The sequence below is a fragment of the Emydura macquarii genome, unplaced genomic scaffold (genome assembly GCF_026122565.2).
Source record: "Emydura macquarii macquarii isolate MOO-44397 ecotype Brisbane River unplaced genomic scaffold, CSIRO-AGI_Emac_v2 contig_2979, whole genome shotgun sequence".
Classification (NCBI taxonomy): Eukaryota; Metazoa; Chordata; order Testudines; family Chelidae; genus Emydura; species Emydura macquarii.
Genome location: NW_027133116.1, coordinates 227310 through 298308, shown reverse-complemented (window position 1 = coordinate 298308; position 70999 = coordinate 227310). Strand labels below are relative to the sequence as shown.

Sequence of the window (70999 nt, the reverse complement as noted above, 5' to 3'; positions counted from 1 at the left end):
AGGCAGAGCGTGACCTTCGGGGGACCCTCTCCCAGCTTTGGGGCTCTCAGGGAGGAGTGGGAACCCCAGGGAGCCGGGGGAGGGCAGGGGAAAGCTGTGGGATGCGCAGAGAGCCAGGATTGAGGCTGAGGCATTGGGTGGGGATCTGGCACCACGTTTCCCAGCTAAGGCTGTAAAAGGAGCTCTCTCTGCAGAGCTCGTAAAACGCAAGCTGCTAAAGATTAACTAGCCTGAGCTGAGAGACTGCGGATGCTGCAAAGGGGAGGAGGCTGTTGAGACGATATCAGGTCCACGACGGAGAGCCACCTGCTGGATAGTGTGCACAGCCTTTGGTCGGGTCCGGATTGAGCTGCATCGGGTGGGCTTTGAGGGCTGGCACTGAAGTAACAAGGCGCCAGGACTGAGGGTCATTGGCAGAGCTGGGTGTGGGCAGAGGTGCAGGCAGGGTGCTGGACTAAAGAAATGGAAATGCAGAGAGTAAATAACTGGTGGGAACTGCCTCAGTCTCATTTATCTTGGCAACTGAGAGCCGGGCTTGGACCTAGTAAAGTCAGCTCAGACATGAGAAGAGGCTGAATTTGGACGTCCTCTTTGAGTGTTTACCTCAAGTGACATTGCTTATAGCTCACACATGAGCTCGGCCTGAGGGGTCAGCAAAATCAGTCATGAGCTTTTGCCCTGGTTTTTGGGAGCCTGCCATGGCGTCCTGGCTTCAATTCAGCTTCTTCCCATCCACCTCAGAGACATATGCCAGGGGCAGTCGCCAAGCTGTCAGTCTGTGGCACATTTCAAGAGGGGCCAGACAGAAAACGATTAGAGCAGAGATGCTCCTGCAGAAATCTCTCAAATCCACCTGTGTGTATCCCTGAGGGAGCCAGTCCTTTGAAGAGATGGAGGGGAAACAGAAACAAGTGTGTGTGTGTGGTGGGGGAGAGAACAAAGGGAAAAAGGTGGGGGAACAGTAGAGACAGTTTAGACCTCTTCCACCCTTTTACTCCATAGTCTTCGAATGGGTTCCCAATCTTGTGCTAGAAGGACATCTATGTTCTTTCAGTCCACGGGTTCATACCCTTCCTCGCATGAAGAACAGATTTTAATTCATATTCTAAATGGGAAATTTTTCCATCACTATACTTGTGAGCAACCCCCAAGTCCCTGCTTTGTGTAACCTTCCCCCGCCCAGTGGGGGAAAACCAATAAACAAAAGCATAAATCCTTCTTTTTAAAGAAGGGGAAGCAAAACCATAATGTTCTGGAGCCCACAGTACGTGTGGAAAGAGCGGTGGCCTTGGAACCTAGCCACGCTGTTATCAAAGGGCTTGATAAAGCTACATAAAAACTTCTGGGCAAGGTCTGGAGCTGGCAGAAGAGCTGACACCTGATACAAATGAGGGGCTGAGGTAAGGGGGTGTTTAAGCACCATACACCATGTATTCAAAGCAATCCAATGAACAGACGCACAGGCTGGGATGGCCATCTTGCGTTCCCACTTCTCAAGACACTTGGGTCTCAGGGGTTTCTACATTAGGTATTGAAGCGACAGGTAGGCAGTCAGCCAGCCACACCGCCCTGAGCTGGGAAGTGAACCTGCTGAGCAGCAGATTCAATCCTGGGCTCCTCACCATGCAGTGACTATGGGAGTACTCAGCTGAAAGAGGGATGGGCAGGAGAGGAGAAGAAACAGCAGACACCCACACACATCATCAGCCAATGAGTCCTGGTAGACAGAGACCCTTTAAATGGGCCTCTCCAAGGAGGAAGGGTCTCTCTTGGGATCCATGTTGTAACCACGTAAGAACCACTTAGGCAACGGTTACTAAACAGCAGAGGAGTGAAGTTCTGCACCAGCCTTCCAAGGGGAGCAATGGGGGCAAAAAACCTGACTGACTTCAGAACTGAGCTTCATACGTTTGTGGAGGAGATGGTCTGATGAGACTGCCTACAATGGCATGTAGCCCATCTGTGACGGCCAGCAGCAAATATCCCCAAGGTGTAGGGTGATGGGACCCTAGTGGGGAGGACTCTGAGTTACTACAGAGAATTCTTTCCCCGGTGTCTGGCTGGTGGGTCTTGCCCACATGCTAAGAGTCTAAGTGATCGCCATATATGGGGTCGGGAAGGAGTTTTCCCCTGGGTCAGATTGGCAGAGACCCTGTGGATTTTTTCGCAGCCTCTGCAGCAGGGTGCACAGGTCACTTGGAGGTTTAAACTAGTGTAGATGGTGGATTCTCTGTAACTTGCAGTCTGTAAACCATGGTTTGAGGACTTCAGTAACTCAGGGGTCTATTTCAGGAGTGGGTGGGTGAGGTTCTGTGGCCTGCATTGTGCAGGAGGTCAGACTAGATGATCATGATGGTCTCTGTTGGCCTTAAAGTCTATGATTTACTGGGCGATTTCCCCAGCCATCATGGGGAAGCACAGATGAAATAGGCCCAAGAAAGCACAGCCTGTGGTATGTGTCAGAGCAGGGGAAGGGAGACTGGGTGAGGAGCAAACTCAGTTGGACAAGTGGCCTAAGGGAACCACTGTGAGGACGTGACAGTCAGCCTCCATGCACTGAGGGAAGAGCAGGCAAGGGATGCAGCACATGCACCAAATCTGCTCTTACAGCTAACACATAGGGTACGTCTACATGGGAATAAAAGCCCCACGGCTGGCCTCGGTCAGCTGAGTCAGGCTCATGGGGCTCAGGCTGTGGGAGTAAAAATTGCCCCAGGCCCAAGCCCAAATGTCTAGACAGCAATTTTTTAGCCCTGGGGTCCAAGCTGCGTGAGCCTGAGTCAGCTGACTCAGTGCCGACCACAAGTGTTTTATCCCAGTGTAGACACACCCAGAGAGGCTAATTTTAACAGGTGCAAGCGGTGTCTGAATGAGCTCTCCCTTGACATTTAACAACCAGCTGGGGAGAGAGACCTCAGGGGCAGACTGTATTTACCTAGACACACCAACTCTGCCTAGGTGTGCAGCAGATGGAGCTGCTTTTCCAAAGTGACTGTTCTGGCTGGGTTTGGGGTCACAATTCACTTTTGGAGGAGAAATATGTCCCTTTAGCCAATATCTTGAGAGCCAGGGGCTATGAGGTGCAAACGCATGCGCTGATCATCGGAGCCCTGGGCGCTTGGAGTCCCAGTAACGAGCGAGTGTTGCGGGTGCACAGAATCGGTCGGCGCCACGCTCGGCTGATGTGTCGGACACCATCAGGCGGTCAAGGGACATCTCTTTCGAACACATCACTGGATACCAGCAATGCCAGGAGGAATGAGCCGCAGTGCCATCGAGAAGCAATGCCGGGAAAGGAACAGAAAGACTTTTCTGATGGATCGTATCTACTGAAGGGCAGTCTATCCTAACATTCTCATTCACTGAAGGACAATGCACACTCATTGTATCTCTACTTTCCATAAATTGCTCTTAGTATAATTTTTGTATGCGTGATGTACCCAAATATTTGGATGCTAATATTTCAACTGTATTGCTAAATTGATAACCCTTAATTTGGGATATTGCAAATTATGTACTCTCTGTACTCTCTGACTTTTCAACCAAACTTTGTGCTTTTGGATAATCTATGCGTTATACCCAGATGTATAGAAACTCTTTCTTTAAACTCTGTCTTCGATCATTTTAACATTAGCTTTAATAAAAAATTTTAATTTGAATGCAAGGGTAATGAAATGTTATCCTTATAGTATGAGTAAGGGGTACAGCCGAACTGTGCTTAGCATGTCCTGGTTGAGGGGGTCTGTAGCAAGGTGCTGTGGCCTTCCTCGGAGCCTGGGCCTGAGGAAGGGTCACAATGCCCCTGCTGGGCAGGTCAGGGTCCTGCAGGCCAAGTACCCTGGGAGCAAAGGGGCGGAGCCAGGTCAGGAAGGGGAAGTATAAAAGGACGGCCTAGCAGCTCAGTCAGGGGGAAGCTGCTGCTGAAGAAGGATGTATCTTCCCTGAGGCTACAGTCTGGGCCTGACCCAGGCCCTGCAGCTGTGCAGAGTGAATGCCCCACGGACCAGAGCCTCCAAGGCCTGCCTGGGCTGCTGGGCCCTAGTAGCTGGGAAAAGCTACACGAGACCATGGACTGGGAGAAACCCCCTGAGGCCGGCCCTGACCTAGAGGAGCTGCCCATTGTGGGGGACCCACTGGAGCTGCCTGAACCCAGGGTGCCAGAGGACCCACTGAAACCCTTGACCTGGAGGAGCTGCCATCCACTGACGACCCCGAGGAGTTCCTGGACCTGCCACTGATCGATGATGAGGGACTAGTGGGACTCCCGCTAGCCGTCTACCCCAGCGACTCGGAGGAAGATCTTTGGCTGCAGGTACCTGGGTGCAGGGTGGGAGGAAGTAGCCCAGGGACAGCCGACTATAGTTTGGCTGAGTCTGTGGTTGAACCAGTTGGCGTGTTGCAGCTGGATCTCTGCTGACTCAGTGGCAAACCTCTTTGCCACTGCTAGGGTCCTGGGCTGGGACGCAGTGGAGTCAGGTGGGCCTGCGTCCCCTTCCCTAGCCACCCCGGGGGTGCTTGGCTCCTCTGAACCTACCTGCCAGAGGATACTGAGCTTTAACAGCCCCGCCTGCCTGAGGGCTGGGGCACCAGACTGCTTACCAGCCCTGCCTGCCGGAAGGCCGGGGGCTATAGACTACTTTGCCTGCCCTGCCCCGCCCCGCTTGAGTACCGGGGGCTGCAGACTGCCTGGATGGCCCGCCCTGCCTGGATGGCCCGCCCTGCCTGGAGGCCGGGGCTACAGACTCATAACCGGCTAGCGTTTTCCCCTTAAAGCAAGGTGCTGTGACCTTCCTCGGAGCTTGGGCTCACGGAAGGGTCGCGACGGCCCTACTGGGCCGTGTTGCCAGCCTACACATGGTGGAGAATGTGGGCAGCTTAACTCCCTGATGAAAGGGGGGCTGCCTGCTAGGACAATCCATCGGCCACCAGACGCCAGTGTCAGGCAGCACCATGGATTTTGAGAAATTCATGGAGTGGTGGGCGACCAGCAACGCCAACAGCAAGCGGCCCAGCTATAGCGACAGTGGCTACAAAAGCTGGGTGTACAACTGATCCGAGCCCTGGGGGCGCAGCAGCAGGAGCTGCAGTGGCAGTATATGCAGCAGCTGGGTGCCTTGCTGCCCAGACCAGCAGGGTGGACAAACCCCGGAGGGTCAGCCCCACACCCATCAATGTGGGTCACCTGGTCACACCGGACCCAGGAGCCAGGCTGCTGTCAGCCCCGGATCCGGGCAGCCCGTGGACCACCCGGAACCCCAGGTGCGCTAAACATGGAGCGGAAGAACTGGCCTCGGGGGACCTCAGGGAGCATGGGCCTATGCTTTACATGCGGCCAGATGGGACACCTGCGACGTCAGTGCCCAACAATGGCCTGCCCCTGTGGCCTGGTCTACGCCGGGGAGGGGTGAGCCCGGGACTCGACCACCCCAAAAGCCACGATCACTGTCGGCATAGCGGGGAATTAAGAAAAAATCCAAGTTTCAAAAAGTTCAAACATTTTATTTTGACTTTTTTGTTTTGAAATGTTTCATTCTGAAAACAAGAGAACATTTTGTTTGGACTTTGGTTTCCGAAACAGCATTTCAAATTCAAACTTGGCCAATAAAATAAACAACAACAAAAATGAGGGAAAACAGTTGAATCAAAAAACTCAACAACAAAAAATTGTTTCAAGTCCACTGAAATATTTTGGTCAATTCACTCAAAAAAAAAATTGATAAAACAAAAGCTTTCATTTCAGATTAACCCAAAACACTTCAGCTGATTTGAAATAATTTTTATTTTTTGAGTATTTCGATTAAACAAAATATTTTAAAAAAGACATTTTAGGTTAAATTGAATTTTCCTTTCAAGTGTCAGTTTGGTCCTTGAATCAGAAAATCAGACCAATATATTTTGGTGCTGGTCCTGTAACTGCCTGTGAATTGATCTCTTCCTCCCACCTGTCTAGTAATAAGTAATGCTATGCCCATGTTTACTGAGCCCAGATAGGGTTAAAAGCGATTTTTTTTTTTTTTTCTTTAAAAGGAATTTGTCTTGCCTGCACTCTCTGGTGGATAGTTGGAGAAGTATTAGACTGTTTAAAACGATTTATTTTTAATTTATTTTTGTGAACCTTTTAATAAAAAGGTTTTATTTTTAGATTATCAGGATCCAGAGTATATGTGCCATAACTGCCCTGCAACAGCTGTGTGTGTTGGATGTCTCCACCGCCCACTTCATGGTGCTCCAAGCAAAGACACCCCTGGCAGGGAACAGCAATCAGCCATGCTCCCACCAAGGGAGACGAAAATACCATTCGGGAGGCTACTGCTTGTCTGCCCCCCTCCCCTTTCTGCAGCAGAGTGGAGTTATGCTGATGAACTCCTAGGCATTTTGCATCCTCCTGCCCCAGGCTGTGAGATGAGGGCAACAAATGAGCCTGGTGAGATGCTGCATTTGACTTGTTGCACCTGTGAATGTTATAATAATTGTAGCAGCCGGCCCAAACTAGAACATCAACACCATCCCCTTAAATAGGAGCATATCCAGACACCTCAGCATACGCTTCCTGCTAAATGCTGTATTGTAACCAGGATTGGAGATCCTGAGATCTTACGGCCTTCCCTGTGCCCCCAGTGATTGCAATCATCTTCTTCCCCATATCATTTGGGGTGCGGAGCAAGGTGCTCTTGCCTTTTACCAAGTGTTTAGTCTGCCTGATTATGCTTCCTTCAGGTATAATTATCAGGTTCTTTTCTCTGCATGGCCCACCAGTGTTTGTCCCTGGTACAGTCACTCTGCCCAATTCTGGGATCTCAAATAAAGCCAAGTTTATCAAAGAGGGACTCATCAAATGAAGGAAGTCACATCTAAACATGCCTCAGCTCGAGATGGCTGAGAATTTCACTAGCTATGCGATACACTGAGCACCAGGGCCAACATGTCCACACGACAAAATTGTCGGCCTAAGTTATGTCAACTTACAACCACTGCAGTAATTCAATTGCTTGTGTAGGTCCACACTACGTTTCTTGTATGGGCAGCGCATGTCCTCCAGGAGCGCTTGCACCGATTTAACAGGCATTGTGGGATGGCTTCTGAAAGGCAGCAACAGTCTATGTAGGCAACGCAGTGTCTACACTGCCACTGTGTGGACCTAACTGCGTTGACATTGACTCTTATGCCTGTGGTGGAAGTGGAGTTATGAAGTCAGTGGAGTGGGCGAGTTACATCAGCACAAGCGACACTTCAGAGTAGACGTGTACAGAGTTAGGTTGATGTAAACTGCCTTATGTCGACCTACCTCTGTAGGGTAGCTCAGGCCTTAGGTGCTTAAAGTTTATACCCACATTTAGGCAGCTAACTAAGTCCCCTTGTTTTCAGAGATGCTGAACTGCTGCAACTCACACTGACTTCTCCTGGAGTTGCACGTGTCAGAGTAAAGGCAGAACCGGGCTGCGTGTAGGAGATGATATAGTATGACTGAAAAGTCCTTTGTCTGGCTCACAGCCCAATCATTCTGGCTCAGATCCCTAAAGGGACTAAAGCATTGCAATGCTCAGCGTCCCAGTGCCTAACTTTTAGGCACCTAGAAAATCACTGGAATGCCCCTGTGTGCCACAGAGCCTGAGTCAGGCGCCCCGTACAATGGATGGGGAGAGACAAGCAACTTAGAATGCTTGAAAGCTAGAACTCCAGGCCAGCGGTTCCCAAACTGGTACGCCTACCACCAGTGGTACACAGGCTACCACCAGTGGTACGCATCCACCTGATTTCCTGTAAGAATGAGTGAGGCACCTGCCTCAATCCACACACAATGGTGGCAGTGCCACCCAGCTTATAGCTCTTAGCCCAGTGTTTAGAGCTCGGGTTCGGTCTCCCACTCTGCCTGAGGGAAGGAGAGGGGTCTCCTACTTCTCAGGAGAATGCGTTAACCACTGAGCTGCCAGATATTCTGAAGTCAATCTCACCTGTTAAATCTGATTAGGGGACTGGAGCACAGGATTTATGAGGAGAGGCTGAGGAAACTGGGCCTGTTTAGTCTGCAGAAGAGAAGGATGAGGGGGGATTTGATAGTGGCCTTTAACTACCTGAAGGGGAGTTCCAGGGAGGATGTTCTCAGTCTGGCAGATGACAGAACAAGGAGCAATGGTCTCTAGTTGCAGTGGGGGAGGTCTAGGTTGGATATTAGGAAATACTTTTCCCTTAGGTGGGTGGTGAAGCACTGGAATGGGTTACCTGGGGTGGGGTGGAATCTCCATCCTTAGAGGTTTTTGAGGCCCGGCTTGACAAAGCCCTGGCTGGGATGATTTAGTTGAGGTTGGTCCTGTTTGAACAGGAGGCTGGACTAGATACCTCCTGAGGTCCCTTCCAACCCTCATCTTCTCTGATTCTATTCTCTCTGGCCCAATGACTCTAATGATGTATCAACAGCTTCAACAGACGAGTCTGAGGCAGCCCTATCAAAATATCCCATACCCCAGTGGTTAGAGCACTCTCCTGAAATGTAGGCGACTCCTGTTCAAATCCCTTCTTGCTGCCTGAAGGAAGAATAGAACCTAGGTCTCCCACTGGTCTAACATGTATAAAGTGGGCACTGCATCCTCCTCCAGCCAGACTGTGAATGGGGCCAGATACGGCAGGTGCCCTCTGAGCATGCCTACTCAATCAGGCCCTATGGGTGAAGGCCTGGCTCCTCCCAGTTTATGGATTACCCTGGGGCTCCAGATGCCTAGAGGGAGGCAGCAATGCGCATGCCCTGAAGCAGAAACTCAGGCACCAAAAGAGCTTTTACAGCAAACATGTCGGCCATGTCTACGCTACCACCTATGCCGGTAAAACTTACGTTGCTGGGGGTGTAAAGAAACACCCTCCTGAGCAACGTGCGTTTTGCCAGCATAAGTGATGGTGTGTACAGCGCTATGTCAGCGGGAGAGCGTCCCCCACCGACACAGCTACCGCCGCTCGTTGAGGTGGTTTTATTATGCGGACGGGAGAGCTCTTGCATCAGTCCAGCTGTGCCAGTGTAGACGTGGCCTTAGATACTGAGTGAGTTGAGGTGCCTACAGGCAGCCAAGAGGGGCTTTGTCGATCCCAGTGTTGCCTAAAACTGGAGTCTAGGCACCTAAGTACCTTTATGGATCTTTGCCTTTGTCTTGATGGTCTCCTGCCGATTGTCAGCTCCAGCTGTAGCGTGTGCCTGTATCAGGAAACCGTTCCCCGTTTGTATTTGTTTGTTTCGGCACCACCCCTCTTTCTGGGGGCCTGACTGTCAGCAGTGCTGAGCATTCACAACTCCAGCTGAAGTCAGTGAGAGTTATCGGTCTGCTGCACTTGTGAAAATCGGGCCCTCTTCTCTGATCGAGTGTAATTTTTTTTAGCCTTTGAAATATCAGGAATATCAAAGCTTATCTTCCTTGTGCTTGTTGGAGGGTCTTTAAGGGTTAGCGAGCTGGAGTGGGAGCATTCTCAGGCAGTAATTGGAGGGGCTGGAGCGCCAAAGAGACCTTTTCTCTAAGTTGTGGTCGAACATTTGAGTTAAATTGGTTGTTTAAAAGAAACAAGCAAGCAACAAAGATTGACTGAAACCCTTGTCCTCTGTCAATTCAGGATTCTCCTCCTTGCTGTTTGTGATGTGATAGCACTCAGCTGGCCATAGCGTTGCCCAAGGTAGACAGGACCAGAATTTCAAATGTAAAAAATGAACAGGAAAATAAGATTTTTAGTGGTCTTAACTGGATTTATGGCTTATTACAACAATCTGTAACCAACTAACCCGCCCCCCCCCCCCCTTCTGTTCTATGGCTATGTCTACACGGACGGCGGCAAAGTTGGTGCTGTCAGATCGACTTATCTGGATTGACTGAGCAGTCAGTGAAGACCCGCTCAGTCGATCCAGAAGTCGGTGTTATTAATCCACCCCACAAGTGGCGTAGCGCTGCCTCGACGGCACAGTGCAGTGAAGACGGCACGCAGAAGAGAAGCACAGAAGTCGACGGGAGTTATGCAATTTCTTTGCATACTTTGCATAACTCCCGGTGACTGCCGCCAAATCGCGGAGGTAAGTGTAGACCAAGCCTATGACTAGAGGGGTGTTAACTGGCCACTTCACTTTGAATGGTCTCCTTGGAATATGTGCTAACTACTTATGCTAAACTGCCTGAGCAATCTTGTATTTAGCTGTGACGCGCTTAGTACCATTCCCAGACCTGGAGAAGAGCTCTGTGTAGCTTGAAAGTTTGTCTCTCTCTCACCAACAGAAGTTGGTCCAATAAAAGATTTTACCTCACCCACCTTGTTGCTCTAACATCCTGGGATCCACACGGCTATAACAACACTGCATACCACTACAAATCAGTCAGCTGTCACACAGACCTCTTATCTTCTCAGCTGATAACACCAAAGGTTACAGTTTAGGCTTATCTAGTGAGCAGACTCAAGAGAAGTTCTGTGATTGATAACGTTCATGTTTCTAGTGCCGTTCACCTGAGAATCTCAAAGCACTTGGCTAATTAAGCCTCACAATGCTCATGGGAATTAGTTTACATCGCAATCCTCCAAGCTGATCTATGTGGATAGAGTTCTGTGCCTGCTCAGAGCTCCACTGATTTCAGTCCGCTTCTACACAAACATAAGGGGTTCACCCACACAGCCTTAAAACACATGGGGCTCAGCATGCAGAGGTACACACATGTGGATCAGTTTACAAGATCAGGGCCTTAATGGCCAAGTCCATGAAAGAACTAGTAGCAGAATCCAGGATTCCTGATTCTCACATCCCTGCTCTAACCACTAGACTTCCCCCTCCTCCCAGGGCCCGGCCGGATGATTCCTACCTAAATCCAGTGCAGAGTAATGATTCCAGAATGAAGTCACTTTTATTCCAGAATCCAGAAATGGGGGTCTTTTGGAACAGCCAGGGGCCCTGATGTGACTCGGTAGAGCTTAAAGTGGGGGGCGAAGGGGGTCGCCGGAGGCCGCAGACTCAGCAGTGCATAAATGACGGCGCTGGCTCTCTAAGGCACACACGCCAAGCCCTGTTTTACTGCTCCCAGATTGCGATACCCCCCCCCGCCCATGTTTCTCCGCTCATTTTGAGCACTGCCAGTCTGTTGTCCCAGCTGCTGTCAGCCATCGTCTTAGCAACCAGCGAGGACTCCACCTGGTCCCCCTCGGCGGCCTACAGCTGCCCAGGGCAGGAACTCGATACCCGCGCCACCTTCCGACCTGCCCCCGTTCGGAGCCAGGCAATGCCAAGCACTTCCTGGCCTAGCCTAAAATTAATCAAAACACAATCCGCTTTGGGAGGTGGAGGGGAGGAGCAGAGCCAGCTGCTGCTCATGCCCGGCCCCCACGCGCCCCCGTCCCCACTCTCCTACCCCCCTGCGGGGTGCCCAGCAGCACCAAACACGTCCTGCTCCCAGAAGGGGTTTGCATGGACAAAACGCAGGTCCTGTCCCCCAGCCCCCAGCCTGGGAGGAGCCCGGGGCGCACAGTGCAGGCACTCTCGTGGGGCAGGGAGCTGGGATCAGTGGCGTACTGTGGGTCTCTGGCATTGAGGCCCCCCCCCATCGGCAGTGCCCTGGGGGGGCGGGGAGGGGGTCTGCAGCCCTGTGTCCCGCTCTCCCCCCCCCCGTTGGTGGCAGCAGCAGTGTCGGCAGCTCCCCGTTTTGGGTGGGAAAGGGGGCGTCTGCAGACCCGTTTCCAGCTCTCCTCCTGCTGTGGGGGCAGTGGGGGCTGCCTTGTGCTGGGGGGTGTGTGACGGGCTCTGGTCCCCACAGCTCCCTCCTGGCACCCAGTGCAGGGGCGGAGGGGCCGGGAGGATGCCCTGGCTGCCTGTGACAGGGGGTGACTCCTCCTCCGAGGGCCTGGCCGGCTCCCCGCCCCAGGCCAGCACCCGGGGGCATGGCCCCCCCCTCGGCATGCCACTGGTTGGGAGAGGAGATCCCAGCCAGGGGTGTGTGTGAAAGTGAGGGTAATGTCTCCCCGGCCCAAGCAGGGGGGGCCACTCCCAATTTACGGAGCACTTACAGTGCATCAGAGAGGAAACCCCCAGGACTGAGTCTTCCGGGCAGCAAGGCCAGCTCCTGACAGTTATTTAGGCCCCCAGATCCCACTGATTTCAACGGGAGCTAGGCCGTAAATACCTTGGAGCACCTGAGACGGCGTGTTTCCTTTGCACCAGCGCGAGGGGGGCTATCAGCCCGTGGGACCCCAGGAATGAGAGTGTGGGGGATGAGACGGGAGCCTGGGCCGTGCTGGCAGTGCAGAGGGAGGAGACCACAGGACAGTGTGGGGGCTGGGGGGGAGTATTTTTCCTTAGCAGTTGCAGGAGATGCTCTCCCCGGGTTAGGGAGCACGGACAGTGCCCCGCAGAGGGGCTGGAAATGGCTCCCTGCCATCCGCAGGGGATGCTCTGGCTTTCCGAAGGGGTTAACTGGTGCATTGTTAATGGAAAGCCTGCATCCCTTTCACATTTCATCAGGAAGAGGCACTGACCCCTCCCTCTTCTCCGCCCAGCAGTGCCAGGAGCCCACCTGGCCCTCTGTTTGTTTCCCTTTCTGAAATGTCGGCCCTGGGTCCACCCGGCTGTTCTATTCTCTGCAGCCCTGGAATTAGCAGTGGGATCCCCTGCCAGGGCTCTCACCCACGGCCTCACTTCTCCTGGGTCTCTCCCCTCCCCTCTGATGTTCCTCTGGGGGGTTTACAGGTCCTGGGATGGGAGAAGCAGAGATAAGACAGACCCCCCCCCCTGCACCCCTTTGGGACAGCTCAGGGGCAAAGCCATGTAGGATATTTATAGAACAGAAAACTATAGCAATGAGGGCAGAGAGAACCGCAGCTGTGAAACCTAATGCCTGGCCTCATCGCTGCTGAGGGCAAGACACACTGAGAGAGGGACAGGAGGAGGCGGTGGGGTGAGAGAAAGAAAGAAAGAGGTGGGGGAAGAGAGCGAAGGGCCAGGGAAAGAGTGAGACACGGAGGAAAGACAAAGCGATAGGAAATGAAGATGGGGAGGAAAGCACTGAAAAGCAGAGACAGAATAAGCGGGGAAGAGAGAGCGGTGGAACTGCATTGACTGTGAGTGTGTTGTGTGTTGTGTACACAACCGGCAACTGTCTCTTTAAGGGCAGGAGGAATGGCAGGACAGGAAGAGGCCAGTTGGCTCAACAGGGCTCTTCCCACTGAGTTTGTCCCTGGCCTAGACAGCTGGCGAGAATCTGCCCATGCTACCCTCCCCTCTCCCCGCAGACATACAGCCCTTGGAGGTGCTTCTGTCAGTCCAGCTCCCTGCTGACCTTGTTTTAGAAAAGCCCCCCCCCCCCCCCCCCCCCTGCATGCCACAGTCCAAGCTTCTCCTTGAGGGAGGGGGATGAATCACGCTCCTCGGGGAGCAGGCAGAAAGGGAAAGCAGGGGCAATTCCTCCTCTCCCTGCAGAGAGAGACGCACCTGTAGATTACTTTCCTAATTCATCTTTGTGGGGGGAACCCCACTGTGATTGTGCCTGGACATGATCTGCCCTAGTAAAGTCATCAACTGGAAAACCCTGTTACCAGTTTGCTGGAGACAGAGACAGAGGAAGCAGAGGAATTAAACAGTTGCGCTCAGGAAAGGGGAGAGAGAGAGAGTAGAAGCCACTGAGAAAGGGGGAGAGAAAGAGCAGAGTGTGGGACCAGAGGAGAACTGGGAAAGCTGGGAAGAGAAACTTAGTGAGTTTGGGGGCAGAGAAGGCACGAGGGAGGGTAGGACACACGTTTGGGTTTGTTTTCAGTCTCATACAAATCCTTAACAGCTGAATGAGGTTTCTTTAATTTTTTTCTATATCTACTTGTCAACTGATTATAAATTTTAGTGCCAAGGAAAAATTTTCAGCTGCTAAAATGCAAGTGAAAATGCAGTTAGAACTGAAATTGGTTTGCTGAGTATAGCGTTTGCTTCCCAGTAAATGGTGCAATATTTGTCAATTACGGAATCCGAACCTGAATGGCAAATGTTCTCTGGGACCTCACAAGAGGACATTACAGCAGTGACGTTTGGAATCAACGTGTATCCACCACGAGCTGCAGCAGCCATTTGCATGTGTTTAGCACTAACATGAGCTTAGCACATGCCATCCTGTATCATGTATCCCTCCAGGGCTGACCCCCGCCAGGATAAAAGACTGGAACTTACAGCTAAGTGATTTAGGGACACATTTTCAAGTCCTTAAGCACTTAAAAATACAGGGAGGTGCCTAGCGGGGATTTCAAAAGCAGGGTCGGTGCTGTATGCCCATTGAGTTCAGTTGGTGCCCTATCATCAACACAGAGAGCAGAGAACTGTGGGTAGCTATCCCCCCGTGCAACTTGTCACCTTCTGCTGCTAAGAGTTCTGGGAATGCATCACAGTGCATCATGGGGGTGGGCTCACTATCCCATGATGCAGTTTTCTCCATCCCATCATTTCATGTGCTTCCGTCTACATTTCACGTCATTTTTTCAACAACCTCTTTAAGCTGTGCACCTGCCATCTCTGCCTGAAAGCATAGAGCCAGTCTTGTGATGAGCGTTATGAACACAACATGGCTCATCTTGCAGTATTTCATGAGCTGCGAATCTGATGATGACACCATGGGAAAGAAACAATTCAGGATGGATGTTGGCATGCATGGAGCAGCTGCACGGGGTGGACCATCAATACAGGACTTGGGAAAAAAGCACTGTCTGGTGGGATCGCATCATAATGCAGGTATGGGATGATGAGCAATGGCTGCAGAACTTTCCGATGTGCAAAACCACCTTCCTGGAACTGTGTGTGGAACTTGCCTCGGCCCCATAGTTCAAGGACATCAGAATCAGAGCTGCCTTCTCGGTGGAAAAGCGAGAGCCGATCACTGTGTGTACGCTGGCAACTCCAGATTGCTACTGATCAGTGCAATCAGTGGGATTGCAGTGATGCAAGCGTGCATGGCTATTAATCGCCTCCTGCTATGAAAGACTGACTGTGGGCAACATGCAGGAAACAGTGGCTGACTTTGCGGCAATGGGATTCCCTAACTGCAGTGGGGCGATAAGTGGCGCACATATCCCAATTTTGGCCTCAGACTATCTTACGATGGAGTACATCAACAGAAAGGGCTACTTTTCTGTGGTATTGCAGGCGCTGGTGTTGTTTCACCAACATCAACCTAGGGTGGTCAGGGAAGGTGCATGACTCACGCATCTTCAGAAACACGGACCTGTACAGAAAGCTGCAAGCAAGTACTTTCTTTCCAGACCAGAAGATTCCAGGTGTGGAAATGCCCATAGTGACTCTGGAAGACCCAGCCTACCCCTTACTCGGGTGGCTCATGAAGCCTTACACTGGAAATCTTGACAGCAACAAGAAGGGCTTCGACAACAGACGCAGAATGCCCGTTGAATGTGTGTTTGGCAGATTAAAGAGTTGCTGACGCTGCCTTTTTGGCAGGTTAGACCTCAATGAGGAAAAAATTCCCATAGTCAAAGCAACTTGCTATCCAGCTGCTCAAAATCAGTTGCCAGGCGATCTAGCTCAACACTTCTTTTCCCCCTTAGCTGCACAAATGCTATGCAGAGCACAGCAAGCTGCTCAATGGAGGGGCGGGAGGGAGTTGAATCAGGAGAGCTTTGAAGCAGCATTTTGACGATGAGCCCCAGTAATGTGTCTTTCTGTAATGCATTCACCCAGGTATTGTTTACTCGCTGCCTTGAATGACCCTTGTAACGATTGCTGCTGAGCATTAATTGTAGTCTGCAAATGCGCCAATTGCCAAGTGACTAGCTCTAGCTCTCCACTAATTCTATGATGGGTGCAGCTGTATCATCAATACCTTGTAGTTAACGTAACAAAGCAGCTGATAGATCTATCAAGGGATGTGGTGGATTTTCCACCACCCTAAACCCTTAAATCAGGATTAATTATCTTTCTAAAAGGTATGCTCTGGCTCCAGCAGAAATTATGGTGTGTTGAGGGTACCAAGTCAAGATTACAAACTTCCTGGGATAGTGGCATCATTTTTTATTTGTCTGTAAACATGTTTATGGTACTACAGAAATAAATAACTGCACCAGCTGATTCTGCTAACACCTGCCTGTTCATCTGCTTTATCTGGCTAGTGGAGGCACCACAGCTCACAAAACCTAAATATCTCCCCAATGGCTCCATGACAATTCTTGAGATACCCAAGACCTTGAGTCACCTTGTTGTCCTTCCCCACCGCCAGCCAGAGGGAGACTTAATTGTGCTTCACTGAGTGTCAGCTCCCTGACCCCTCCAGTGTGTGAGCCACCCAAACAATCTCATCTGAGCTAGGCCAGCCCTTACTTTGCCTTTCAGGATAACAAATAGGTGCACACCCCAGTCCTTGAGCCCCTTTGAAATGATCCCCTGTAGCATCCAGTCCCTCATCCACTGAACACTCAGAATGCCCAAGTCTGCATTCCCCAAGGCCCCTTCAACACAAGGTCAGCATCTCGCTCAGCAGCACAGCACAGCACAGAGTTCTATTTACTGTGTGAAAACACTCCCATGGGTGTTGTCAAATATCAAGATTTAAGAGATGGCAAGTAAGAAGAATGGAAACAAGAGGTTCTATATCAAACAAAATGATACCATGCTTTCTAACTGAACGGGCTAACCTCCAGTCTAAATCAACTTCATCTCACCCCAAATGTCCTCTGCAGTGTTTGCAACCAAGCTTGGTTGAGATCCCTTCTTCATGAATGTAAACATGCTGTCCGTTCACTTCCTAGATGGAGGATCAAAGGGTGTCTTCCTTGCATTCTTCTTATATCCCCCAACTTTCATTGTTTAACCCCAGAGTCAGAATGACACCCTCCCACCCCATGGCTTATTCTCCAGTATCCTGCCTCCTGTTGACGTCACATGTAAATGGGCCCTATTGTGCTAGCACTTGTACATGTTGAACAAGAATGGGACCCTATGAAACCAGGCATGAGAAATGCCTCGGGGCAGGTAAGGAGTCACTCAGTACTACTCTCTGGGAGCTCTCAGAAAGGAAATAATAGTCACTCAAGAACAACTTGGTCTAATCCTATGATGGGCTGCAGATACATCACCAATACCTTGTAGTTAACAGTAACAAAGCAGCTGATAAATCTATCAAGGGACGTGGTGGATTTTCCACCATCCTAAGCCTTTAAACCAAGATTAATTATTTTTCTAAAAGGTATACCCTTGCTCAATCAGAAATTATGGGTTTGATGCAGGAACTACTGGAAGAAATTATATGATCTGTACTGTACAAAAGGTCAGACTATGATCAGCATAGACTTTCTAGCCTTAAAATCTTTGAATTTAAATATTTCACCATAGACATTTGTTCTTCACCCCTAGGAGATCACTTATCACTGAAACCTGCACACACCCTACAACCACGGTCAAAGTAGTAAGAGGACTCCAGGAGTTACCAGAGCTCTCTCAAGGAAAAGGAGACTGAAGACAGGGTGATAATGGGCAAGTCCATTACAAGAATTGTTTTTTTGAGCAGTGGCTCTTATTTAAGATACTGCACTTCCATAGGAAGGTATTGACAGCCTCCTTTGCTAACATACACAGTACATCCTGGCAGAACTTCACCTGCTGAGAAGGGTGAGGGTTTGGTTTACATGTCATTGCCCAAAGCTCCCTCAGCATGTTCAGAAGTAAAGCTAGCACCTCTAAAAAGACACAGAAATGTTGTTCTCTCTTGTCACCGAGGCCAGGACAAGAGGCAAATGCTACAGCATAGCAGATTTAGATTAAACCTCAGGAAAAACTTCCTACTGTAAGAACAGTAGGACCCTGGAACAGACTGCCTAGGGAACTCATGGCATCTCCTTCACTGCAGGTTTTCGAAAAGAGGCTAGGTAGCCATTTGTCTTGGGTGGTTTAGACCAGAGGTCCCCAAACCGTGGGGTGTGCCCCCCCAGGTGGGAACAGAGGAATGTTGGGGGGTAGGGGAACAGCAGGGCCTCAGCCAGCCCCCAGTGGGGCTGGGAAGGGAATGCCACCCAGCTTCACTCTGCTCCAGCCCCACCCTCCAGCCTCGGTGCCCAGCCCTCCACCTTGGCCCCCCATTGCAATCTCAGCACCCGGGCCCCCACCCTGGCCCCCAGTCACTGTCCCAGCCCCCCACCTTGGCCCACAGCCTCGGTGTCTGGCCCCTGGCGCCCAGCTCCCAGAGCCTGTCACACCCCCAGAGGCCTTGGCCAGTACAGCCCCACTCCCAATCTTGGCCCTTGGCCCCAACCACAACCTCCCGATCATGGCCCCGCTCTCAGCCGCAGCCCCCAGCCCTGACCGTGGTCCTGCTCCTAATCCAGCCCCAGCCGGGGGGCAGGCGGGTAAAAAGTTTGGGGACCACTGGTTTAGACACAACAAATCCTGCATCTTGGTAGTGGGTTAGACTAGGTGACTCCTGCAGTCCCATGTAACCCTATGGTTCTGTGATTCTAATTAAACTAAAGTGGAGGCTGTGACAGAATGGGCAATGTCTGAATCAATCTGAACTCCACTTTGCATTGTAAGCTCAATTTTGTATTACAGCTTTCTTTCCGGCTGTATTCATGTGCTGAATAGACAAGACTGTTTATTGTAATCAACCCCATTTGTAATTTCACCACAAAAAGATATCAAGCTAGTTTCACAGGATCTATTTTCTACAAATCTATGTTGATGGGCACTAATTATATTACCCTCCTTTAATTAGCCGTTAATCAAGTCTCATAACAGTAACTCAATTATCTTACCTGGCTAAAGAAGCTAGACAAATTCAAACTGGAAACATGGTGTACATTTTTAGCAGTGAGAGTAATTAACTATGGGAACAATTTACCAAGGGTCTCAGTGGATTCTACATCACTGACAATTTTTAAGCCAAGATTGATTCTAGAAGATATTATTTTGGGGAAATTCTCTGGTCTGTGTTAGATGGGGTCATACTAGATGACCACAACAGTTCTTTTCGGCCTTGTAATCTATTTCTCTGCCCAGACACAGCTGGCTTATAAGCAGGTAGGTCTCACTCGCAGCAGACTGATATCTCCCCAGTGCTGTGGTGACGCTGGCTGTGGGGTTAGGTGACCCACAGGCAGTACCCCCGAAGGTGGTTCAGAGTCTGCAGCACCGCTCTCCTGAAAGTGGCATTGTTCAGGCCTGCGGGGTGATGGCATAGTAGGATGCAAAGATACGAACCAACGACCATGTTGCGGCTCTGCTGATGTCCTGCATTGGTACTTGCCTGGCTTTTCCTTGGACTGTTACAAACCTCTCCATCACAACAAGGTATGTCCCAATGACCCTCAGACCTACATCGTCTGGATTCTTGTACTCTTGGTAGGGCCATGTTGGCAAACAGGTCGGAGGTGAGGTTCCAGACGAACTGGGGCCCAAACTTCTCAAGACAGGTCGGGCTACACCTGCTACTGTAAGTAATAGTAGACTGGACTACCTGCAACTGTTGACCAGAGTAGACAGCTACACCTGGCTCTCTCTGGAAAGTCTTCTTTGGTGGACCAGGCCGTCAAACCGATATGCTTATCTGCCTGGCTGTGAAGGTGGATGGTAAGAGCTGCGTGGACAGCCTAGAACATCAGTTCTGGTGCAGCAGGACCTGATGGCCTTTCACTGCACCCAGACCCATCTCCAGACGTCTCGATATTGTCACACCACTGGATTCAGACAGGCCTGGATGAGAGAGTGAGAGAGACTCGGCAACTTTCCCTCACTTAAAATCCAATTTTCACAAGCTATTCATGGGCATCAACTACTCATCCCTCTCTCAAGTCCTGTGGCAATGGGTGAGCAGCAAAGCAGCAGGTGCGGATACACTGGGAGCTGTGGCTGCAGACCCATGCACAGGCAACTCAGGGCATAGGGTCACTTTTCACTGGACTGAAGCAGCAGCGGAATTCAGCAGCCCCCTGGGTGACTGAGCAATCCCATTTAGGATCACACTGCTCACCTCTGTAGTATAAAGAAGGGTCTAGAAAAGGTGCCCTAAACATTGTCTTCTTCACTTTAACCCTGGTCGTCATGCCACAGCTAATGGGGTTCCTTCTACAGCGCTCGAAAAAAATCACATGCAAAAATAAGTAATAAAAAAAAGACAAAGGTGACACCACTCACCATCGATGCCTGAAATGTGCACACATTAATGGACTGCATAACAGCAGATAGACCAGAGAGAAGAACAGCTCTAGTTGGCAGAGAACTGGCCAGATGTAACATCCAGATAGTGGCCCTGAGTAAAACTCGCTTAGCTGAGAAAAGGATAACTTGCTGAAAAAGGAGCTGACTATACCTTCTTCTGGAGTGGCCATACTAAAGATGGGTTTGCCATCAAAACACAGCTAGTCAGCAAGCTTACAAACACCGAAGGGTGCGAATGGTAGACTCATGCTACTGAGACTCCCACTGTTTGGGAAAAGATGTGCAGCCATCATCAGTGCCGACGTACCCACCATGACCAACCCAGATGTGATCAGGGATACATTTTACACAGACCTGGGGTCCCGAGTTGCAGAAGTGCCAAAGGCAGACACGCTCATCAGCCTTGGTGACTTGAGTGCTAGAGTTGGTGCAGATTACCAGGTATGGTCAGGTGTGATTGGGAAAAAATGGCCTCAAGATACTGCAAAGGTGGGCAGAACACTTTAACAACATATTCCATCAATAATCCTCTAGTAGCGAGGAGGCAAATGATCGACTGCCCCAGATGGACATCAACGTATCTCTTGCTGATCTTCCAATGCTGACAAACTGTGAAAACTATTGACCTATTGTCATATGGTAAAGCACCTGGAGCAGAAGCTATACCAGCAGAAGTCTAAGACTGGAGGCTTGCACATGGCTTTGAAACGGACTGAATTGTGCCAGTCGGTAGGGCCTCAAGACTCTATACCCCTAGGAGCACAAGGATGCATCCATCGTTCACTTGTACAAGTGGAAAGGTAACAGACAATCCTGCAACAACTGTCGGGGCATCTCCTTGTTGTCAATAGCTGGCAAAATTCCAGCCAGAATTCTGATGAATCACCTGAAACACATTGAATACGCGCTCTTGCCTGAGTCAGTATGGCTTTAGGAAAGGCCGTGGGACCATAGACATAGTGTTTGCAGCTTGTTAACTTCAGGAGAAATGCCTGGAGCAGAACTCTAACCTGTATATGATTTTCATTGACTTGACAAAAGCATTTGATTCAGTCAGTCAGGAAGGCCTTTGGAAGATTACGACAAAATGTGGTTGCCCAGAAAAATTCATCTCAGTGCTTCGGCAATTCCATGATGGCATGCTCGTACATGTTATGGAGGACAGTGAGTCATCTGAACCATTCCCAGTCACCAATGGAATCAAGCAGGGCTGTGTGTGAGTCCTAACCCTCTTCAGTATGCTGTTTTCTGCCATGCTTTTAGATGCCTTTTGTGACTGACACCAGGATTGGCATCAGATACTGGATTGATGGCAAGCTTTTCAATCTGAGGAGACTACAGGCAAAGACAAAGGCACAGGAAGTGACTATTCATGATCTTCTGTTTGCTGATGACTGTTCCCTGAATGCCAAATCCGAGTCTGACACATAATGGAGAATGAACTATTTCTCTTCAGCTTGTGACAATTTTGGTCTCACAATCATCATCAAGAAGACAGATGTGATGTACCAGCCTGCACCCAGGAAACCTTATGTAGACCCTATCTCAGTGAATGGCCTCTCGGCAATGGATGAGTTCACCTACTTCAGCAATACACAGTTGCGTGCGGTTCACCAACACTAGAATTGCCAAAGCAAGAGTGGTCTTTGGCAGACAATGTGCATATAGGTGGGAGCGCAAAGGCATTAGTGAAACAAAAAAACCGGAAGGTCTACAAAGCCATCGTGTCGCCAACTTTGATGTATGCATGCAGAACCTGGACGGTGGACAGATGCTAGGCTATGAAACTGAATTACTTTCACATGGGCTGTCTGAGGAAACTGATGAGGATAAGATGGCATCACAAGGTTCCAGACACTGAGGTCCTCATCGGGCAGGTATTCCAAGCATCCATATACTGTTGATGAAATCACAGATGAGATGGGCAGGCCATGTCACCAGAATGTCAGATGAGTGACTGCCAAAGATCTTTTATGGTGAACTGAAGGAGGGAAAGCACTCTCAGAGAGGCCAGAAGAAACGTTTCAAAGACTCCCTCAAGTTATCCTTGAGGCATTTCAACATTGACCCAGAGTTTTGGGAAGATCTCGCTCAGGATCATTCTGTCTGGAGCCACAGTCTACAAGCAGAGGAGAACTACTGAGGCAGAGCAGAAGTGCCAGCAGTGTAAGTCTCATAACAGCAGCATGTCCACTATTAAGCAAGTAACCCATAGCAGCATCTCTTGTTCAGTGTGCCACAGACAGTGTGAAGCTCAAATTAGCCTCAAATTAGCCACGTGTTGACAGAAACCAAGTCAATCAGTGATGTCATGGTCATCTTTGAACTCGAAGGACAAACAAACATCAACAACTTGCACAAGGAATGCTGCTAACGAAGCTTGGGCTTCCATGGAATGGGCAGTCATGATGGCCAGAGGTGGAACCTTTGTCTGCTCCTAGCAAGCCCGGATATAGGCAGTTAACCAGGAAGAGATTCTTTGAGATGACACCAGTAGCCCGCTCATCCTTTCTGGTACAGCTACAAAGAGTTGTATAGACTTGTGGAAGGGCTTAGTTGTTTCAATATAGAAGGTGAAGGCATACCTAACACCCAATGTATGGAGCCGATGTTCCTCAGCAGTCTTGTGAGGTTTCGGAAAGAAGACGGGAAAAAAAAATGTCTTGGTTGTTGTGGAATTTAAACATCACCTTTGGTAAGAAGGCTGGATGGGTGCACAGCTAGACCTTATCTTTGAAGAACACTGTTTAAGTGAGTTCTGGCTTCAGAGCTTTGATGTCAGAGACCTTTCTGACTAAGGTGATCGCCACCAGGAAGGTGATCTTCCAAGAGAGAAGCAAATATGAGACAAGATGCTAACCTCACAAGGAGGTCCCATGAGCCTTGACACGACCAGGTTTAAGTCCCATGGAGGGATTAGGTCGCAAACCTGAGGGTAGAGCCTTTCCAGGTCCTTGAGAAACCTGACCATCATCTCGTGGGAGAACATTGATCTGCCCTGCACTGGAGGATGGAAGGCTAAGATGGCTGCCAACTGGACTTTAATAAATGAGAGCACCAGACCTTGTTGTTTTAGGTGAAGCAGATAGTCCAGGATAGACTGCAGAGAAGATTGGGATGGAGAGAGATCCTGTTCGGAGGCCCAACGAGTGAAATGTTTCCATTTGGCCACGTACATAGCCCTGGTGGAAGGCTTTTTGCTACCTAGCAAGACTTGTTGGACCTGTTTGGAGCAGGCCTGCTCCTCAGTGTTCAGCTATGCAGTAATCAGGCCATCAAGTGCAGGAAGTCGAAGTTTGGGTAAAGCAACAGGGTGTTGGGTGGGAGCGGGGTGGGAGCACGAATGGAGCTGCCACTGAGAGGTCCAGAAGCATACCAAACCAACGCTGGCATGGCATGCCAGAGCTATCAGGATAACCTTTGCCTTGTCCCACTCCATTTTCAGGAGGACCTTGTGAACCAAGGGAATTAGTGGGAAGGCATATATAGGGGGGTCCGCTCACAAGAGCAGGAAGGCATCAGAGAGGGAGCCCCTGCTGTGTCCATGCAGCGAACAGAACCGATGGCATTTCCTGTTCTGTCTGGTGGCAGAACATATCCACCTGGGGAGACCCCCACTTCTGGAAGATGACACTGACAACCTACAGGTGAAGAGACCACTCATGGTGAGAGGAAAAGGATATGCTAGGGCAATCTGCCAACGCGTTCTGGGCTCCAGGGAAATGTGACGCCTTGGGGTGATAATGTGTTTCATGCAGAAGTCCCAGTCAGAAGGCCTACCGGCACAGGGCTGAAAATCGGGCCCCTCCCTGCTTGTTGATGCAAAACATTGATGCAGTGTTGTCCATCAAGACCTGCACCACCTTCCCTGAGATCTGGGGAAGGAATACCTGGCAAGCCAAACGTACTGCCCTGAGTTCCCTGACATTTATATGCATGGATAGCTCTTCCTAGGACCAAAGCATGGAACGGACATGAGCAAGCACTTGAAGAATGCAATATTTTATTTATTGTTATTACCATAGTGCCGAGGAACCCTAGTCCTAGGGTTCTAAAATCTGAGCTGGGGTAGGGGGGAGGATACATTTGAACACAGGCACTTGTTAAGGGCAACTTGGGGGAGTGGTTTATTCAGTTACAATCTACATCCGAGTCTATTTTAATCAGCTTTTAATGCTTGGGAGGGTTGTGATGGTTTTAGATATCGTTTACAGGCAGAATTATAGTTCTGAAAATAATTGAGCTGGGCTTTTTATTATTATTTGTTAAATGCCCGCAGTGCTCTCGGCATAGTTGAGCTGGATCACATGTATATAGACACTGCATCATTCTTGTTCACATAGCTATGAATTAGTTGTGCTTCCCCTCAGAGCATCATCTGACACATACTGGCAATTGTCATTCCCCCTCTCACTTCCAGCACCGCTTGCAGTTCCAGTTTTAGGACTACATGCAGCTCCTGCCAATATACCTTGACTGAAACATGCAGCACCCCCTTATATTCAAGCCATGTCCTCTTACACGGCTTTGCAATGCTCCTCAGTCATGATCTGGAGCCCCTTTGAACTTCTAGTTTTGGGGTTCAATTGAGCTTTAACAGTGCACTTCAGTCTTGATTTGCAGCCCCCACTGTTGTTCAAGTCCTGGGGTATGTGCATTCAGTACTGCTGATGCACTTCTGTCCTTAACCACAGTACTCCCAGCTATTTCAAACCCACCCCCCATTTGCGCTATATGAAAAGAATAAGGTATGTTAGTACATTTTTCTCCAGCTCTGCCATTGCCACTCAATTCTGCAATACCTGCTACAACCCTTTGAACTCCTCTAATGCACCTATAAACCCAGAAGAAAGCTAATGTTGTGCCAATATATAAAAAGAGTAAATGGGATGGCCTAGGTAATTATAGGCCTGTCAGCCTGATATTGATCCCAGGCAAAATAATGGAACAACTGATATGGGACTGGATTAATGAATTAAAAGAGGGTAATATAATTAATGCCAGTCAACATGGATTTATGGAAAATAAGAAGTTTATCAGGATCTATCTGTTTTTGATGAGATTACAAGTGTGGTTGATAAGGGCAACAGTATTGATGTAATACTTAAACTTCCATAAGGCATTTGACTTGGTAGTGCTTGACATTTTAAAAACTAGAGTGATACACAATTAACTCAGTACACATTAAATAGATTAAAAAGTGTCTAACTGATAGGCTTCAAAATGTAATTGTAAACAGGGAATCATCCTCAAGTGGGTGTGTTTCTAGTTGGGTCCCACAGGGATTGGTTCTTGTCACTATGCCATTTAACATGTTTGTCAATGACCTGGAAGAAAATAAGTTTGCAGGTGACACAAAGATCGGGGAAGTGGTAAAAAATGAAGAGGACAGTTCACTGATACAGAGCAATCTGGAGTGCTTGGTAAACTGGGCACAAAATCCCCCCCAAAAAAAAACTCCCCCAAAAAACCTGTGCATTTTAATGCAGCCAAATGTAAAGTTATACATGTAGGAACAAAGAACATAGTCCATACCTACAGAATGGGGGACTCTATCCTGAAAAGCAGTAATTCTGAAAAAGATTTAGAGGTTATGATGAAAAACCAGCTGCAATGCTGTGACCTAAAGGGTTAATGTGATCCTGGGATAGGTAAGCAGGAGAAACTTGAGTAGGAGTAGGAGTAGGGACGTTGTTCTATTTAGCACTGATGTGACTATTACTCAAATGTGTCCAGTTCTGGTGTCCACAATTCAAGAAGAATGCTGATAATTTGCTTTAGGAACAAAATTTTGATAATGGGTTCTTCAATTTAGCAGAGAAGGTACAAAGTCCAATAGCTGGAAGTTGAAGGTAAAAAATTCAGGTTGGAAACAATGTGTACATTTTTAACTCTGATGGTAATTAACCATTGGAACAGCATAACAAGGGTTGTGGTGAATTTTCATCCCTGGCAATTTTAAAATCAAGACTGGCTGTGTTTCTAAGGCATACGCTGTAGCTCAAACAGGAATTAATTCTGTCCTGTATTATACAGAAGATCTGACTAGATGATCTCAGTAGTCCATTCTATCTTTATAATTTATTAATCTGACTCTGAATCGCGGTTCTTTCAGAGACCTACAGATTTTTATCACCATAACTTGGTGCTAGTGCTCAACTTCCAATCCTCCTGCTAGTCCAATCCTGGGCTCCCTCCCACCACGAAACCTCAATTCTGACCTGCTATTTCAGTTCTAGGTTCTCCACCCAACTCTGCTAATAACTCAGTCCTCCTGACTCACCCACTACCTCTTGTTCTTCCAGACTTGGTCCCCAGAAAGTTTAACCAACACACACCAAACCGCTTATCGTACAACCTTCCAATCCTGGGCTCCCTCCAGCTCTGCCAATGCCCTCATGCAGCACTCTCACCATTCCAGCCCTCGACTGTTTGAGCACAATGGTGTGGGAGTTTATGCCATACATTTGTAATGTGCGTAAATGGGAACCACAGCCATTTTCACCGATGCCAGGATTCGAACTCAAGTTTTCAGAGGAGGAGGAGGTGTGGGCTGACCCTAGAATTAACACAGCTTCTCAGTGACCAAGATGGAAATGGGCCCCAGGACGGGCCAGCGCTCTCTTGCAGCAACTCCAATGCAAAGTATTCGATATCGCTTCCCATCAGCTCGGACGCAGTTCAGTCTGACAGCAGCAGCCTAGCACCTCGTCTATCGCTGCCCTGTACAATGCATACCCGGCAGGTCTGAGTGCGTCTCAGCTACCATCACCCAGAGGAGGGCTAGGGTTCCATCTGCATTATTCCCCAGTCAGTCTTGATGGGGGGACACTCGTCCTCCTCCAATTGTCAAAGGCAGAATTTCTCCACTGCGGTGCAGATGGTTACCTCTGCCTCCGACAGCCTGGGGAGTGAGACACTGGGAAGCACAAGGGACCCCCCCGTTTTCCTCCTAGACATTGACCCTTGGAGTCTCCTAACACATATCAGAGCAAGGCACTAATCCCTAGGGCCCCATAACACACAGCACTGCAGGCCGCTGACCCCTAGAACCCCCTAACATGCAGTACGGCAGGGGACTGACCTTCGGGCCCCATATCACACAGCATTGCAGAGCACGGACTCCTGTAGTACCCGTAACACTACACAACGAAGGACACGGACCTCTAAAATGCCCACAACACACAGTTCATGTCACTGACCCAAGGGCACCTGTAGCACGGGGCCGAGCACTCACCCTCTAAGGTGTCCTTACAGGACGGTGCAGGGCAGTTGTCCCCTAGGACACCCACTCTGCAGGACAGGAAAGGGCACTAACCCCTGAGGGCGAGTATAACAGGCCAGGGCACTGACCCCTGGGGCTGTCTGTAGCTCTCCCAGGGGAGCAAAAACTCAGTTTGGGGGCTGAGCTGAGCCAGGTTTCCCACGCCGCAGTGCAGAGCACTCCCGGAGGCCCTGATCCAACTCCCAGGCATTCCCTTCCTGTCCTTCCCCATGTTCAGCAGTGCCAGGTCACAGCTCCCTCGTTGTGAGAGAATGTGGCCTCATCTCCCACAAATGCCTGAGGGGAAATGCTTCCAGGGTCACTGGCCCAAGTGACTCCTGCCCCCAATTCTTCCTCGGGGGAATACGGAAGGGGGTGGGAGGAAGTGGACAGTTTACCCCCTGTACGCAGGAGGGAGCAATGTCCTAAACAAAGCAATCCTCTCCCCTCCTTCAGGGGGATTTGGGGAAGGGGGAGTTTATCACCACCGATTCTGGAAGGAGAACTGGTGTCTGGAAGCAGGAAGTTTGAGCAGGAGACTGAAGACTCCCTGCGCTCCCACGCATGGCTTCGTGAAGTATTACGCAGCTAATCAGGAGAGACGGGAACCAGAGACTGCCTCCTGCAGGGCTGTGCATCTGGGGGGCCTAGGTAGAAGGCAGAGAAATGGAGGGAGACTGGGGAAGCGTGCAGGTGTCACTCACCAGAGTCTGCTGATATCGAAATGCCTTTTTCGGAGGGGTGTCCCCAGTCATATCCAGAATGAAAGAATACGGAGAGAGGAGGGTGCGTGGGGAGGCGTCTTCCCTTCTGCCTCCCCGCTGCAGGATTACAGAATGGGAAAGGACAGAGGAGGGAGTCAGAGTACTCCAGCTAGGAGTCCAGAGAACCTGAGAGGGAAGGTTGGGGGGGGGGGGGAGAGAGACAGAGAGGGAGAGTGTAACCAGAGACCCCCCATTCTGTCCATACTCTGACAGCAGCCGCTTCTTTGCTCTAGGATCTCTCTCCTGCTGCACTGGCACTGGCACAGCTCAGTGAATTAAAAGGTGATAAGATTTCTGTCTCCTTGCTCAGGCAGCGTTGCTTCTCCACCCAAGGCCAGGGAGTGGGAGGGGGGAATGGCAGAGTCTTGGGGCAGAATGGGGCTTGATGGCACCTGGAGGCCGGGGGAGAGGCAGATTGAAACGGAAGGGGACGGAGGTTAAGAATCACCCAAACTAGATATAGGGAAAGTCTCTTGTGACATCGAGGCTGAGGTGCTTGAAGGTGTTCAGGCACTTAACTCCCAGCGATGTAAATGGAAGTTAGGCACCTAAATACCTTTGAGGATCTGGACCCGCGTCTATTGGGGCCCGTGCAGGATTAGTCCCTGCAGCACATTTTCTAGTGCAGTTCTGTGCATTTTAATTGCCCCCGATGACAAGACTTCCACAGCAACCGTTGGGAGACTATTCTACATTCAAAGCTCACTTTAGATGCCTCACGGTCAGTGTAGGTTTGTTTATTTTAAAACTGACATCCTGTTACTCCTGGTTCTACCAATAGGCCCCAACCTAGACATTGCTCTCCCTCCTTGATGTTTATACCCTTGTAGCCTGTAATCATTCCACCCCATCACCTCCATAGTCACCGCTTCAGTCAACCTAGGTTTGCGACAGCTTTTGTGCTTCCCATTTCTTCTTTCTTCTGGAAACCAATTCTTCCATTAGGCCCACAAGAAGAAACTTTATCTACAACGAGTTACACAATTAATTTAGTGAGACCATCCAGAAGTGTAAATGCTTTACCAGACGATATTATGGTCTCCCATGTTCCTTCCTCTCTGCTGTTAGTCTGTGGGATAGCCCTTGCTTGTTTCATGTCAAATTTAGATTGCAGGCTCTTCGGGGTCCCTTGTTCTGTTGAGGCACCTTCCACAGTTTTGGGTGCACAGAAATAATAATGAATAGTCACCTTCTCCAGCTCCCCAACCGCTTTTGTGGCTCTGAAAACCCTCCACTTTAGTACGTAGGTGCTCAGAATTGAACACGTTCCAGATCTGATCTCACCCCAGCTCTTTTTTGGAAGAGCTCTTAGCTCCCTGCTTTGTGACTTGATCGCTCTTTGTGAATGGCCCCAAACCTCAGCGGCCTTTTTGTCATATTATATCCCATTCCGAAGGCATCTAATCAATTTGCTGTTCTCTATCACCTTAGAGACTTCTCAAGCTCAGGGCTTCCCAGGTTTCTTCCTACTGTTAAATAATTCTGTTGGGTTATTTTTGCCTGGACTGAATTTTTCCAAATTAAATCATGGTTATCCTGCCCATCTCTCTAATCTCTCTACAGCGCTTTGAGTAGTGCCATGTCCTCAGTACTGGTTGCAACTCCTTCCAATTCAGCCTCATCTGTGAATATCATTAACATACCGCTTGTCCTTCTCTTCCAGATTATTACCGAAGAGCACAAATAAGAACAGAAAAACCCTCGATACTTTCCCACTGCAGCATGTCCTTTGTTCTTCTGCCAAACCTCAACCCATGCCCGTGTTACTATCCACGCTGAATTTAATTCATTTTCCAAGTTAAGATCAGAGTTTCTGGAAAATATTTACCTTTTTTTACTCTAACTGTGCCCCCCTCCCCATTCCATTCACTGCTTGTTGTACCGCAGTGGGGAAGTAAGCATGCAATATACTTTGACCCCTGGGGAGATGGTAACGAACTTGCAGTGTCCCCCTCAAGACCTGTGCATTCTGGCACCAGCAGCAGTGGTGAAAAAGTGCAGCTCTAGGTGGCTTTGAAGGGCAGGCAGCACCACAGATGGACAAAGGAACACGTACAGATGGACAGAAACTACCCAGGATCCAGACGACATTGACAGTGTGCAACGAAGAGGAGACAGCAGCAGCACACAAGGGTGCTAGACTGAGTAGCAATGGCAACGGACCAATCCTACTGCTTGTGCCTGGTGAAATCCAGCAGCCTGGCACTATGATTGCAGCTGATAACTATGCTGAGAATTCTGCTCCCATTCTCTTCCTTTACTTGAAGAAATTTGTTCTGTAGGGATGAACTCAGACTATGCTACCATAGTACAGTGGAGATAATCCACTATATGGGTGACGCTGTTGCTGATACCACTTCTGCTCAGTTCTCTTCTGGAGTTTCCTTTTCTGATTTCCTGCTGGCCTGGGGAATTGTTAGTGATGTGGTCAAAAATCCTCTTCAAACCCTGCACACAAGTGTCAAGATGAGTGCTTGCTTCTCCATGATTTAAAAAAATAAATAAATAAAAAGAGGTTTGGAAAGCTCATTAATTCCTTCCACACTCCAGAAAACACATAATCCATCATTAATATTTAGCACATGCTCACTGTTTCTACATAGTCCCCTTTTATTCCTTCCGCCATCAGTACCTATTTTTACAAAAGCTCCCTTTCTTCTCAATCACCTGAATCTCTATTTATCTTTATAAAGAGATGGAAAAAAAGTTCAGTATCTTCACAATTTTCGTGTCCTCATTAAATTAATCTTCACTCATTAACAGAATTACTTTCACTCTAGGGTTCTTTTTACCTGACAGATTTGTAAAAGGCTTATTTATAGGAACCCCTTTGGCTAGCATTAACTTATTCTTTTTTGATGTCTTCTTTTGCCTGAAAGTCTTAATTGATCCTATTTTTGTTGCTCTCCATTCCTCTTTAGTTTTTTTTGTTTGTTTTTTTTTAAACCATCAAATGTTAAATTGCTTATTAAGCCACTCTGGCTGTTCCGTTGCTTGCATTCTTCATTTTCAGAGGAATATAGCCTGGGGTGCTTACTACTGCATCTTCTACAATTCTCCAGTTGCTTTCTACTGGATTTTAATTATTCTTCTGTTGTACTTCTTTCATAGATTTCTTATTAAATTCTGGGAAAATGGGCAGGTAAGCACGAGGGGCACAGACGGCAAGAGAGAGTAATGGGTATTTTTGCGGGAGATGGAGGAAATGCTTCTTGACTTATCTACAATTTGTAAACTCTTTAAGGCTCAATCTAAAGGACCACAGAAAAACAAGGTTACTTGCCAGTAACTGATGTTCTTCGAGATGTGTTGCTCATGTCCATTCCACTACAGGTGAGTGCACACCACCGTGTACGGTTCCCGGAACTTTTTTCCCCTTAGCAGATCCTGTAGGGCCGGCTCTGGTGCCCTCTGGAGTCCCACACACATGCCACGGTATATGAGGCACTACCAGCCCTACGCCCCCTCAGTCCCTTCTTTCTGCCAACTTTCGGCAGCGGGGACAGGGGGGTGGGTTGTGGAATGGACATGGGCAACACATCTCGAAGAACATCAGTTACTGGTAAGTAACCTTGTTTTCTTCTGTGAGTGATTGCTCACGTCCATTCCACTATAGGTGATTAACAAGCAGCACCTTGGAGGTGGGTCAGAGTTACCGGTGAGCTGCCCTCAGCACGGCTCTGCCGAATCCCGCATCCTCTCCCGCCTGCTGGACGATGGCGTAGTAGGACGTGAAGGTATGCACCGATGACCAGGTGGTGGCTTTGCAGATGTCCTGCAGGGGCACTCTCTCCAGGAAGGCTGTAGACGAGGCTTGAGCTCTAGTTGAGTGTGCTCTGATGGTTCCCGGAAGCAGCACCCTCGCCTGCTCATAGCGGAACTTAATGCATGATGTAATCCACGAGGAGATGCGCTGGGTGGAGACAGGTGAGCCTTTCATCCGGTCAGCCACTGCAACGAAGAGCTGCGTCAATTTCTGGAATGGCTTTGTACGCTCGATGTAGTAGGCCAGGGCTCGTCTCACGTTCAGCGAATGCCGTCTTCTCTCCTCCTCTGAACCATGCGGTTTGGGAAAAAACACGGGGAAAAAATATCTTGGTTACAATGAAATTGGAAAACCACCTTGGGCAGGAAGGCTGGATGTGGCCTCAACTGCACTTTATCCTTATAGAATACTGTATAAGGGGGCTCCGAGGTCAAGGCCCTAATTTCAGAGACCCTCCTAGCATAGGTAATGGTCACCAGGAAGGCTACCTTCCATGAAAGCATGAGCAGAGGGCATGAAGCCATGGGTTCAAAGGGGGGGTCCCATGAGTCTCGAGAGAACCAGGTTGAGATCCCAGGGAGGCACTAGGGTCACAGACCTGCAGATAAAGCCTCTCCACGCCCGTGAGGAACCTGACCAACATGGGATGGGAGAACAGCAATCTCCCTTCTAGTAGCTGATGGAAGGCCGAAATGGCCGCCAAGTGAACCCTCAATGAGGCCAGCGCCAGACCCTGGAGCTTTAGCTGGAGCAGGTATTCCAGGATCACCTGTACAGGCAATAGGCTGGGCGGAATACCCCGGGACTCCACCCAACAGGTAAATCACCTCCACTTAGCCTGATACACGACCTGTGTAGAAGGTTTCCTGATGCCCAGCAGGACTTGTTGGACCTGCACCGAGCAGGCTCTCTCTCCCTCTGTCGGCCACAGAGCCTCCAGGCCAAGAGGTGCAGGGAGTCCAGGTCCAGGTGCAACAGGCGACCATGGTCCTGGGAGAGAAGGTCATGCCATCTAGGGAGCTCCAACGGCAGGGTGATGCACAGGTCCAGCAGCATGCTGAACCACTGCTGTCTCGGCCAGGCTGGAGCGATGAGGATAACATCCGCCCTGTCCCTCTTTATTTTCAGCAGGACCTTGGGCAGGAGCGGAAGGGGGGGGAACACATACATGAGGGTCCCTGTCCAGTCGATGAAAACATTGTCGGAAATTGACCCAGTCTCGTGACCCTGGAGCGAGCAGAACCTCGGACACGATGTTCCAGGCCGACGCGAACAGATCCAGTTGGGGAACACCCCACTTCTGGAAGATCATAGTCACGACCTCCGGGTGCAACGACCAGTCGTGGCTGGGTAGAAACGACCTGCTGAGGTGCTCCGCCTCGTCGTTCTTTACTCCCGGGAGGTGAGAGGCAGTCAAGTAGAAATCGGGCCCCATGGCAAAGTCCCACAGGCGGATGGCTTCCTCGCAGAGGGCTGAGGAGCGCGCTCCCCCCCGCCTGTTTATGTAGAACATGGCTGCGGTGTTGTCCGTCAGCACCTGCACCACGCTGCCTGTCAGGAATCGGAGGAACACCTTGCACGCTAGGCGAATGGCCCTCAGCTCCTTCACGTTGATGTGCAGGCGCCTCTCCTCCCCCGCCCTGAGTGCCTAGGTTGGCACTGATGTAGGCTCCCCATCCTATGTCCGAAACATCGGAGATTAGGGTGACCGACGGGACCAGTTCCCTGAATGGAATGCCCTTCATCACTGCCCTGGGAGTCCACCACCAGTTTAGGGAAGCTAGGACTGGCGGGGGAACTGTGACCACCCGTCCAATGGGTGTCTGGTTGGCACATATACCAAGGCCAAACAAGCCTGAAGCGGTCTGAGCCTCAGGCGAGCTCGTCTCACTACGTACGTGCAGGCCGCCATGTGGCCTAACAGTTGTAGGCAGTGCCTGGCTGTTGTCGTGGGGCCTCGGTGCAGCTGGGAGATGATAGAGACCATCGCCTCGAAACGTGGCTGAGGCAGGAAGGCTCTGGCAGGGGAAGCATCCAGGGTGGCCGCAATGAATTCTATACGTTGCACAGGGGTTAGTGTGGACTTCTGCTCGTTTATGAGCAGTCCCAGCCTGCTGCACGTGGAGCAAGTGAGGGTCACGTTCTCCTACACTTGGGACCTGGGCCTGCCCCTGATCAACCAGTTGTCCAGGTAAGGGAAGATTTGCATACCCCTTTGTCTCAGGTGGGCTGCCGTTACTGCCATGCATTTGGTGAACACCCTTGGAGCCAAAGATAGGCCAAAAGGTAGGGCTGTAAACTGGTAGTGGGAGCCAGCCACCGTGAAACGGAGGAAATGCCTGTGGCTGGGGAGGACGGACACATGAAATTATGCATCCTTGATGTCGAGGGCAACATACCAGACTTCTGGATCCAGGGAAGGGCTTATGGAGGCTAGGGAAACGATGCAAAACCTGTCATTTGACGTATTTGTTTAGACGACGCATGTCTAATATGGGTCTCAGCCCCCCCTTCACCTTGGGGATGAGGAAGTACCTCGAATAGAACCCCTTCCCCCTTGAGGGACCATTTCCACTGCTCCTATGTTGAGGAGGGTGTCCACCTCCTACAAGGGGAGTTGCTCGTGAGAGGGGTCCCTGAAGAGGGATGTAGGGGGAGCGTTGTTGGGGGAGGGGAGTAAATTGTAGTACGTAGCCCTGAGATTATCCCAAGGACCTAACGGTCTGACATGATGTTTGCCCATTCGGCATAGAAAGGCCTTAACCTGTTTAGGAAGGGGCAGGGCAGATCCAGGGGAGCAGTAGGGGGGCCACCCTCAGGCACACCATTAAAACTGCCTCCTCTGATTGCCCGAGCCCCTGGGGGGCCCCTGCTGGGGCGCTGAGGACAAGCTGGGGGGCTGATTTAGTCTTCTAAACCCCCTATTTCTGTCCCTATTTCTGTAGAGTTGAAAGGGCCCAGGCGGAGGCCTTGGTTGCTGCTGCACCTGGGGCCCTGACTGCCGCCTGGAAGCCTGGGGCATGTACAGGCCCAGGGAGCGAAGCGTAGCCCTGGAGTTCTTCAGACCGTGCAGCTTCACATCGGTCTGATTGGAGAATAGGGCCGACCCATCAAAGGGGAGGTCCTGAATCGACTGCTGCACCTCCTGGGACAGGCCCAAGGATTGCAGCCACGAGCACCTTTTCATGGAAATGGCGGAGGTTATGGCCCTACTTGCCGAGTTAGCAACATCAGTGGACATCTGGAGCGCTGCCCTAGCCACCGTGATTCCTTCGTCCAGGATGGTGGTAAAGTCTGCGGCCTGGTCTTGGGGCAGGGCCTCAGCAAACCGCCTGAGGGAGTGCCACAAGTTAAAATTATATGTGCCCAAGAGGGCCTGAGGGTTGGCGATCCTGAACTGCAGGGCTGCTGTGGAATAAATCTTTCTCCCAGACCAATCCAGCTTTTTGTTGTCTTTGTTTTCAGGAGTGGAACCTGGCTGACCTTGCCTGTCCTGCTGGTTGGCTGCATCTACCACCAGAGTTCCTGGGGCCGGGTGAGTGAACAGGTACTCGAATCCTTCGGCCAGGACATACTTTTTCTCGGCCACCTTTGACGTAGGGGCAACCGAGGAAGGGATTTGCCACAGGGCCTTTACAATTTTGAGGACCCTATCGTGGACTGGCAAGGCCACCCTCTTGAGCAGCTCTTGGTGCGCCCTGAAATTCTCCAGTGGCGCCATGTGGTCCTAGGAGACTGCCTCGTCCGGTGAGGAGGAAGAGGACTGCCGAGGCGCATCCTGCGGGTGCTCCCCCACCTGACGAAGGGATGCACCCGCCGAGGGTCCCTCCATGGGGTCCGACTCCTCGTCCGAGGAGTGGTGTCTATGGGCTCTCTCCTGTGCCAGAGGCACAGGCTGAACCCGATGACAGGATGGATTGTGGCCCTGGCCCCATCTGGATGCCCCATGGGGCCCAATAAGGCCATTGTTGCGGCCATTGACCTTGGGGCCCACCTGGGGCTGACTGCACCACTGGCTGTGGGGCTCTGTGGGGTTATCGGCTGTCCTGATGACTGTCCCCCCATGGGACCCCGAGCCACTGGACTGGTGGTGCCATGCACGTCCTTGGTCCCGGGAGCCCTTCCGTGCTGGGGACCGTCCTCTCGATGCCTCCGACCTGGACGACAACGAGAACTGCCTCCATCGCCGCGAGTGGTGCTGGCGAGCGGAGGTGCGCTCCGAAGAGCTCGAGGTACCGGAGCATCATCTCGGTACTGACGACTTGCGGTGCCGCTTGCCCTTTGGTGACCGAGACCGGCGCCGCTTGGAACTCCGCGGTGCCGAGCCGGACTGCAGACTGGGTTCCACATCGGGGACTCCGCTTTGCTGGGTCCTCTGATGGTGACCAGGTTCTGCGCCACTTCAGGGTTCAACGATGCCGACCTGGACCGACTGCTGGGGGAGCATCCTCGCTCTACCCCTGCTGGCCGTCCAGCAGATCTTCCTCCCCGTAGCGGGGATCTCCACTGCCCTTCGGGGGGACCCAATGCAGGTTTGCCCCAGGACACCAGCCCTTTCTCCCTCAGCGCTGGGGGGGCGGGGGGTGTGCAGAAGTGGCATAGGCAAGGCCAACAAGGCGCTTGCTGCCTGAATAGCCTCTGATGTTGACGGCATTGGCAGCGGCACTCTCCCACTCCCAGAAGTTAGGGGAGGCTCCCTGCGCAGAGATGCAGGCACCACAGAAGACTCGACAGGCCGAGTTTAGTGCATCTCTGCACTCGACCCTGCCTGTACCGATGGCGCAGGGGAGCATCCGCGCGCTGCACGGTTTCTTCTTCAGCACGGGGGATGTTGCTCGGTGCTGAGTTGAGGCCAGTGCCGGTGGTGCACTCTGCACCGAGGTTATGCTCGGTGCAGAAGTGGAGCGGGACAGCTCAGATGCTGGGCAGAGCACTGCCTCCGTGAGCAGGGCTTTTAATCGGATATCTCAGTGCTTCAGAGTCCGCGGTTTAAAAGCCCTGCAGATCTTGCACTTATCCTTTCTGTGCTCTTCCCCCAAGCACTTAAGGGACCGATCATGGGGATCGCTGAGCGGGAAGGCCTTCCCGCAGGAGGCACATGGCTTAAATCCCAGCGACCGGGGCATAGCCCGGCCGCTCTAAGTCCCTGGAGGGACTTACTAACTACTTCAAACTACTTCGAACAACAGACCAAAGGGGAATAGAACTTGGAGAGGAAGGCTAGTTCCAGCAACCATCACGGGCAGAAAGAAGGAACTGAGGGGGCATAGGGCCAGCAGTGCCTCATATACCGCATGTGCATGGGACTCCAGGGACACCAGAGCCAGCCCTACCGGGTCTGCTAAGGGGAGACGTTCCGGGAACTGCACCGTGGTGTGCACTCACCTATAGTGGAATGGACATGAGCAATCACTCGAAGAACTAGTCTCTACAGAAGATTGCATTCTCTTTCACTGGCAAGGAGACTGGGTTTTATCCCCTCCAGCCTTCCATTTCTATGTCTGCATCTCTGCAGCCACCATGTGGCTTCCCATTAGTACTCCACTTTTGCATACTTGGGTTGAAACAACACTAAAGTCATAGGACAGGAAGACTTCATTCAGGGGAACCTTTATGATGCCCATTTCTAGGAAACTGTGGAATGGGAAGCCATGGGGAAAAGGGATCATTAAAAAACCCTTTCCTATGTCTTTTCCTCAGTGTAGCTAATTCTTATAAACAGACTCACTGTTTTAATGGCTGGTGTTCTGAACAAAGGATACCACCCTGCCCCTTGTTGGAGATTTTCCAGGACCTGATTCCATTCACACTGTACCAAGCACACCCACACTCAGGCTGATCACTGCTGTAAGGAAGTCTGCATCATTCCACAGTCCCGCTGTTCCTCAGCTAGGCACTCTTACTATACCAGAATGCCTGGGCAATAGCACAAGAACACAACCCCTTCAAGCAGAGACCCTGGGCACTGCTGCACAAAAGCTCATTCATAATTCTCTTCATACACAAGTTCCATTTTGGGGTAAGAAACAAAAGTAGTGGTGCTCCGGACAGGAGTCGAGGCACAGCTATAACCAAAGAACTCTGTATTTTGGCATCCAGAGGCTGAACATACAAGCATACAAAAAGTGTATCTGAAAGTGGCAGTGACCCGAGCCCTGGTACAGTCATACTGGTGTTCCCTTCACCACAGAGAGGAGATGGCTGCATTGACAGGCATACATTGTACAACACTGCATTACTTCTGAGGGAGTGCTCAGAGGAAAAACTGTCCCCTGAATTGCTATCTGGAACTCGAGGGTAATGTGCCAGCTGGCAGACATGATCACTGGTATTCTGCCTCAGCTGCTGTGTGGATGCATGCAGGATATATATGCGTGCAGCACACCTTTTAAGTGGAAGAATATGACCTTCTTATCTTCTGGGCAGAACAAGAAGGAAGCAGACACCCAGCTTGCTGGCCTCCCTCTAGAGCCTTCAACCTCTGTTTTCTTATCACAATTTTTTTTAAAAGCAATATAAAAACCCTACAATAATTTTTTAAAAGAAGAAAGATTCTGGGCAAATGACATCCAGAGAGTAATCCAGGTGAGAGGGCTTCTAATGTGCTGCCATGGAGTAGGGAAGAAGTAGGCTCAGGAATTCAGACCCTAATTCAGCACGCCTGGTCTTAGGCTGCCATGAAACACACAAGAGGACAAGAAAGGGAGGGTGCAAAATAGCCTTGTATCTCTCTGACTATTCCCTGGGGCAGCCCCTGAAGTGGGAGACAATTACAGTACTGGAAAGGAGAATGCACAGAGATTCCAGCTGATGGAATGTCCTAATCCATCTCTTCTCTCTGACTGGCCGTGTGTGGTGGCACTGAGCAGTAGACAAACAAAGATCTTTAGCTGCCCATGGCTGGGGGGAGCAAAAGTTCTTGTGGGAGAAAGGGAAGCCGAATTCTGTAACCTCTCAAAAAAAAATCACTGATGAAGAACCAAATTGACAGGTTTAGAGTGTGAAGGCTCTTTGCAAGGATTGTGGTTTACAATTTCTTAAACAAAAGCCTAGGAATTCACCAGCCTGGCAGTTTATAGACTCCTCAGAAGTCTGCTGGAGCATTCAAATGGTAAGAAAGCCATCACAAATAGATGTGGATGTGACACAGTAGGGTTATTAAAACCATGCACTAACTCACATTTGGAACTCATGAGAGAAAGCAGCCTGGAGTTCCCAGACTCAAAGCTATTTCTGAGACAGAATTAGACTTCTAAAATAGAAACATACTTTTGCTTTCAGAGTCAGATCTCAACAGTGTCTTTTCCAGCTAACCTAAAATATCCCTTTAGCTACAGAAAACATGCAAAATATCTGGGTTTTTTTGTTTTTTTTAAAAAGAGGAAGATGAGTGTCAAACTGGGCGTGAACTGGAAACAAAGAAAACCTTCACCATGGACTCTCAGTGGTGAGAAATTCTATTTTAGTGGGAGGAAGATCTTTCCTGACTTCAGGGAGAGGGTGGGGTCCCCTCCTGTCCTTCATAGCTGCAGACCTGCTGCTTGGAAAACCAGGCAGAGAACATTTTTCTTTTTAAAAAAAAGTTATAAAAAGTTAAGCGGCATAAAAAAATTAAGCAGCAATTTATAAAACTATGAACAATATGAAACACTTATTTTCTTTTAGAAACAGACCCAAGTTTTTCAAAATTTAAAAGAAAATGCTGATTCTGATTTCACATTCCTGGCTACAAATGCCCACGGGTCTCCTTTCATTCAGAAGGTGCTGCCACCACTGCCCTGATTCCTCTGTTCATTCCCTCGGCCCAGCGGCTAAAAGTGAGACAAACCAGTGGAACATTAAGATTTTAAATCTTGAACTGAGTTGGGGGTCACCAACAGTTGCTAGATTCTCCCGGGCAGAGAGGAGTTAGCAAGATTCACACAAGGAGGGAGAACGCCCAATCATGAAAGGACACTTCCTGTTGTGGGCTGAGCTGTCAGATGCCCAGACTGACAGCAGTAGAAATGTGGCCATCCACACTGAAGCTTTGGCAGTACATCTCTCAGCGGAAGAACGACAGGGTTAGTTCCTAGGAAGATAGCCAGGGAACAGGTAGAGGTCTCGGCAGAGTGTGCTACAGTACTCTGACATCTCCTTACATCGATGGAACTCTGTGCCAGGGGCATAGCCTTCTCGCTGCTTGATCATTCTATTCACCTGAAAAGAGAGGGAAAGAAACAGAGGGAGGGAGGTTTGAGAAACAAATAAAAGAGAGCTAAGGAAAAGGTCATCCCTGGGGTATAAATGATACAAGCCCGAACAGATCAACCGATTACTCCAGTCCAAGCCTCTCTGTTAGAGGCACCATAATTAGTTCTAGGGACCTGTCTCAGTTCCTTCTAGCAGGGGGCTCTGTAGATAATGGTGCAAGAGCAATGGCTGTAGGGGGCTCTGCCATGGCCATTCACAGCAGGAGATATCGTACAGCAGTGTTTCTCAGCGACCAGTTTGTGGACCGCACTAGTCCCGGAGATCTCCCTGACAGTTTAGGAAGGCAGCAAGCCGGTCCTTGGTATAAAAAAAGGTTGAGAAACTCTGCCACAGAGAATGTGGCAGGAGCACTCTTCTGTGGGTAGCTCAGTCCTAGCAACTTGAAGCATAACACACTTCAAGAACCAGGCGAATGTAGGAGGAAGAGGAGAGGGGTGTCTCAGCTTACCTTCACCAGCATGTCAGCCACATGCATGTTTTGTGAATCTTCGGCAAATACAGAAGTGAGAGCCTCAACATACCAGGATCCACGCTTGGTGTTTCGCATGGCAGCTGTGCCTGAAAACAGAAGGAAGGCATCAGCCAAGTTGAAAACAGAGAGGGAAGGATGCAGGGAGATTCAGAGAAAAGTCTCTAGGGGACACATGTGGGAACTGGACAAGGAGACAGACACCTCCATGGGACCCTCCTTGATACCTTTCAGACAGGCATAGCCACAGATCATGTCAGAACAAGTTGGCAAACGCAGCCTGGGATTCTCCTCCTTGTTGGCATCACTTTCCTCGCAGCCAGGAGAGTCAGAGCGCTCTTTCCCATCCCTCTGATCTACTCCCCGGTCTGTCTCATCTAAGGGTGGAGGGGGAAAAAAACAAAAACAAACATGGAAAGAAGTTATTCCCAACTCTGTTGTGCAGCCTCCTCATATTCCCCCAGTCACTGGCCCTCTCTGTTAGTCTAATACTGGCCTCCTTTGTCCAGCACCCAATGTCACAGCTGTTCGCACAAGAACCTTCTCTACAACTCCTGCATTTCTGTATCTGTCTCTTTCAAGTTTCAACAGAAAATCTCTTCTTTGCCTATAACATTTAAACTCCTCTTTCCTTGTACATTTGGTCTTCTGTGATTACTGGAAGCAATTGTAACTGTGCTAATATAGTGCTCACTGAGCCCACACTACTATCACAGTTAATTTAATATTACTAACTCTTATTTAATGTCTATATATTATAGTAGTATAGCTTTATGATCACTGAGGATTTGGGTGTGCTGAGAAGTGGCAGCACTCTCCTTAAATCCCAGCCACAACTCCAAATCTCAACTAAAATAATAAATCTTGACCTCAATCCCAAAACAGCAGGATGTTTCTGCTAAAATAGCAGTTCACAATGTCAACAGTTCCAACAGAACACATTTAGCCCTATTTGGTTTTCTCCATCCGTAGGTGGAATCATAAGCCCATGCACTGGTTTCACTTTCAGACAGATTCTCTATACAGCCATGAAATAGTGCTAGAAATGCTATAAAGGAGATGCTTTAAAACACAAAGAACCTTTCAGAATTTCTTTACATCAGAAAGAATTGAAAAAGGATACAAGTTCCTTAACAAAAAAAAAAAAAAAAAAAAAAAAACCACGCAACATTGCGGATAACTCAGATTCATTTTCACTTCTGCACAAAAGAGCATTGGCTGGCACATCACAGGGAAAGTTATAATCACTCAAATCTTACTGTACATAACTTCATGTAGAAACTATGCTGTAGTACAAGTTTTTTTTTTTTTTTTTTTTTAAATATCAAATCACCTTTTTTCCCCCCAAACATTCTTATTGAGGCCCAGTTTGAAAATTTTATTTCAGAGATTTGGGAAATTTTCTCAGTTCAAATTAAATACTTACTGAACTCTAACGGATGATTTAATTTTGCTCAAACATTCCCACCACCAGACAAAAGGAAAATTTCCCAAAAGGAAAATTTGTGAGGAAGTTACAAGCAGCTATGAAGAGAGGTAGAGACTTGAACAGCTGTCTTCAGACTTCATTATCATTAACACAGACACAAAGACCACTTGTATGATAGACGCTCTACAGAAATGCTGTGTTCTACTGTATCATAGCAGCGGGGCCAAAAGGAAGCAATCACTTGGGAAGGGTCTGCATGCTGTAGCATCATGTTAACGTTACAAAGGGACCAAGAAGCGAGCAGAATGGAGAAGAGGGAAGTGTGATGGGGACAGCAGAATAGAGAAAAAGGAGATGGCTACAAGATTAAGAGATTGGAAAAGGGGCGGTGGGATCGGTAGGAGACTATGGCCTTGTCTACACTGGCAGCAGCATGTAGGATACATGTAGCTACACGCAGCCGTGAAAAGCAGGCTGCATTCACACTCACTGAGCTTTTCCCTGCTGCTTGAGCCTTTCCCTGTGGTGGGGAAAGGCTGTGGCAGTGGGACAGTACACTGCTAAAAATGGGAGGCATTGCATGTAGAGAGCCATGCAGGGTATATGTCCTAAGGTTCAGGCACATATCTACTCACCTAAGCAGCGTCACATCAACTACACTATTTATAAGTGTGCTGGGAGGGATATGCAGCTTATGTACTTTACACGCCCCCATAAGTGTAGACATAGCCTACAAACGGAGAAGGGAAAGAACTTCAGGAACAGAAGGCGATGAAGAGGTGGGAAAAGGCATGGATGAGGGTTTGTTGTCCAGAAAGGGGATAGAGGAAACAGCTCTGACACTAAGAGGAGCCAGTTCTGGGAGCACAGGGTAAGGAAAGAGCAGAAAAGAGGAGGAACGGGGGGGAGAGGAAGTAGGATTTCAGACAAAACCCCAGAGTACAGATGCATCTCTCCATACTGCACTGGGATTATTATATCATTATATGCCCCTACTTCCCCATGCAGGCACAGCAAAAAAGAGGTCCCAAGTGGGCATGCCATGATGGAACTCGCCATTCCAGGGCTCTATGGGGTCTGTGATTCAATGCACACACCCCATGCAAAGTGAGAGGCACTTACAGAGCAACAGAGGCAGTGGCAACAGCAGGGCAGAGGGAGGTGAATGTGGGTTCCGCTTACACCTGAGAGAAGCAAAGAGGAGAATTGACAGCAAATTGGGTGGGAGGGTGCGCGTGTGAAACCCAGAGTCCAGCTTTAATGCTGTGCCAAGGACCTGGCCCTCATGGTCCCTGGCATCACTCACCTCCGCGACAGGCCTGAATGAAGAACATTTTGGGCTTGTTCTGCAGATTTGGGCAGTTTGCATTATCAAAGAGCCTGAAAACCTCCTGCAACTGTGAGAAGAAAAGGGAGTAAGCACATCCCCCTTGGTATCTCCCCCTTCCTCCCATATGTGCCTTCCTATTACCCCCAATTTCCTTTTCTGCTTCTTGCATGTGATTCCTCCGAGTACCCCACCAGCTCCCAATCACTCCACATATGCTTCCAGCCTCCCCATCACCTTGTCCTTCCAATATCCCTCCTCTCCAGTACTGCTTCTGACAGCTATGGAAGGGATTAGTACGTAGGAAGGTACCTGCAGTAACTTGCCATCAACTCCATAGATCCCACCCTCGATGCCATGCGAGAGTAGGGCCACAATGCAGGAATCCACATCTCGGTGAGTTGGCAGCTGAGAGAACCTCTGCAACGCCTCCTGCATCTCCTGAAGGGAAAGAAACACACTCAGTGGTCCCTCAGAACAGCACATGCTTTCAGAACGAGAGGTGGGGAACAAGGCCCCAGATCTTTGGGCAAGGAGAAGGAGTCAGGTGAACCACAAACCTAATTTAAGGGGGCGGAGAGGGAGAAAGGAATATTCTAGTGCTTTTAAACAGCAGCAAAATGCTTTTATTTCTTTAGTATCATTCATTCCTAAGGACCCCAAAACATTTTGTAAGCTCTACATAGGAATCATTCAACCACTTCTGGAATTCAGCTGCCTTAAGGGTGAGACATGGCTGTTCCAGAGATAAGAAATTCCATAGATAATTATTACTGCACAGGGAGTTTAGGTTCACGGAATGTAATTTACCAGAGCCAGATCTGACCAGGATACTAGGACAGCTCTTGGGATAAGTGCCACGGTAACTCAGGTACTCAGATACTAACAGTGAGGAACCTGGTAGAACTGTTTACAATGAATGGATCTTTAATAACCATGAGTAGACTCGCCCTTGGGTTATATCTGTTATCCAGAAACTGGCTTCTGCAGCAACACAGCATCCCTTAATGGGCATCATTTGGTTCAGTACCGACTCAGAGGCAAGAATAAGTGTACAGAGAAGATAGATGTCTACTGGCAAGAGCACAGGCCTGGAAGTCAAGAGACCTGGGTTTTAAGAGAGCCTCTAACCTAACCTGCCACAAGACTTTGTGCAAGTCATGTCAGTTTCACCATCTACAAAATGGGTTAGTTCTTCACACACTCACTGTGAGGTTTAACCAGCGAGTATTTGTGAAGCCCTACAAGATCCTCAGAATGGACTAGAGAAATGCTGGATTATTTTAACAGGAAAAACCAACAAAAAACCATCCCTTTGTTAACATTAAGCTTGTTAGGAAAAAAAAATATATTACATCAGCAGTTAAACCCCCACCCTTGCTACTGAAGAGTATGACAGTGAGAAGGTAATATCCCTAAAGATCTGAACCCTTTACAGACCCAATATTCTCTAACATTTACATGGAAACTATACAGGGGCCCTCAAACATTTTCATATTGTCAACCATATCCTAATAGAGAGATCATCGCATTGACACCTCCCCTTTGCATTATCCAGCCCCATCCTTCCCTTCCGCTGACTCTCAGCTTGTCCCACGGAATGCAGTCCAAGAAATCTATGCAACAGCTACAAGCTCCCAGTCCCACTTTCTGGACGGCACAGGAACCTCCTCACCTGTGCAGTTTGATCATGCAGGATAGTCACCTTGTAGCCAAGGTGCTTGAAGAGCATCTCCAGACCAGTGCAGTCCACATCTCCACCTGAGCGGAACTCCAGATCATTTTCACTACTAAAGTGTATGTTGCTGAGCACGAGTGCCAGGCCCCGGGGCTGTGACACCAATTTATATGCCTGTGAAGAGTAGTGAAGGGCAGACTTAGGTAAACATAGCTATGCAGGAAAAGAAATATAGTCACAGGGTACTACACTCCTACTCCATTGCTGTGATGAGATGTGCAAGACCTTTGGGGCACACGGAATGTAAAGGTATAGACAGAGAAAACCTCTTGGGCTATAAATGTTCTGTCCTGCTTTCAACATGGGAAAAGGCTCCATCATTTGGAACAGGTACTGAGACATACAGATCATGGTGGAGGATTTGCACAGAATACTGATCCAGTTCCTGAGAGTGTGGATAGCTGCTCCTCCCTTTCCAGCTGAGACAAAGCTAAAGCAGCAGAGTTTGTCAAATGAGGCAGGATAGACAGCCCTAACACAGATGAGATAGATGTGTGCCTGGACTGATAGGCATACACAGGTATGAGAGTTGGCACAAAGAGGGACAGACTGGAACAGCTGTCCCCATAAAAGTCAGACACATGTTTGTAGCACAGGGTTATGACACCAATCCAGGGTTCTCTCTGACACTTGCTGGAGGGAGTGACATCACGTGGAATATGGATGGTGACACCTTGGAGTTATATATATATGTCAATATATATCTAGAGATCAAAAATGCATTTTTCTTCAATCAGCCTGCTTATGGAGTGCTGTTCCTTCACCCCACCCCATGATCCCACCTGTTGGGGGTGAGAGTACTCCCTCAGTTCCTATCCCGTCAAGTACTCACCAAGTGCTGGTGAGCATGATAGAATTCTGGGGTGCAACGCTTCACTGCTGTGTAAGGTGGACCATCTCCATTATCCAAGGAATGCTCCATCAGCTCTGTTTGAAAGATACAGAGATCAACAATGAACAAATGAAAGACCTGGCTGCAAAAAACTTAGTTAATATAAAACAGCTACTTAGACACAGTATACACTGCTTCATATATTCAAAGCACTGTAAAAACGGTAACTAGCTAACGACAAAGTGTGGTTCTACAATAAGATGTTTCCACTCATCTTTCATCCAGCAGGCCTGCCCCTTGTGGGTATTTGGGTCAGCTCTGCTGACTTGAGTGAGAAGTTATTACTGCTTTTACTGCTGTTTGCCCTATACAGACAATGCTACTCAGAGAAGGAAACTGGAGCCTATTGCTTCTTGTGCATCAACAGAATTGTTTATCAAGTTCTGATTAGTTACATCCATCCAAAACCATTGAAAGTAACTGGGTTAGGAACAAGTGACACTAGGAGTTTGATTTGTCAAGCTGGGCTTTCTTCTCCTCATCCATCACCACCAGTAATAAAGGTGCTGCAGGCCAACTATGCACTCAGTGACACTCGCTGCAATCCCATTATCTTTAATGACTTTTGTACCACTGTAACTAACTGGAACTGCACAACAGGGAAGGGAACCCAGATCACTCCTTCTGAGTGAAGTCCTTCCTGCAGCAGGAGAAATAGAAGCAGTAGAACCTTTTCAGTTACTAAAAGGAGTATATATGACTGAATACACATAGGAAAGAGTCTTCTAATAAGAGATAATTTTAGTTACTTTTCAGAGCAGAAGTGCACTTTGGGAATTTACAAGCACGGCTGGTAGTACGTCCCGCTGCGAGTCCCACAGGATCTGCTGACATAATAGCAGAAATGGCTAAAATGTGCTTTGTTACAGGCAGGATTGGGTGGGCAAAAAAAAAAAAAAAAAAAGACTGGAAATTTGTGGGGAAACACTAAATCTCTCATCAGTTTACCAAGAGTAGCCTATTTGGGAAATTGCTAATTATTTTGTTTGAGCTTCGAATCAGATGTAGTACACTGGCTCAAGTCAGGTCAGAGAATCACACTCTCAGGTTTTGTTGTTCTGTGACATAGCATACGCACAGATTGTCACTGTTATATCAGCGCTATGAGCAGTTTTTCTGTTAAATGTTTTTCAAAAAGCAGTAATAATCATGACACATAAATAACTCGAATGGTATGTTCCAAAGTTCTAAAAGCAGAGCTTAAGCAGTTTAAAAAATTCCAGTTTAAAAGCAAAACAAAACACAACCCCCCTCCCCCACAACTTACTTCTTAATAATCATTAAAAAAATCTGCACTTTTCAAGGCAAAATTGGTGCAATTTGTTTCATGTTCCATGTGATATACACGACAGCAGTTTGTCAAACAGAATTTCAGCAATGTTAAGCAAGTTTTCCCTTTTTTTTTTTTTAAATGAATGTTTTAATACTTAAATTTAAGTGAGGATAGAAAGATTTGATGTCTATTGTAACAGGAGTTAAAGTTGGTGGTTTTTTACGTGGTTTAAGCAAGATTATTATTCTTTTAGTGGTAAAATGGTGTCTGAATTCCATACTTTTATATATTAACCAACTTCTGAGGGGGCATGGGGGGGGGGGAATCTGTCTCTCTTGTGTGATCTAAGGTTTTTGCAGGTGGGAGTGGGATAAAAATGCAAGAAACGATGCAGGAGCAGTGGATGGGGGGAGGGGAGGGGATAGGTACTGTAGGGTGGGACTGGAGTGGGATTTAAAAAATAGTTCAGTGCAAGGTTCTAGCTGGCAGCACTTCTTCCCCTCACAGCTCTTCATGCTGAAGAGACTGTGCATGTGCCACTCCCACAGAACAACTGAGCATGCTCCACGCAGTCCAGCCTATGGGGGCAAAAATGAACTTTCCCTATAATTGCAGCTCCCAGCTGGTCCATGCTATGGTGGAGCTGGGCACCAGAAGTGACAGCAGGGAACCTGTCTGTTGGGGTACCACTAAAAGCAACTCAATATCCAGGCCCTAAAATTGCACTCAGAAAAATTTCTAATGAAGTTTCTTTGTAATGATACACAAAACTGGATTTTGAATTAAAAACCCATGTTAAATTAAGAAATGTTGACATTAAAGAATCATCATGTTTTCCATAACTCCCCCTTCCCAATAGATTAAAGGTAGCACAGAATCAAATACTGACTCATAACAATGAAATATAAAATGAAGAATTGTTAATGGTAAGATTAAAAGCATTGATAACTATATTTTAATGTTTGTAATTATAGTGAATGAGTACAGATGAGGTAATGATTAGGCCAGGTCCTTGCTAGAATGTGTGTGATTTTGCCAATTCTTCCTTTACATAGAATTGCTAACCTGATTAACATGATATTGCTGACAGAACAAAAGGTAACGTGTTGGAAGATGTAAGAGAGATACAAACACGTAATGACAAATAAAACCCCCCTTTTTCTGGGAAGGCCCAGAGCAGGATGATATAAAATGACATGATCCAGAAACTGCAAAACCAGCAGGAAAAATGTAGAAGTTGGGTAACTGAAGCTTGCTTATGCGTAATGTCTACGTTACTTAAAATTCAAAGGGTTTACGTGCTAAAAGCTGACTGGACAAAGATTACGTAATCTGTAATGTAGAAATGTATAAAAAACCTAAATGAATATGGGCCCAAAGGGGAGAAATATCAGAAACTGAAGAACAGGATTGAGGGACCACACCAAAGGATCAGAGAAGGCAAAGTCTATAATGGAAGGTGGAAGAACTTCCCAGTGTCCCAGAATGTGGCAGCTTGGGTCCATTTGCCAATTCTGTCTTGTCTGTTATTATTTGTCTGGCATAAATGTATGTCTAGATGCCACAATAATTCTGTATTAAAATGTGCAAAAATAAATGGGTGACTTCGTTTCCCAACTTTTATCCCCCCCCGTCTCTTTCCTGTCTGTCTTTCTCCTATCCTGGCTGGGACAAGGAGCCAGGGGAGGCAAGAACACTGAGGTTAGATGAGAAGCCCCAAAATGAAGAATGGGACAGACACACATTGGGGAGGGGGCTCTATAAAGAGAAAGAGTGGGGATTAACACAATGGGACTAAAGGGATCACATTTCTTTTTAGTAGCACAAGTTTTTTGGTGATTTAACTCTGTATTAATAATTAAAAATTGCCATTTGCTACCTTGGTCTTTTTATTATAACATTATTTCAATATTACATGATCCACCGAACTGAACCAGTAAGACATGCATATGTCATAGATCTGTAACTTATCTTACTGCTGTAATCCTCATCCTTCCTACCCCTACTATTTGCCAACTCCAACTGCCAAATCACATCTAAAATTAGACTGTAAACTCATTGGGACAGTAGCTGTGCCTTTCTGTTGTTTTGTAATGCACCCACCGTACTTGTGGATGCTGTTAAGACAACAATATAATTCTCCCTCTCAGAATCTCTAGTGCTACCTAAGTAACTTAAGGTCTTATTCTCTATATTCTGTCCCTCTCTTCCTCTACATTTTGAACTCAAAAAACACATAACATTCGTGAATTTTACAGTTAACATATTTTCCTTACATAACGGAGTTCCTTCTATGATTAGTTTTGAGCATGGTTAGGACAACTAGAAACTGATTTGCTATCTCTTCCACTAAGTTTTCCTCACAGTCATGTTTCAGCAAAATTCTTCCTCCAGCGTCAGACTCAAAAAAGCTAAACTAATTGATGCCTCAAGGCGTTCTTGATGAAAAGTGTGTGTTACCATTGGAGCTTCCAGATTTCTGGCATGCATTATTTAGAAGGAGAAGACGACGACTATTTTGCCCCTTGAAGAAAGGGCCAATTCAACCTTCACTATGCCATAGATTACTCACCTCCATTCCGGCGTGGTCTCTTCGGTGAGAGGTGGGATTCATGAACTGGGAATGGGACACTTGACTCATCGTAATGTTGGCCCAGCTGCAAGAGATCAGACAAATCCAAGAAGTCACCACCTGAAGATTCCTGCTAATCTGTCCATTACAGAACAGTAGGGATTGAGGAACTGAATACAAGGCTTTTAAATCTTTAGTTCACCAACTCTGATCCAGACCTAAGTCAGGAGGAATGGATGGCTCAAGAGAATTTAACTGTTTTCTTTAAACTCAAGGTCCCCTCCTCTCCATGCTCAGCTAATTCCACCTGAATCCCATTGAGAGTTCCCCATCCTCACTTTCAGGGTTCCTTCTCCATTTACATCTTTATTCTCAGCTATATGCCCCACTCAACCTACTCACCCAACATTCCCTTCTTTTATACTTTCAAAGGGTTTTTTAAAAATTGCACTGATATTTCCCCCACCCTTGCTTCTTTATGATGTACTATATAAAGAATGCCTGAGAAGTGTTGTATTTTTAATAAAAACAAGCAGAAAAATCCTTTTAACTATCAGGATTGCAAAGTACTTATTGTGAGGTCTTATCACCCTTAGTTGATATGGTGATGGTGTTGAATCTTTAAAAAGGCTTCCTTTAGTCAAACATTAGCCATTGTAGATAAAAAAGTAAGTACTAAAAATCCCCCTCTCTCTTAACAACTCAACTTTCACCAGCTATCTAGTCAGAGAATCTTCCAGCCTAAATAAGACCTAAATTTTAAATGTAAAAAAACCCCCAATAAACTTTTCAGGCCTTTATGCTTCTTCACAGTATATCAAAAAGGGTCTGAGCCCAATTCACATTACCCCCCACATCCCTTTGTTCACACTTTTTACACTCAGGTTCTCCCCCAATCTCTTCTCCACTCCAAAAGCCAACTTTGTCCAGCGATATACCCCCCACTTCATGATCATGTCTAATCCCAAATGTGTTCCACTCTACAGATTTTGTAGTCTTCCCTTACTCTTGCAATCCCATTGCTCAGGCTGGGTATGGCGTTCAGAAGCATTTCCTCCAGGTGCTGCTGTTTGGTTTCTCGCAGAGCTTCACAAAAGGCTGAGAAGGCTGTGGGGCCCCTCTTTGGCAGCAGATTGAGTAACTCCACATTTTGGCTGAAGCTCCCAGACTTCGCCTGGATCCACAGATAGGAATATGAAGAAACCAGAACAACCACAAAAACAAACATACATACACACAAAGCCCCTCCATGATTCATTTTAAGTTACACCTCAAAATGAGTTTCAAATCCTCTTCCCTCATCTGAAATGCTCCATCATCATTCCCTCTTCTAGGTTATGAATCTTTATTTAATCTCTCTTTTTTTTCCCCTCTATCCCATTTTTACTCCCCATTTCCCTGCAAATTATGATCCTGTCCCTCCTTTGTTCCACACTCTGTGTTTTAACACAGTTTCCATCATATCCCAACCACCCAGTTCCAGGTCCCTATATACATCTATATACAAATCCATCAGAAAATATCTTAAGGAAATTAAGATTAGCGAAGCTATTTTTGATCTATCTTTCAGCTTTTCCCCCTTTAAGCCAGAGATAAAGCCACAAAAATTTCAGCCCCCAAAAAGTCATAGTTTTGTAAAGTTATAAGCAACTAAAAAGAAATGAAAACACTAGTGTTTTCTCAAATGATCAGTCCCTACTGCTCCAGCTAGGATAATAATAGCACCTTGCTCTTCTCAGTACATATCTGATCTTTAGACCATTTGCTATGCAAACTTCTTAAAGCAGTTTACACTTTTTTTTAAAAAAACAATTTTATTGGAAAAGCAACTAAAGGCCACAATCACGTGCTTGTACAATGGGGCAGAACCCAACAGAATTAAACACAAAAATGTAGTTCAGTATCATAGCACCTTTTCAAAGGTAGGTGTTATCCCAATTTTTATTGGTAGAGAAAATGAGACAGAGGTGAAGTGACTTGTCAAAGATCACACTGCACCTTTATAGCAGAGGTATGATTACAATTTAAGAGTCCTGACTATCAGACCTGTGTTTTAAAAGTAACCTCCAAAACTTTCTTGCATTTGTTCACCTTTTTAACCTGTAGACTCATGCTCCATGAAGATCCATTTTTGCTTTACTTATTTTTGTCATAACTACTGCTTTCATCATGACTTATTAAAAATAAATAGAGGTTCTGACCCCACCACCTCTCGGAAAAATCAGAGACAGACTTATGCTCTGCCCACTGCCGACATTACTGCTATTTACATGGCAAGTGGATGCAAATAGCATTCTGTTCTCTCTCTTTATACTTGTCTATATTTGTTTGGTTAAGATTCTATACTGCTGCCTCCTATCACAGAGAGGGCATCCTAGGGTTGACCTCGACCAACGAACACCAATTTAAATATAACTTATTCTTGCCTATGCTAGGTATCAGATCAAATTTAACATCACATTAGTTAAGCAAAAGCACTGTGTTCGAAAAATAGTTTAACACAGAAGACATGAGCAGAGTTTTGGAGCCTGGGGAGGGGGAAGAGACACACAGCAGCTCAGATTGCAAACCTGAACTTAACATGGACATGGGTTTTGTGATGTCTCTATTTCACAGAAGACAAAATTACACAAACTGCTGAGGCCAAACAGGAGTGTAAGGAATACCAGTGTAGTTTGCCTACCTGTATCGTTTCCATCATCTCTATGGTGATGATGTCCTTCTCTATCAGATGCTCCAGCAACTCCTTTAACACCAGCTGCTTCGCCAGTGACAAGCGGTTCTTCCTTAGCACCTCCTGGTGACATCTTTGCATGCCATAGGTACCCAGCATCCTGACAGAGCCAAACAAGGGGAAGGGACACACACAAGCCCCGTCATGAGGGTCACCAGCTCTCCCCACACCTGTCTACACCGGAGATGGGTGGGAGCGGCGCTCACAACAAACCTGGGGAGAGCACCCTAGTCCGAGGGCAATGGAGGATTGCGGGGCCAAGGGCCGCATTTCTTGGTCAAGGAATAGCCCAGGTCCCAAGGCCAGAGGAAATCATGTACAAACCCAGTCAGGACAAGAAGTTACACAAAGGTGTCGGGTCCCGTCCGAAAGCACCGGACAGCCCAGATCTGGCCCATGGTCCCCTACCAACTAGCCCTGCCCGGCTGGCACCCAGACGGCCCCGGCCGAACGCAGCCGCCCGGCCCCAGCACAGGGGTCACTGGTGGTGCCCCCCCAACACACACACACACACACACACACACACGGTGCTGCCCGGCCCGGCCCCGCTCCCGCGCGCTCCTGTCCCCAGTTGCCCCCTAACGGCGGTTACGGTCCGGCCTGATCGCGCGCTCGCTCCGCCCCGCGGCGGGGGGGGAAGGGGGGTCACTCCCTGGGTGGTCCTTGCCCCCCCACCCCTTGACTGCGCGCGGAGGCGCTTCCACTTCCGTCCCCCGGCGCGGGGTAAGGGTCCCCGCAGGGCCCACACACACTCACCTGCTCCGCCCGCCGCTGCCGGCGCTCCCTAGCTCCAGACAGGGCCCGGCCGGGCCGGCGCGCGCCCCGGCTGGGGGTGGGGGAGGGGGCGGGGGATGTTATCGCCTCACCGAGGCGAGCGCGCGGGCACGTCCGGAGAGAAGCCGAGCCCCAGCCCCACCCACACCCTGAACAAACATGGCCGACTCGATCGCATTCAAACAGACCGGCCCGCGCCTCTGGACCACGTGGGCCAGGCTGCTGCGCGGGAAACTCTCCCGCCGGGATCGCCAACGGCCCCCTCCCCCCAGCGAACACCCGTCCGGAACGACGTCGGGCACGCTCCGCGCTCTGCCACTGTGCGCATGCGTACTTCCGCCTCTCCTCTCCCCGGCCAATGCGCACGGCCCCTGCCGCCGAGGGATTTTTCAACCCGCCGGATGGAGTTGAGGCGCATGCGCTCAGGTTCCTTCATGGACAGGAGGGGGAGGGGTGTACTCTGGGCGGCCGGGAGGGGGGGGGGTTGTGTGTTTGTGCTCGCGCATGCGCCGCTCTAGTGAGGCTCTGCTCTGCTCCGCTGGCCAGGCTGGGGCTACGTTGCTGCTGTGGGGGCGGGGAGAGGGTCGCGTCGGGCCGCCTCCGTCAGCAGGGCACGCCCCGTGCGCCCCGCCCATCCCTTGGGAGCTCCTCCCCCGCCGGGCCCCGCCCTCCCCTGGGAGCCCCGCCCACCCTGCCAGGACCCGCCCTCCCCTGGTTGCCCCGCCCCCTGGGAGCCAGGCTGAGCCGAGCCCAGCCCAGGCCGGCGCCCCCTTCGCCTCACGCCCCTGCAGGCACGTGTCCGCCCGCGTGGCCCGGCGTGGCTGGCTGGGCCTGGCTCGCTGGCAGCTGGGGCCTGGCAGGGCCGAGTCCCAGGTTCATCGGCCGGCGGGGTTAGTCGCTGTTCTCGGAAAGCCCGGGCCTGACGGGCCGGGCTGGGCTGGCCTGAAAACGGGTTTCCGGGTCCGTGGTTGCCGTGACCCAGAAGCCCGGCCGCCCTCCGCCTCCTCCCGCCCACCTGGCAGGGCCACGACCTCGCCACGACCACTGCTGACACGGCAGTGAAAAGAGCAAGGGGGGTTTGCCGTCGCCCCGTTCTCCGTACGAGCCGGGAGGGAGATGGACGGTAGGATGGCGACGGTGGGAAGTAGCCGTCGAGGCTCCGAGCTGCTTCCCAGTGTCTGAGCTCCTGTATTTGGAGCCTTCCGCAGACAAAAATGTGTATCGGCAGCCAATCCGTGATCCATAAAAATGGCCTGTCGCTATAAAGCAGACATCCAGGGAGTTGCAGGGCTCTAGCCTAGGGCTGGCCAAACTTACTGACCCTCAGGGCCACATAAGATCACCCTGAGAAGGGCGAGAGCCACAGGACACACACAGCCTTTACACGTGCATTTTTAAAAATATTAACATACGGTTCCACTGCTAATTACCACTAGCGCTAGAGGCCTTGTGGGTCTCCATCCTGGTGGTAAGTGTCCTGTCCTGTGCTGAGGAGGAGGGTTTTGGGGCTTCACCCCATGGGAGGCACCTGTCAGGGCTTGGAGCTTCTGCCATGTGGTGGGGAGAAGAGTCTGGGGGCTTCCGCCCCATGGGAGGTGCCCCGAGACACACTGCCCCAGGCTGGTAGCGGGAGAATGGGCGTGAGAATGAGGGGCTCCGCAAGCTGTCAAAGAGCCACATGTGGCTTGCGAGCAGCCATTTGCTGCTGCTTCCGTCTGCTTTGTGGTGTTGACAGCAGTTGTTCAGACCTCCCTGATAAGGGTTCTTCTTAAGATTTCTCTTGGATAACCTCATTTCCTCACCCAGTTGCTTCCCACTTGTTTGTTTTAAGTGGGAGTCTGTGTGTACTTGCTCCAAATATATCCAGCACTTTCTTCTGATTCTGGTGAAGATTTATTAAATCTCTTTGTTGGCGATGAAGGCTTTCCAGCCAGTGCCCAGAATATTTCACAGGCACTTATTTATAAAGGTGCCTAGTTTTCTGTCTGTCTGTTTGAGTGGATCTCCAATTCTCACAGCCATATGTTAGCACTGAGAATACATTTAAGTCAACAATTCTCAGTTTTGTTCTGGTATTGTACATCTTTGATTTCCATACGTTGTCAAGTTTAGCAAATGCTGTGGATGCCTTTGCTAAATTTGGTGTCACTTCCTTGAGGTGGTCGTTGGATAATAGGTTGCTGCCCACATAGGTGAGCTGTTCTACTGTCTTGATATTTTTGCCTTCTAATATGATGTTTCTTGATGTCTGGGTGTCAAGGAGGTTGTTTCAGTATAACTTATTCTGAGTCCTGTTTGGCCTTCTGTTTTTGCCAAGTTGTCTGTCTTAATTTGTAGTTTTTTGGGAGGTATCGCTCAGTAGCACAATTTCATCAGCAAAGTTCTAGGCATTTGCCATCTATGCATGCCATACCAGAGTTTGTCACGCTCGTACACTTCACTATCCAGTCTATGGCAATACCAAACAAAAGCAGAGATAAAATGCAGCCTTGTTTCACACCAGTGTCCATATTGTTCGGACCACTCTGTTGTCTGGTTCTTCGCTTTTACAGAGCAGAGTACATCTCTACGCAGCCTTGACGATGTTGACAACTTTAGCTGGGATTCCAAAGGACTGGAGAATATTCCATAATGTATGTCTGTGCAGACTGTCAAATGCCTTTTGAACATCAGTGAAATTGATTATGAGGAAACCTGCCATTCTGTACATTCTTCTGTGACAGTCCTTAAATATGGCTGACTATCTGATCTACACAGGATCTCTTGGACCTGAATCTAACCTGTTCTTCTCTAAGCTATGCATCCACTACCTAGACTCCAAGGCAAGAAGGGACCCTTGTGATCATCTAGTCTGACCTCCTGTATAATACAGGTCATGGAATTTGCCCAAAATAATTCCTAGAGCATATTTTTTTTAGAAAAACATCTAGTCTTAGTTTAAAAACTGGAACTGATGGAGAATCCACCATGACCCTGGCAAATTGTTCCAGTGGTTAACTACCCTTACTGTTTAAAAAAAACAAAAACAAAAAAAACCCCACTTTATTTCCAGTCTGAATTTATCTAGCTTAATTTTCCAGCTATTGGATCATGTTATTCCTTTCTGTGCTAGATTGAATAACTCATTATCAAATATTTGTTCCCCGGGTAGGTCTTACAAACTGTTATCAAGTTACCCCTTAATCTTCTGTTTGTTAAACTGAATAGATAGAGTGAAGGAACGCCGTAAGACATGTTTGCCAATCCTGTCTCTTTCATCCTGTGTATTATCACACTGTAGAAGACTTTCCTCACAATAGAGTAGAGTAACTCCTCTCCAGTCAGTAAGATCACCCTTTCTGGGTATTCTGACAATGATTCCATGTTTTTTTGGCCAGGTTGTGTCTCTCTTTCTCAGACTTTAGGGTTATGGGATCAAGTGCTTTTAGCATTTCTGTTCTGATTTGATCAACTCCTGCCACTTTTTTGTTTTTCAGCTTCTTAATTACAGCCTGTACTTTGGACATCTCTATTGGACAAATGCTGTTGTCAAGTTGATCAAGTTTACCTACTTCATTGAGATCTGCTGCTGAGGTGGGACTGGCTCTATTGAGGACTTATTTGAAATGCTGTGCCCATCTGTTTTCCTGTTCTACCTCAGTTGATGGAGGCACATAACATGTTCGGTGTCCTCTGTACTGCCAGACTGCTTGAGAGCTAACTAACTGTAACAGTCTGTACCCTTATTATCACCCTTTTTACAAGACTGTGATAAATTTTATACAAAGTATGCCTTCTGAGGTATCATTTGAAAACTCATAATTTGCTGGTCATTATTGCCCTGGTAAAGTATTTGTGGCAACATTGTATGTAAAGTAATAAGATTCTACTGTGTGACTTTACTGAGACATGCTCCATGTTTAGAAAAGCAGGCACAAACCAGTTCCTCAGAGACAAAAGGCAAACTATTGCCTCAGCCAAAATCAGATGGACTATCACCTGGTTAAGTGGCCATTCTTTGGCAGGAAGAAGGCTATGAGCTAGAAGTTTACAACTTGGCTGTGGAATGGCTGGAAATTCCTGTGCAAACAGATTCGCTGTGTCCTGAACCTCAGCTGGAGATGATTTTGAAAGAAAAAGCTATAACAAATGAGAACAGAGGCCCCCAAATATTCCTCCTTTTTCTCTGTCCACAGCAACCGCAAAACTTAAGGAATAAGGAAACAGCTTTGGCTGGCTAAGCACTCATGCAGTATAGCTGGGAGTAATTTACATGGAGACTGTGTGTGAGATGGCCAGAGGTGGTTGATCTCTCAGTGAAGCAGTGTAAAAGGAACCCCAGATTGTACTCTGGGTAATATCACACCTAATTCAATTGTAAACATTTCCTGTTTTGAAATTTCCACACAGAGTTTTAGTTATTTGGTAAATGGCTGTGTGTACTCTTTTGTTTTCAGTTTTGTATTGTTGATTTTCTTTACAGATTTCTGTGTAAAGCTGATCTTAATTTTAATTTCAGTTTAGCAATGCAAAGATTGTGATGGCTGCTGACATCTGCTGCTTGTTAGGCCCTGGCATCTCAAACAGATGACCTGAATCTTGAGCTGATGTAGATATGGTCTATCTGATTTTTAATTTTGCCATCTTACAAATTCCATGTTTCTTTGTGTATGTCTTTGTGATGGAACAGGCTAATTGCAAGAACTAGGTCGGATATCAAGGATTATTAAGTGATACATCCCCATTAGTCTTTCCATTTCTTGGTTGTCATATCCTATTTGTATGCAGTGCTGTTGTAGCAATGTTGGTCCCAGGATATTAGTGAGGCAAGGTGGGTAATGTAACAGCAGTTGGTCCAATAAAAGATATTACATTCAACTTTAGCATTAAAGTTGCCCATTGCAAGGAGTAGAGCATGTTTTTGTATTCTGTCAATCACACTTAGGAGGCATTTTTAGAACTCATCTTTATCCTCATCACTATGTTCCTTTGTCAGAGCACAGCACTGTAAAATTGACATCTTTAGGAATCTGGTCTGAAGTCTGGTGTATATGATGTGTGGGTAGATAGGTTCCCAGCTGGTGAGTGATTTTTCTGCAGAATCTGTCATAATGAGCGCTAGTCCCTCTGAGTGTTCATTGTCACAGTGACCTGAAAAAATGAGATGTTTCTTCTCTTGCCTGAAATGCTTCTTATCCACACTTGTCAGTCTGCTCTCACTGAAGCCTAGGATTTTGAGTCCATAATTGTTCATCTCTTATGATCTGTGAGGTTTTTGATGTTTGAAACATTGTCCTTATGTTCCAATAACCAATTCTGAAGTGTTCTCTTGCCGCCAGCATCAGACTTTTTGGGGTCCTGGCTTCCACAGACTGGCTTTCACCAGGAGCCTTCATGCAGCATGAGGGGTTGGTGGTATTATTTGCTGACCAGCCATTTTTACTGTACTGGTAGCCTGGTTCCGTTTCTGTAACCAGTGAGTTTTTTACTAGGCTAGGTGGTTTTGGTTAGCCTTGTGTTCAGCCCTCCATACCGGGTTTTTAGGGACTGTCAGCCATGTCAAGGTGCAGCAGGAAGGCTTGGCAATAGGGTCTATTTCTTGTTATTCCCTACGTGCTTACCTGGAAATTGAGCTAGCAAAGGAAGAACAGCAGGGCAGCAGCCAGAGGCGTTTCCCCCAAACCTAGAGGGAGATCATCAGGGTTAATTTGATCTTTCTTTCTGTATGTATAAGTGTGTGAGAGAGATTATTTGTAGTATAGTAGTGCTTGGGGGCCCACTCTTGGTTGGGATCCTTTAGGCACTAAATAAACGTAGCGTAAGAGACAGTTCCTGCTCCAAAGAGCTTACAGTTTAAAGAGACAAGACTAATACAGGGTTGAGGGAAGGGATGCAGCACACAAGCAGAATGATGAAATGTGATGGTTTGCAAATGTCAGGTTAACTGCATGGATTTTTTCTTTATTTCTTTATTTGAATTTTTTGGGAGGGAATTAGCTGAAAGAAGAGACAAGGAAGGGACAAGGAGGTTAGAAGGGACATTAAAAGGAAGATGTAAGAAGAAAGGGACGAAGGGGAGCATGGAGGCCAGGTTGAAGTGATGCTGAAGTACAGAGACTGGATATGTCCAATAAACTGCACTGTCTACACTGCAAAGAAAAACCTGTGGCAACAAGTCTCAGAACATGGATCAATTGACTTGGGCTCTTGGGCTGAGGGGCTAAAATAGCAGTGTAGACTTCCTGGCTGGAGCCTGGCCTCAAAGAAAACTCCTCCCTCGCCAGGTTTCAGAGCCCAGGCTGCAGCTCACACCTAAATGTCTACAATGCTATTTTTAGCTTCATAGCCCCAGCCCCATGAGTTCAAGTCAGTTGTCCCAGGCTCAGCGACTCTGGCTCCAGGGGTTTTTCTTTTTCTTTGCAGTGTAACAGACATACCCTGTGAGGAAGGGAGTGGGAACAAACAACCAATCAGAAGAGGAGAAAAAATGTCAGGCGTAAAAGCCTGTGAAAAGCAGTCAAACACTGTTGTCTTAAGTGGACGTAGATCTCTGCTTCTGCTTTTCTTTTCTTTTTTTCTCTGCTGAGTTTCTGGCTGGCTTTTCCCAGCAGGTATGTTGTTGTTGTTGTTGTTGTTGTTGGGGTTTTTTTTGGTCCCAGAGCTCACATGGCTTGGGGCCCTGGGTAGCCCTGGCTGGGTCTCAGGACGCCCCAGCCCTACCTGGTGGTAAAGCTGTGCTTGTAAATATTGTAATGGGCTTCCCTTGGTTTGAGAGAGTGGATGGGGTCTCACAAATGAAACCAAGTGTTGTTTTGGGGGTAGTTCCATCTCCTGCCAACTCTAGGGACGGTGGGCACTCTGGTGTAAGGGCTCAGGCTGCATTCAAGTTGGATTTTTTGGATAATATATGGTCTTGTCTCATTCCTTTGGATATTGCTGATACCAACCTGGTGTGAGAAGTGGAGTGGTGACCATGAAATGGACTGAGGCTGGCTCATTAAACAAGTTGCACATCATATGCTTCTGTCCACACGGAGAAATCTGAACGGAAGATTTGTGAGATGATAGCTGTGGGAGTTATTGAACCATGGAGCAATCATTGGGCCTCCCATTGTACTGGTGGGCAAGAAGGATGGCACAGAATGGTGCTGTTTTGATTACACATGTTCAAATGATGTGACCCACAAGGACTTGTACCCATCCACAGCATTGATAACATGCTGGGGGCATTAGCAGAATATGTGCTGCGATTTTGGAGAGGAAATGCTGTATTTTTTATATATAAAGATGTTGAATCCCTGCTTTATGTACAAAACTCAATTCAGATTTGACACTGGAGCCACAGCTGGCACTATTTATCACCAGGCTTGTCTATAGAAGCTGGGCATTTTATACACTTTGACAAAAGTGCACATACATTCAGTTTCTTTCCGTACCCCGTAGAAGGGAATGTTTGTGTGTATAACTGTTGTGGGAAGGCTAGGTCAAAGAAGTATGTTTTGCTGTGGCTTATGATCCTTCCTTTCTTTTGAGGGTGCCCCTTTCTCTCTTGCAGTGGGTGCTGGCCACATCATGCCCAACAGGAGTAGGAGTAGAGAAAAGATCTGTAGTGATTTCCGTAACTAAGGTTGAGGAGAACTTTCTGTTTAAAAGCTGATTTTTCAAGGTGCTTTAAAATCCACGTGCATGTTAATTGTTTTGAAAATTCCTACGCCAGTTTAGCGGACCAAGGAGCATTAACGGTACAAGTTTGGGTTCATCTGCTCGAGGTTCTTGAGCTACAGTCCCCCCCCCCCTCCTTATTTTAAAATTTTCTGGATCTTAAAACACTTTTTCCGGGGACCTTATTTTAAAATTTTCTGGATCTTAAAACACTTTTGCCCAGAACTAGGGAAAAATACTAGGGGCAGTATCCACATGAAAACCATATCACTGGACTGCTCCAGGATTTTGGGAGGAATCGAAGGAAGTCTTTTCACTTATTTGGAAATGGGTAGGTGTGAGGCTTAGTGTGAAAAACCTTGAGGAAAACCTTTGGATATCTGGGACCAAAGGACTGGAATCTTCTCAGAACCACATTCATTTCTAACTTTGGGCTCTGAAAAGCTCTGATCAAATAATACCTCCTTCTCTGGCCAAGACAACCCAGTCAGCCAACAAGTGGGAGTGATGTGGACGGAGGGTGAGGCACAATATTGCAGAGAATATTTATCTTCAAAATGCATTTAATGAACTGATTTTAAGTGGTAAAAGGCTGGATTAATTAAAAATACATTCACATTTATAGGGCTTTGCATGGTCAAAGTGTTTAACATTAACCAACTAAACTTCACAACACTCCTATAACTATAAGCAGGAGTCTGCTTCACACATGGGGAAACGGACGTGACTGAGGTCTCGTCTACACTTACAGACACATATTAGTATAACTATGTCACTTAGGGGTGTGAAAAATCCACACCCCTCAGTGACGTTGTTATACCGACATAACCCCCCCCCATATGAACAGCACTATATCTCCTGCCAATATAGCTACCATGTTACCTGTCAGCTCTGTGTTCCTAGGGAACCCTGGTGCAGTACCCAGCCTGTCTGACTCACGAAGGACTTTCCCACCTCTGCCTGAACCAGAACTGATCGGACGAAAGCTTTACAAAAAGATTTACCCTCTGGACAACAGTGATAGGATTAAGGCAGCTCCCCTAGTCACATTTGTATCAAAGATGGGACAGGGAGGGACCTGCATTAGCATTCAGAGCAGAGAACAGATTCCAAGCTAAGAACTGCACTGAACTCTGGGACCAGAGAAGCAGGGGAGCACTGCATGGTGGGGGATCACGCCTGTACACAGCCAACTCAGCAGTTACCAGACCAATTCGAGTAAAGAATCCTTTATTGGTATCCAAAATGCTGAATCTGCCTGATGGCATTGTGAACTTCCTTGGAGTAACAGCGCCCACAGTCAGGAACGATCAGTTCCTATTGTCCATCCTACACAAAACAACTCTGGTATACTCCCTTGAGTCATCGTTTACCCATAAACAAATCTATATTCTCCCTTGAACCATTGTTTCCCTACAAAAACCCCTACCCAAGTTCAAAATTCTGTTCTGGTGCTTGTATCTAAAAGCTTCACCAGTTCCACTGGAACTTCACCTTTTTCTGGCTGAAATACCTTCACTGATGGTGTTGGGGGCTCTGCCTGCCTCAATCACGCTGGACTCTAAAATGAACAGCCTCTCTACCTAGGAACCTTCAACCGATTCAAGCTGCACTGAGTGGTGAGACCCCAACTCTCTGTCTAGTTAAGCCCACTTTTTCCTCTCAGATCTAATTTGTTCTCTCTCTCCCTTACTCTAGGTATAACTTTCTAAACCTGACTTTTGTAATCAAACTTGGGCTAGATTTCCCCAATACCCCAACTGAAACCTTGTAATATTGTAACTCTTTGTCTCTCCTTGTATGGCTATTACCACTAGTATCATAAGTTTTATATACCTTGCAATAAACTTTGTTTATTCTTTCGTGTTCTCGGCTTCCCTATCTTACTCTGCAGCAATGCTCCTCTTACCTAAGGCAAAGATTTCTGTAATGCCCAAAATGCTGTGGGGTCTGCTCATCAAAGGAGTTACTACTAGGATAAGTGTGACATAAGATTGGGAGAAGGGTGCTGAGTCTGGGGCATATGAGGGTGTCAGCTTGGAAGTGCTGATGGACCCTGCCTGCTCAGATGCTCTGTTCACCTGTGATTGTATGTCGCACTGCATTTTATTATTGCCCTGCTGAACTAAATTCTGTGCTGAGTCCGTGACCTATAGGGGTGTCAGCTTGGAAGTGTTGATTGACCCTGCCTGCTCAGACATGCTCTGTGTGTGTCTGTTTGACTCATTCTGGGGCTGGAGAAACCCAGCTCTGTTGAACTAAGGCCTGCAGGCTAGCTCTGTTGGGAGGCAGGGACTTGCAGAAGGGAGAAATAGAGCTCCATATAGAAACACAAGTGACACAAGCAGCACATGGATAACATTACAGAGACCCCAGAATGTAACCCTAATAAATGAATGCACCCCAAGGTGACGGGCAAATGTGGTAACAGCCACTGCTGGGGGAAGTGGATTAACTACACGGATGGGAGAGCGCTCTCCCGTCGTCAGCATGGAGTGTCTTCATTAAAGCACTACAGTGGCACCGCTACAGCAGTGCAATATTGTAAGTGTACACTTGTCCTTTCCCAAGACCCTGCATGAATCAGAGGCAGAGTTAGAAATGGAACTCTTCTCCTTGCTCTAGGCTAGGCCTGTCAAACAAGCTGGATCGGGCTGAACTGAGGTAACTTTTTGGTCTGCATGATGTATTTACGTTCTCCAGTATCTGAACTTTCATTTAAAAAAAAGAAAGAAAGAAAGTTTCTAGCCCTTATGGTTTGCAGGGCTAACCTTCCATAGGCGAACAGAATGTAACCTATACAATGATGTCTCTCTGATTCTGTAGACCGTTTGAAACAATAACTCACTTCCCAGACCCCTGTTAATCTGATTAGAGAATCAACTGTAACTCCCAATGACACTTGTTCATTGTCAACATTGAGTAGTTAATCCCTGGTTATTTTATTGTCTGGGATGGGGGTTTAGGAAGATGTGGAGCCCACTGAGGTAAGAAATGGGAGAAGCAACAGGGAAGGAAATGCAGAGGAAAGGACAAAGGAGACTCACAGAGACAGGAAAGGTGGGGAGAAATAGAGAAACGGGATGGGAAGAGATAAGAGGGGCAGACAGCAGCAGCCCAGCAGGGTGCAGGTTTCCTTACCCAGTGGTGAATGTGACAATAAGGCGCTGAACAAATAATAATCATTAAATATTTAGTTACTATGTAAATGCCATATTCTCCCCTTGATCTCTGCACAAACCCCCCACTGCTGTCAGGAGACATTCCACTGTTGCATGGTGGGGATATATAGTCCTGAATGATAGCCTGGACCACAGACCAGAATTAAATATGGAATTCGGCTCTTTCCTCCAAATGTATTGGATACCCCTGCTGCCACACATGATACCTCATTGTCTGACCCAGGGTTTGTTCCCCTAGCCCACTAGGCTTTTCAGTGTGCACCTGGAATCCTTGTAACTAAATCACATTGCTTCATTCTCAATGGCCCTCAATGCCCCTTCTGCCAGGAGGGTGTTGCAGTATTGTTTTGAACATGCGAAGGATTCCAGTGGAATCAGAAACTTTATTTCTAGAGTTCCAATCTGGTTCAAGGAGCGGTCAGATAAACCTACTATGGTTTTAGATACGAAGAAGACCACTTCTCTCTCTCCGTCTCTCTGCAGTAGTACCTCAATTGGTAACAGAAGTAATTAATATATTTCAAGGCCAAAAGGGACTGCCATATAAACTGTCACACACACTTTTTTCCTCCCACACTTTGTCTAAGATGTTTGGGACAGCAACTATCCTTTACTATCTATTTATTCAGTGCCTAGCACACTGCGGTTCTGATCTTGGTTGGGACATGTTGCCATTACTGTAATAACAATAATATTAAATAAGAAGTTAGTGGGAAGTGACACTTTGGCTGAAATACACTTCATTGTATTTTTTAAAAAATCATAAATCAACAGTGCTAAAAATACAAATTAAAAAAAATATATAAATGCCAGATTGTGTCTGTCGGGATGTGGAGCTTCAGTGATTCTCCCAGGCTGCAGGGCAGCGGTGGCTCATGCAGCTGATGCAACCGCACTGCGCTCTGGCCCTCAGTGGCTCCAGTACACTTTTTGCAATCAGTTCCCCATCCACAGATCCACCTGATTCTGCTCCCAGCAGTTCATGACAGAGAGTTAGCTCCCTTAATTCCTTCTCCTGGCTTCCTCTAAGAGAGTTGTGTTTCTGCACCACCTTTTGGCTCCATGGAGAGAACACAAAGGAATCTCTGGGGCCTCACATGTAGCATTTCAGGAGGGAATGCAGACAGACAGGGACTTTGTCGGCATGCAGAGGGTGTTGGATGAGGCTTCACACTTGTTAAGTAATGTAGGACCCTACACAATGCAGGGTTATCTCTACCAGGCTGTGAATGTCTTTAGTACCTGCTGGTGAGCAATCACTCATTTCCAATTCTCATGTAAGACTCCCCTGGTTCTGAACAACCCACTTTAAGGGATGGTCTCACAGCCCATCTGTTATTGTATCATTTCTGGAAGAACCCAAATCTCAGTTTCTGAGGAAGATGCCAAGACAACAAGAGAATGATCCAGGACTTTGGCGCGCACGTGTGTGTGTGTGTGTGTGTGTGAGAGAGAGAGAGGATGTTGGGTATGTGGGCAGATGTTTATGTGCGTGGGGAGAAGTACGCAGGACATATATGTGTGTAAGAAGTAGTGAGTGTGTTTGTGCAGAGTAACGGATAATGTGTGTGGGTGAGAAAGGGAGTCTGTGTGTTCGTGAAGGGGGTAGCAGGTAGTTTGTGCATGTAAGGAGGTAATGCATAGTGTGTGCATATGTGTAGGAAATAGCAGGTGGTGTGGGTATTGGGTAGCAGGTAGTGAGCAGTGTATGGAGGGGCGTAGGAGAGAGTGGGCAGAGTGTGGGAGAGGTGCAGAGGTGAGGTTCTGTGTGAAGAGGCAGGGGGCTTTTGTGCACTGTCCTCTTTTCACACTTCTGGACTCCAGCCTTGGGCTTAGTGTTCCGCCTTTGCCCCACATCCTCCGCTGTGGACCCCTGGGTGCTCCCATGACATGGCCCACAGCACCAAGTCCCTTTCTCCAGTTTGTGGTGGCACTGGATGGGTTTGGTGCCTCATCCATAACAACCAGGCTCTGTCCGTTGAATCGTTATCTGGAGGGTTGGAAAGCTTCTGCAAAGACATCGTCGTCGGTGGGACTCTCATAAGCAGGTGGTGGGGTGAGTGGCTCCAGCCGCCCCGGCCTCTCTTCAGCACCTTTGATTTCATGGATATCTGAGACGACCCGCTTCATCTTGGGGGGCAGCACCAACCTAAGGTGCAGCCTGGAGCCTGTGTCTGCCTCAGAGGCGCGCCTGGTGCCTGATGCCACTGAGACTCTGAAGGTCTCCACCCCCGTCTCTGCCAAGCTGGGTGGCTCAATGACCACGCTGTATGGTGGGGGCTCCCCCACCGTTGAGGAAACTGTGCCTGAATTGGAGGTGATCGTCCAGACTGTTGGGGCTGATGTCACCACCTCCTCATAGGCTGGTGCTTCGTAGGTAGCATTCACCCTACACACAAAAGAGAGGGGCATCAACTAAACAGGCCATTGTGACGTTTATACTCGACACAGAGACCAACCCATGAGGCAGGGGATCCGAGAACTCCCGAACAGGGACCATGTAACAGGCAATAGATCAACAGCAATGCTCAGACCATATGGTTCTCTATGCCATATCCTGCCACTCTAGATCAGAACACTGGTCCACATCATTCAATAGCCCACCTCCTACTGCGTAGGATCCAAACAATGGTTCATCTAGCCTCGTATTCCAACGCTTACTACAATGGATCACACCACCTGGCTATCTAGTCTGGTGTCCTCCTGACGCACCAACTGGTGCTCAGCTTAGCACACCGAGCAGTTCTGCCAACATTTAAAATCAATTCATGGGACATATTTTGGGAGAAAAAACATGACACCTTCCAGCTCTACTGTACTATATCAGACTGGCAGTCATGAGGGCTTTTAAGACAAAAAGTGAGCAAAATAAGTAATACTGTATTTCAGTTTAAATAACAGGAGCTTTCTACTCCACGGAGAGCTAAGAGGAGTGTCTGTCAGGAGTACTGACACCCTTGTCATTTTTATCTTAGCTAGTAACATTGTAGATGCATTTCTTCTTAATAATATCTAATCTTTTTTAAAAGACTCTCCTGAGCTATTTGCCTCCAGAATATCCAGTGGCAATGAACACCATCTGAAAAAAATGTATCATCTGTTCTTTATATGTTGCCTTTCTAATAATAAAAATAAATAATCTTTTTCCCTTATACAGAATCTGATGATCTGAAAGCATTTTACCAACCTGGGTAACTTATCACTCTTTTCATTTTACAGATAGGGAAACTGAGGCACAGAGCAGTTAAGGCCCAATGTGGTCTTTATTTTTGGGTGCCCAATTATAAATAAATTGGATCTAATTTATGTAGGTGCTGAGTGCCTACAACTGTAATTGAAGCCAGTAGGAGTTGTGGGTGTTCAACACCCCTCAAATTCAGTCCCTATGTGTCTCAAATTGGATAGTCAAAACACAGAGGCACCCCCAAATTAGAGTCCACTTTGCTAGGCAATAATTGCCTGATAGACAAGATTTGGAGAAGTGAGCAGCACAAACCCAGCTGGGATTCACCCATAGCATTGCCCCGGCTATTTCTGTCTCCTTCCTTGTCTGACTCATTTTGTTGCAAGAAAACAGTTGTTCTCTTCTGGCTCATTAGCAATGCCAGCATTCAGGAAAGAGTTGAGGGAAAGGTTGGGGTAAGACACTATTACTTCGGGTCAGAGAAAACTGGGCTGGATCTATGTGACCTCTGAAGTGGGCTCTGAGTCAGTGCCCTGGAGGAGGGGAATACCATGAATGTGATTTCTGTGTTCTACAGAATCCTTGATCCTGTCTTAGCACAGGGCGATGGACAAGATGACCTCTAGACCAGTGTTTCTCAATGCCTGGTCTGGACCGACACCAGTCCCTGAGATCTTCCTGACCCAGTTTAAGAAGGCAGCAAGCTGGTACCTGGTATCAAAAAGGTTGAGAAACACTGCTCCAGAGGACCCTTCCGGCCCTATACAGCTATGATTCTGTGGCTTTGGGAACCTCCATATGGGAGCAGAAGAGCAATATGAACTGGATTACTATGCCTCCTGGAATGGACTTTGAGTTTTGCCCCTTGGGAGAAGGATGGCAGAAGGATGAGGAAAGGTAAAGATTAAAATGGTTATGGCTGAAGGAAGGGGTAAATAAAGGCACAAAATAATAGATGTAGTTGCTTACCCTGCCTGGCTCTGCCTCCTTGTGGCTGCCTGATTTGTATCCTGTGGGTGCCGATGCTTCAGGAAGCACTCCACAAACACACTCAGCAGGTAGCCAACCAGGCACAAGCCCCCCACCCCCAGGAAGAAGAATCCCACTGGGTTGATGTTAGAGGACACAGCCAGCATGGTGACCCCAATGAGAAGCGCGGTGGTGAAGACAAACAACAGAGCGTTGCGGATGCCTCTCCAATGTGACTCTGCCCACATGGTGATGTGGATGGTGATGGCAGGCAGTGGGAAAAGGCTGGGCAGCTGGGGGAACAGACATCTGTGGAAGATACAGAGGAGTTTTGAACATGAAACATGAGGCCACAAAACATGTCAACATGGATGCATGCTGTGCAAATATATGCCAACACAAGGACACACCAACATGTGAGCACACACATGCAAATACATGCCACCACAAAAACATGCACATGCACAACGGAGGGACACCTATGTAAATACATGTGAACATCAATTCACATTGCCACGAGGATGTGCTTATGCAAACACACACCAAATGTAGGAGGTGCATGTGCAAACATGCCTACAGGGCGACATACAGATGCATAAATATGAGGAAATGGCAAAATTAGTATGAACAAATGTACGCATACAAACATACAGACATGCAAATACTCTCCCATGAGGGAACAGATACAGCAAATGGACATGCAAACACAACAAGGTAACAAAAGATCATGGAACGTGGCATGTACACCCATGAATCCTTGCACACAAGGATGTCAGCAGCTTGAGCATAAGCATCTGTTGTCAGGCCGATGTGCAACATGCAGCCGCCCAGCCCAGGGCTGTGACCAGACTTAGCCTTGATTCCAGCACCTAGGCAAAACACCAGGAGTCTTGGGGGTTATTTTAGATACACTGTGGACCCTTCAAGTTCCTTGCTGTTGGCCAGCTCCTTCCCACCTCTTCATTCCAAGTACCCCAGTTCTCCTCTCTCCCTGTGGACTCCCCGTCATCTTTTCTTTGCTGCAGGAGACGGTGATTGTCTGTCTCACTGTCTTGTAGCCTGTATGTGATGTTTACCAGGGACCTCTGTTTGGTTCTGAAGCAAATGTCAGAAGTAAGGAGTCGTCTGGCCTGCGTCATAATAACCTGTAAACACCCCTCCATTCCCCACTTAGTGGGAGAACTCATGAGAGCAGAGCGTGCAACCCTCAGGGTCAATACCTACAACACAGCGAAATTACAGTGCCAGGGCTCCCTCTACCCTCCGACACTAGCACGGTCTCCTCTGACAATTGGACAAGCCTAAGGAAATTAACACCTGAGGGAGCCCTTTCCTTGCTTTATGCTGTTAGTGAGCATTGTTCCCATAGACCAGCCACAAGCTCGTCCCAGGCTAGGGAACGCTCTCCTTCTATGATGTTAATGCAGTATTGGACACTCCTTTCCCAGCACTCCCCTGCAGAGATGTCCGGGTCCAAGGCAGCCTTTCCCCTCCTAAGCTCACCTTAGAGTTCATTAGAAAACACTGAACGGTTCCAGGAAAATTCAGCAGAGGGCCCTTGCCTCCCATGCTGCTAGTGCCCTGCCTGAGACTGAGTGCTGCACACCTCGGAAATCCCAGACCCAGGGAAAAAGGAGGGAGGGACAGAGGACATGAAAGAGACAGAAATAATGACACAGAAAGGGATAGACGTGGTAGGAATACAGACACCAGCGCTGACCATTTGCCTGGGCCTACTGCGGGATGGTTTTGGTTTTTGTAATCACAATCAGATTTCTTTTTATTTAATGCTTACTCTTGCACTCACACAGATTATGCAGATTCGCACACATTCGAACACACGCACGCACGCAAGCCACAAATATACATACACAGAAAAACAGTTACATACCTAATCTCATAGGCACACGCTTGTATATGCATGTATTCACATGCAGGTGAGACACCCCCTCAGGCATGTACACATTCAAACACATACTCACAAACAGGCACACACACGTACACTTTCATGCGTGTACTCAGACATTCCACCAACACACAGTAACATGCAGACAAACACATCTACTCACAAGCACATACTCACTTAGATATGTGTACTCCCACTGTATGTTCATACACACATTGTATCATATGCCATGTCTAGATTTAAAAAAGGAATGGATAATATTACGAGCATGAATAGTTGTGATTATACAAACCAGACCTGGGCTAATCAAATCCTATGTTTCAAGACATCAGCTGATCCGCTAATGAGGTCAGGAGGGAATATCCTCATATTTGCCTCTCTCTGAAGCACCTAGCGTGTGCAGTGGGGCTAACCCTGTGAGCTTACTTACATGTGCACTCTCACTCTCTTTTACACACCTCTGTCCCCTCATAGACAACACAGTTGTGTACACATACACAGTTATAGGTACGCACTTCTGCAGTCCGGCAAGCACACGTGCACATTCATACACATGTTGACACACACACACACACACACACACACACAAGATAGCCCCTTGCAGCAGGCTTTGTGCCATCACCTTCAGCATGCACTCACCAAAGACAGCCCTCCGCAGCCAGGACCAGCCATGCCGTCTTGCATTCTCTCTTCATCCCAAGGGACTGTCTGTACGCCCCTTTGACTCT

General features: G+C 48.1%; 2 protein-coding genes across 5 annotated transcripts; both read right to left on the bottom strand.

Moving 5' to 3' along the window:
* Positions 1-37711: 37711 nt before the first annotated feature.
* On the bottom strand, positions 37712-53728 carry CASP2 (caspase 2). Of its 3 annotated transcripts, none has more exons than XM_067570025.1 (11): positions 53669-53728; positions 52565-52715; positions 50888-51055; positions 49882-49966; positions 45977-46071; positions 45082-45258; positions 43719-43847; positions 43386-43476; positions 40878-41027; positions 40630-40739; positions 37712-40127 (listed from the first exon to the last, which is right to left on the bottom strand). In XM_067570025.1, the coding sequence occupies exons 2-11, from the start codon at positions 52712-52714 to the stop codon at positions 39993-39995; spliced, it is 1290 nt and encodes a 429-aa protein (XP_067426126.1). In that variant the 5' UTR covers position 52715; positions 53669-53728; the 3' UTR covers positions 37712-39992. The 3 variants fall into 3 exon arrangements, with proteins under 3 accessions (XP_067426126.1, XP_067426125.1, XP_067426127.1); XM_067570024.1 differs by lacking the exon at positions 53669-53728 and adding an exon at positions 53372-53501; XM_067570026.1 differs by lacking the exon at positions 53669-53728 and adding an exon at positions 53372-53501 and having other exon boundaries at positions 45112-45258.
* A 10751-nt stretch (positions 53729-64479) lies between these two features.
* On the bottom strand, positions 64480-70472 carry TMEM139 (transmembrane protein 139). Of its 2 annotated transcripts, none has more exons than XM_067570028.1 (3): positions 70449-70472; positions 68366-68674; positions 64480-66601 (listed from the first exon to the last, which is right to left on the bottom strand). In XM_067570028.1, the coding sequence occupies exons 2-3, from the start codon at positions 68611-68613 to the stop codon at positions 66199-66201; spliced, it is 651 nt and encodes a 216-aa protein (XP_067426129.1). In that variant the 5' UTR covers positions 68614-68674; positions 70449-70472; the 3' UTR covers positions 64480-66198. The 2 variants fall into 2 exon arrangements, with proteins under 2 accessions (XP_067426129.1, XP_067426128.1); XM_067570027.1 differs by lacking the exon at positions 70449-70472 and adding an exon at positions 69869-69982.
* Between the last annotated feature and the right edge of the window lie 527 nt (positions 70473-70999).

Coding starts and splice junctions, on each gene's coding strand:
- CASP2 (XM_067570025.1), bottom strand. CDS start 52,714: ATGCTGGGTACCTATGGCATGCAAAGATGTCACCAGGAGGTGCTAAGG. Junction 49,967..50,887: donor TGAGCAATGGGATTGCAAGA/GTAAGGGAAGAC, acceptor GATCTCTTGCAG/CTGGGCCAACATTACGATGA. Junction 46,072..49,881: donor GAGACCACGCCGGAATGGAG/GTGAGTAATCTA, acceptor TCTTTCAAACAG/AGCTGATGGAGCATTCCTTG.
- TMEM139 (XM_067570028.1), bottom strand. CDS start 68,613: ATGTGGGCAGAGTCACATTGGAGAGGCATCCGCAACGCTCTGTTGTTT. Junction 66,602..68,365: donor AGGAGGCAGAGCCAGGCAGG/GTAAGCAACTAC, acceptor TTTTGTGTGTAG/GGTGAATGCTACCTACGAAG.